The 72,089-nt window shown below is 38.6% G+C and overlaps 1 protein-coding gene and 1 pseudogene across 1 annotated transcript; one reads left to right on the forward strand and one right to left on the reverse strand.

Annotated features, from left to right (window-relative positions):
• Positions 1–33,105: 33,105 nt before the first annotated feature.
• LOC145577178 (small nucleolar RNA R71) lies at positions 33,106–33,204 on the reverse strand (annotated as a pseudogene).
• Positions 33,205–53,766: 20,562 nt separating this feature from the next.
• On the forward strand, positions 53,767–54,246 carry LOC145575455 (uncharacterized). Its single transcript, XM_081633326.1, has one exon. It carries the CDS (start codon positions 53,767–53,769, stop codon positions 54,244–54,246), a length of 480 nt encoding a protein of 159 aa, XP_081489452.1.
• The last annotated feature ends 17,843 nt before the right edge of the window (positions 54,247–72,089 follow it).

The following is a 72,089-nucleotide window of genomic DNA, read 5'->3' on the forward strand; positions in this document are numbered from 1 at the left end:
CTCCCTATGGTCAGTTTCAACTTGGATGTTGCACTTGTATCTATCAATGAAAGCATTTGTAATAGACTCCCAGGAGGAGGTATTCTCCTTTTCTAGGGAGAAAACCATTGTTGACAAACGGTTTCAAGAGATAGTGAGAATAGTGAAGGGAAGGCTTTACTGTCAATTGCCTTAATACTCATTATAGTCTCGAAAGCTCTTAAATGAAAATAAGGGTTGTCGGTAGGCTTGAACTTAGGGATGTCATTGGCATTGAACTTCTGCGGAAGAAGTTCCTTGTCCACTAAGACCCCTTGGGAGCTAATTCCCTGAAACTTTTAGTCGTTGGAGATTTTGCTGAGGCTTTCCTCCATACGCTCAAGTTGTTTTTGCTTGACAGGATCGTTGACTTGAAGAATGAGAGTCTTTAACATCTCAGTTAGATTGTTCATGTTTTTCCTCAACTCATCAACTTCTTGTTGGGAAGCCATTAGTACAAATTTTTTCCTGTGTTTGATGGGCTTATCGAAGAGTAGAACTTGAACGAAGGTGTTGTCCTTGATTAAGCGCCCTTCTCTCCTTGACCAAGTTCTGTGGAAAGGGAAGTCATGGATACTTATTGTTAATTGTTTAACTTAAACTCGATTCAACATCCATAGATGGGATGAGATCATGGAAGAATGAGGGGAATGATATGTATGGAGAAAGCATGTGGAGAGTGGAAAGATGTGGAAGAATTTAGGATTAGAGTGGACCCCCAACTCAAATGACGGAAAGGACGACTCATGCATGAACCTAAGACATGGTTATGGTGACACATATACAAAGTGAGTGCTTTTGAATAGTGAGTGTAAGTGATATATTCAAGACTCGTGTCATGACCATGTGACTAGACTGTGTGACTCGTCTTGAACAAAGACTAAGTTAAGACCTCATGCATATACACTAAACTGGACGGGTTGTAGTATTTCGGTGATAACTTTTTATCTGTGACTCCGAATTAAACGAAACCAATGCCAAACAAAAGATAAAATTCGGGGATACAGATCCATAGGTTGTACGACTCGTAATTCTTTCTAGAACTTTGGTTATGACTAAAACAAGTTGACGCTTGTGCAGTGTTCAGGAATAAAAATCAAGGTTGACTCAAAGGAACTATGACTCGATTTTAGACATATTTATTAGCTCAAATTAATTAATCAATTAATTAAGAAATTTATTTTAAGTCTTTTAGTCATTGGTTAGTTTATTTAAGCATATTTATAATCACAAGTCAAACAAACGGTTAGTTTAATCACATATAAATATGCACAAGTAAATAATGCACAAGTAGTCAAACAGTCACAACATGATGTAATGAGTTTGCAACCTAACCATGGCTCTAGTTCTCTAAAGTTCAATGATTAGGGTAGTTAAAAAGAGGGCCCATGGTTATGAGTCAAGATGCATCACAAGGAAGCCTTACCTTTGGAAGGGTTGGCGAGTATGGATGGGACCCCGCAAGTTAAACTTACTTCAATGGTTTGGTGAATTCACAAACTTGGATGTACCCTTCGTTACAATGAACGTTCGATTGGGTAGATGGAGCGTGAATTCCCATAGGGTTATGGCCATATGTAGAACACATATGGGTTTTAGAAAAGAAGGAAAAACTCAATCAGGAAGTAAAATCGGCCAAATAGTACTAGAACCGGTCAATGTAAGAAGGCAGACTTCTAGCTCGGTATGAGAAGAACATGGCGCGAGAAAACAGGGACCATCGCGGGGAGATGGCCCTGTAGCACCGTGATATTGCTATCGCGTCGCGACAGAGCCATCGCACTGTGATGGGCTTTGTTCTCTCAGCGACGATTCCTACACGCCTCAGCAGTTTTCTCTATTTTTAGAATTTTTCGATTTTCACAGCGTTTTTTCAATTCTAGTTGTGAAAAATATTTCCCAAATTTCCTACATGTAAAAAGCCTATGTTTTTGACGCATTACGGATGGGTCTTTCCAATGCGGACCTTTTTTATGCTTATGCCAATAATGTTAATCAAAATTACGCACACGAATACTTAGAACTTTTCGAGTCTCATCCACTCGTTAGTATTTTTGCTTGATATTTAGTGAATTCTTGAGTTATTTTTGAGTGTCGGCCGCACTTTTTGCTTCACTTAGGAAATTTCACCAAATTTTAAATTTTTACCTCGCCTTAACCCTTAGCCTTACGTTACAACCAATAAAAAGACCCTTAGACTCTAGTGGGTTAGGTCAAAAGAACGGTGGAGGGAGATAGACCTCAAACCTATGGAAAGAGTATGCATAGTTGAGACGTCGGGATTACCTTCTCAAAGTTTTTCATTTCTTTATCTTTTTCCGGTTCCTTCGTGGAATCTTGAGAAGCTAGCTTAAGGGTTGATTTGAAGCTAGTAGAGAGAACGTGGCCCGATTGGTTGGGGCTAGGGTGGATTGAGTCCTAAGTAGTTCTCTATGCTTAGCATGTGTTATGTTTCAATCAACCATTGACATCTTGGAACGTGCATACATTTGTCCATTTAGAAAGGTTTGCATTCATTAGTACTTGTCCTTATCTCTTGTCCGTATATGAGCTTGTGTTTTGCTTTTTCTTTTCGTGTTTCTTTTTCTTTACCTTTGGTTTTTGTTGCCTTGCCTTGGTTTTTGTCAAGAGTTGTGGGTTAAGCTCTTGGGAAACCCTCACGAGACCTCACTCGTCCTCATAGGCGACTTTGGGGTTTTAAGGGCTTGTTGTAGCTAAAAACAACCGTGATTCCTACGACAGTGAGTTAGTGTACATTCTTTCTCTTTGTTTCTATTTTTGTTTCTTTTGGTTTCAATAATTCCATCTTGTTCTCTTTTGCCTTAGCTTTGCTCGAGGACGAGCAAAGGTTTAGCTTGGGGGAATTTGATAAGTGATATTTATGTCACTCCTAGGGGTAGTGTTTAGGTTATTTTCGTGTTTATTTTCCCTTATTTTACCTTTTATTCTCTTGTTTTCTCTTTAATAAAGTCTCTAGTTTATTTTGGTAATTTTGGTGTGTTTTAGTTTATTTTCTTTATTTTATTAGTTTTAGTCTTTTTTCCTATTTTATTTTATTTATTTCTATTTTATTTATTTTATTTTATTTGTCTTGGTTTTAATTTATTTCGTCCTTTATTTATTTTCATTTTTTTTATTTATTTTTATTTTATTTATCTTATTTTATGTCCCGATTCTCCCTTATGCTTATTTGGTTGTGTAGGATCGTGCTAGGAGGTCGGAGGTTCGAGGTCCGAGGTTCGAGGCAAATGCATAAGCTGCTCCAATACGCCAAGCAAACCTGCTGCCCCTTATCCATCACCACATCCTTCTTTATCCTACACCAGCCCAAGCTACAACAAGCACAACTCCCCTGCTCCACAACTCACCTTCCCCTGCTGCTCACTGCTTCATCCCAACCACAACACCATCAGCCAACGCCAATAACACCCTCACCCACACAACAACCACAATCAGCAGCAAGACCACACACACCAACACCAACCACCGCCAAAACCACCACAATCAGCCACACCCAGCAGCCACGCACCACCAACTCCACCAATCACAGCCACCACTACCCCCTGTTCTCACGCACACCACAAATCAACTCCCCTGTTTCCACCGCACTTCACCCAATTAACCACTCACACGCCCATCAGCACCCACCACTTCCAATCATCTCCACGCAACTAACACCACGAACATCGCAACAACCTCCAACCTCCAGCAACTGCAGCAACAACACGCAGCACCCTCAACAACAACAAAACGACCACCAACAATCAGCAGCTTCAACCAACGCAACTCCAATTTCGACTACCCAGACCTCCGCGGGCGCACAGCCCTGTCAGAAGGCGCACACAATTTGGCTCCAAAGAACAGAATGATACAGTAGCATTTGCGCGACCTCTGCGCAATGTCTTCGCGGGCGCGCAAATGTGGGTTCAATCACGAGCCTCGCACGCGAGTTTTAATGAAAATTTAACAGCCTTGATTGATTGAAGCTGATCGACGGTGATGATTGATGATGATGAATGGCGGTTGAATGGTGGTGATGGTGATGAATGGAAATCAGGGAGCCACGAAGAGAAGGAATTGGGGTCTGATAGTTCATGATTTTTGAGGGAATTTGTGGGTTTTATTTTTATTTCTTTTTCTTTTATTTTTATTTGTTTTCCTTTTCCTTTTCTGATTTTCTTTTCTCTTTTATTTCTTTTCTCTTTTATTTTCTTTTTATTTCCTTTTCTTTCTTTATTTATTTTCTTTATTTATTTTTCTATTTTTCCTAGTTTTATGAAGTTAGTATAAATACCCATTTTTGGGGTAATTAGAAAAAGAACAATTATTATCCATTATTCTACTCTCTAATTTAGTTTTAGGAGAGCTTCTCTCTCTAGGTTTAGTTTAGGATTAGGGTAGTTTAGAGAGAGAAAGTGAGGGTTTCACCATTGTTGAGCTTGGATTTTGAAGAAGAAGATTGATCATCTTGTTTGTAGATTTACATTTTCAATCAATGAGAATCTCTAACTCTCTCTCCTCTATTTTTATTAATTTCTTTTTATTATTGTTTTAGTTGATGGTATTACTTGTTAATCATGTTGATTCTTGATTATTTGTTGATTAATCTTGTTATTGTCATGATTAGTGAGTAATTTCCCCATTAAGGGGATGGTTGTGGTGTAGTTGGATCTTGAGCATGTTCTAGGTTTAGAATTGATTTAATTTGTGATTAAAGTCTTTATATGCTTGATATTCTTTAATCTTCTTGCAAGTGCACATTGTTGGTTGATTAAAGGTGAATCTTTGCTAACAAGGAACGGAAGTTGACTTAGTTAAGGTTCATTGTTATCGATTGTTATTTGATAGTACCTCCTAGTATATGGTTCTAATGTGGAAGCATAGAGGCTATGTTAGGAGAAGCCAATTGACCCCGGAAGGCGGCTAGATTGGACCCTTTATTTCGATATTTGAGCATGTTTAGTTCATAATTAATTCAACTTCTATGCTTTTGTTTATGTTCAAGTGAATGCTATACCTAAACCATTTCCCTTAATGTTTTATTTCTTGTTTTAGCATTTTTAGACTTTAGTTTATTTATCTCCTATTCCGGACTAGCTTAATTGTCAATAACATTTGGTGGTGTTTAACCGTTCTCTGTGGTTCGACCCCTATGCTTGCCTTATACTCGTATTAGGTTTGTTTAGGTTGTATAAATTGTATTTGATCTAGGTGTAGTCGTTTGACGACGCGATTATTCCCTTGTCAAATTGGCGCCGTTGCCGGGGAACGGCTTCTATTACCGTTGTGTTATCTTATTGAGACTAGTCCATTGTATATATTTTTCCTTTGATTTATTTTTGTTCTCTTTGTTTTGTTTTTGTTGATGAAAAATGGCACGTTTTTCTTTTCCTCAATATGATGGTGAGCCTTTTTATGTCTATTTCCATAGACTTGTAGAGTTTTTGAACTATAATGGTTGTAATCCTTGTGAAGCTTGTGAGATTTGTTATTGTGGCATGAATGAACAAACGAGATATGAAGTTGAAAGTAGGTTTAATGGTGAATTTCAAGCATTAACGGTTCATAATGCTTGGAGCTTTTTTGTACGGTTCGCTAAGGATGTACGCAATAGGGCATGTAATGTTGCTAATTTTGATTCTCAATGTGATAATAGTTTTATTGGTGGCATGAATCCCCATGATTTGTCTTGTGATCCTATATGTGAACCTAATACAAGTGATTTCAACTCTTTTTCTCCTATTGTTGATGATGAATCTCATTTGCATGATTATGCCCCCTTTCCCCAATATGATGATGCTCATGTATATAATGTGAATGATCCTCCCTCCTCATCTTCTTGTTCTTACATGGCTCCGAATGATTTCCCTTATGCTCCTAATGAATCCTTTTATGAGGGTAATTCTATGGAAAATTTGAAGGAAGAGAAGATAATGAAGATAATGGAGATGATGGAGAGGTATAAAGAGATGAGGGAAGTTGAGAATAGGGAGAGGGAAGTTGAGAATAGGGAGGTGGAAGCTAGAATGAAGATGCTTGAGAGCCAAATTCTCCAATTAGCCAACTCTCAAGAAAATGCCCTTCCTTCTTCTTCTCTTCCCCATATGAGTGAGGATCCCATTAGAGAGCATTCGAGTGATGGTGAAGGAGTAGAGAATGAAGAGAGTGTTGATTTTGAAAATCCTAATTCTCTTTCCCATCTTGATAAGTCTCAAGTGTATGTTTGTGACCCTTCAATCTACGAGTATATAGACTCTTTTGAGGTAATGTCCCACATATTTTTCGAGAGTCATATGAGGACTTATAGATTATTGGATGATTTCATCGAGAACGCTTCTTGGGACTTAGATGAGTTTGAGATGAATCTACCTCCATTCATGCATGATTTTGGGACCTTGGGTTTTGAGATAGTTGAACGAAAAGTTGTCTATTGTGGTGAAAAGGAGGATAAGGTTGATTCCCTTGGAGTTTTTGAGCTTGAGGGAGGTGTAGATCGTGAGTGTCCTTCGTTTGAGGACTCTATGATTGATTTTCATGCCCTCATTGGCGATGTGAGGCCTTGTGGTGAGGGAGTAGCTACCCCTTTTCCCGTTTCTCATACCCCTTTTTCTCTAAGGTTTGACCACATCCTTTCTTACCCTATTTCTCTCCCTTCCTATCTCAAAGAGCCTATTGGGGAGCCGCCCTCTATGGATGATTTTCATGTCCCTCCTTCCATCATTGTTGAGGATAAGAGGAATTTTGCCAACAAAAAATTTTGTGATGAGGATTTGCCTTTTTCCTTTTCTTTCCATTCTTCTTTTCCTTCTTCTACTTCTTACTTTCTTGAGTTTCCTTTCGATCCTTCTTCTTCTTTCTTTTGGCATCTCCCTCTTCACTTACGTGCAATAATTTTGTTGCACGTCCTTATTCCGTCATTTGCCTATTTACACCCCCATGAAATGTGTAGTAGTGCATTTGACAAGCTCTTGCGTGCGTTGAATTATTATTTCCTAGAGCGGTCTCGCTTAGACGTTAAACAAGCCTTTGCGGGAAGTAACCCGTGTTTTATTGCTTTCATTTTCTTTTGTTTTTAGATTAGATTTTCTCTCATGGACGTGTTTGTGTTCCTTGCTAGGTACACAACTTGATATACTCTTGCGCATTGGTGATGATCAAGAATCAAGGAAATGTGCCTCAACTTACCTATCATGTGGAATTCAAGCCTTATTTGTAGAGATTGTGGCTCATATGAGGTTATTTCGGGTTTTTTGTGTGATTTTGCATTTATCCCATATCCGGTAATATCCTTCTTTTCCCTCTCTCTCTCTTACTTATTGTGACTTGAAGATCATGTGTTGGTAATGTTGGATTAATTTTTCCTTGTTTTCCCCTCCTTGGTTTCATCGTTTATGATTTGAGAGCTTGGTTTCATTCAAGCTTGGGGGAGGGTATTCTATCATGTTTGGTGGGATGTTGATTCATACATGTCATGCACTTGAGTATATGCATTTCCATGTTTTTCATGCTTTTGGAAAATCCAAAAAGATTTTTGTTTACTTCAAGGCAAGTTTAGCAAAATGTGTTTTGTTTGTACTTATTTTGGACATTATATCTTTTGGATTTGTTTACTCTTGAATGCCTTTATTCCTAAGTGGTTAATGTGTGCACGGTTTGAGAGTGTCATTGATTGACTCTAGGATATTACATGCTAAGGTAGCCGGGTTAAGAACTTTTAGGGCGCCATGAAGCCCTAGTTCGCGGGTATGTGGTAAGATGGTGTTGCTCTCTATAGTGGATTTGGCACCCTTGGTTGGTATTTGCTTAGTTATAATCCCGTGTGAGGTAACATTGTTCTAGCCTTCATCACTTTGTTGTGTGGCGCATTTGGATCCTTAGCTATGCATGTCTTGATCCTTGTTTTGACTTATAGTTCCCAAGATCGTGACCGAAGCACTCTAGGGGAGGAAAAGGGTATTTCTTTCTCATTTTTCTTTATCTTCTTTTTATTTTGTTACAAATTTGATTTTCTATTTTGCATAAACCTACTTGCTAACCAATTTGAGCCTTATGTTTCCCGCTCTTGTTTAAACCACATTACAAACCTAATGGCCTATGTTTACCAACCTTTTAGTTAGTGAAGCATTGGCATGTGAGGTTTGAGTTTTGAGTTGTTGATCATAGACAAGATGCATTTTGAGATTTGGTTAGAGTTGAGCTTGTAAAGTAATATGCAAATTTATGGAAATCAAATGAAGTTTCAAGAAAAAGCCGTCCAAAGTTAAAAAGGCAAGGACATTGAATAAAGTTAAAAAAAAAAGAAAAAAAAGTGAAAAAAAAACAAAAACAACAAAAATATTTTAGTTGGTTTCATTTTCTTCCTTAGTTTAAGCATTGAGGACAATGCTTTGTTCAAGCTTGGGGGGAATTTTGTGTGTTTGTGTTGAATAAGCTTTGGGGAATGGCATTAGTGGTATTTTTGCTTGATATTTAGTGAATTCTTGAGTTATTTTTGAGTGTCGGCCGCACTTTTTGCTTCACTTAGGAAATTTCACCAAATTTTAAATTTTTACCTCGCCTTAACCCTTAGCCTTACGTTACAACCAATAAAAAGACCCTTAGACTCTAGTGGGTTAGGTCAAAAGAACGGTGGAGGGAGATAGACCTCAAACCTATGGAAAGAGTATGCATAGTTGAGACGTCGGGATTACCTTCTCAAAGTTTTTCATTTCTTTATCTTTTTCCGGTTCCTTCGTGGAATCTTGAGAAGCTAGCTTAAGGGTTGATTTGAAGCTAGTAGAGAGAACGTGGCCCGATTGGTTGGGGCTAGGGTGGATTGAGTCCTAAGTAGTTCTCTATGCTTAGCATGTGTTATGTTTCAATCAACCATTGACATCTTGGAACGTGCATACATTTGTCCATTTAGAAAGGTTTGCATTCATTAGTACTTGTCCTTATCTCTTGTCCGTATATGAGCTTGTGTTTTGCTTTTTCTTTTCGTGTTTCTTTTTCTTTACCTTTGGTTTTTGTTGCCTTGCCTTGGTTTTTGTCAAGAGTTGTGGGTTAAGCTCTTGGGAAACCCTCACGAGACCTCACTCGTCCTCATAGGCGACTTTGGGGTTTTAAGGGCTTGTTGTAGCTAAAAACAACCGTGATTCCTACGACAGTGAGTTAGTGTACATTCTTTCTCTTTGTTTCTATTTTTGTTTCTTTTGGTTTCAATAATTCCATCTTGTTCTCTTTTGCCTTAGCTTTGCTCGAGGACGAGCAAAGGTTTAGCTTGGGGGAATTTGATAAGTGATATTTATGTCACTCCTAGGGGTAGTGTTTAGGTTATTTTCGTGTTTATTTTCCCTTATTTTACCTTTTATTCTCTTGTTTTCTCTTTAATAAAGTCTCTAGTTTATTTTGGTAATTTTGGTGTGTTTTAGTTTATTTTCTTTATTTTATTAGTTTTAGTCTTTTTTCCTATTTTATTTTATTTATTTCTATTTTATTTATTTTATTTTATTTGTCTTGGTTTTAATTTATTTCGTCCTTTATTTATTTTCATTTTTTTTATTTATTTTTATTTTATTTATCTTATTTTATGTCCCGATTCTCCCTTATGCTTATTTGGTTGTGTAGGATCGTGCTAGGAGGTCGGAGGTTCGAGGTCCGAGGTTCGAGGCAAATGCATAAGCTGCTCCAATACGCCAAGCAAACCTGCTGCCCCTTATCCATCACCACATCCTTCTTTATCCTACACCAGCCCAAGCTACAACAAGCACAACTCCCCTGCTCCACAACTCACCTTCCCCTGCTGCTCACTGCTTCATCCCAACCACAACACCATCAGCCAACGCCAATAACACCCTCACCCACACAACAACCACAATCAGCAGCAAGACCACACACACCAACACCAACCACCGCCAAAACCACCACAATCAGCCACACCCAGCAGCCACGCACCACCAACTCCACCAATCACAGCCACCACTACCCCCTGTTCTCACGCACACCACAAATCAACTCCCCTGTTTCCACCGCACTTCACCCAATTAACCACTCACACGCCCATCAGCACCCACCACTTCCAATCATCTCCACGCAACTAACACCACGAACATCGCAACAACCTCCAACCTCCAGCAACTGCAGCAACAACACGCAGCACCCTCAACAACAACAAAACGACCACCAACAATCAGCAGCTTCAACCAACGCAACTCCAATTTCGACTACCCAGACCTCCGCGGGCGCACAGCCCTGTCAGAAGGCGCACACAATTTGGCTCCAAAGAACAGAATGATACAGTAGCATTTGCGCGACCTCTGCGCAATGTCTTCGCGGGCGCGCAAATGTGGGTTCAATCACGAGCCTCGCACGCGAGTTTTAATGAAAATTTAACAGCCTTGATTGATTGAAGCTGATCGACGGTGATGATTGATGATGATGAATGGCGGTTGAATGGTGGTGATGGTGATGAATGGAAATCAGGGAGCCACGAAGAGAAGGAATTGGGGTCTGATAGTTCATGATTTTTGAGGGAATTTGTGGGTTTTATTTTTATTTCTTTTTCTTTTATTTTTATTTGTTTTCCTTTTCCTTTTCTGATTTTCTTTTCTCTTTTATTTCTTTTCTCTTTTATTTTCTTTTTATTTCCTTTTCTTTCTTTATTTATTTTCTTTATTTATTTTTCTATTTTTCCTAGTTTTATGAAGTTAGTATAAATACCCATTTTTGGGGTAATTAGAAAAAGAACAATTATTATCCATTATTCTACTCTCTAATTTAGTTTTAGGAGAGCTTCTCTCTCTAGGTTTAGTTTAGGATTAGGGTAGTTTAGAGAGAGAAAGTGAGGGTTTCACCATTGTTGAGCTTGGATTTTGAAGAAGAAGATTGATCATCTTGTTTGTAGATTTACATTTTCAATCAATGAGAATCTCTAACTCTCTCTCCTCTATTTTTATTAATTTCTTTTTATTATTGTTTTAGTTGATGGTATTACTTGTTAATCATGTTGATTCTTGATTATTTGTTGATTAATCTTGTTATTGTCATGATTAGTGAGTAATTTCCCCATTAAGGGGATGGTTGTGGTGTAGTTGGATCTTGAGCATGTTCTAGGTTTAGAATTGATTTAATTTGTGATTAAAGTCTTTATATGCTTGATATTCTTTAATCTTCTTGCAAGTGCACATTGTTGGTTGATTAAAGGTGAATCTTTGCTAACAAGGAACGGAAGTTGACTTAGTTAAGGTTCATTGTTATCGATTGTTATTTGATAGTACCTCCTAGTATATGGTTCTAATGTGGAAGCATAGAGGCTATGTTAGGAGAAGCCAATTGACCCCGGAAGGCGGCTAGATTGGACCCTTTATTTCGATATTTGAGCATGTTTAGTTCATAATTAATTCAACTTCTATGCTTTTGTTTATGTTCAAGTGAATGCTATACCTAAACCATTTCCCTTAATGTTTTATTTCTTGTTTTAGCATTTTTAGACTTTAGTTTATTTATCTCCTATTCCGGACTAGCTTAATTGTCGATAACATTTGGTGGTGTTTAACCGTTCTCTGTGGTTCGACCCCTATGCTTGCCTTATACTCGTATTAGGTTTGTTTAGGTTGTATAAATTGTGTTTGATCTAGGTGTAGTCGTTTGACGACGCGATTATTCCCTTGTCAACCATGACTGGATATTCGGGGATGAAGGTACAAATCCAACCTAAAAGAGTTTGAATTTGCCCTAAATAGGCCTCTACTTTGTTCTTCTCATATTCATGTGCATTTTCCAATTAACATTAAATCAATATATTAACCCTAAACCTGTTTAATCTATTATTAATGCACAAATAAATCTATTATTGGAAATCACTTGAATTAAAACCATATTAATCTAAATAAAATTATAAATTATCTTATTAAGCGTTATTTCAAGTACAAATTCCCTTTAAACCTACAAGAGAGGGCGTGATCAAGCAATAACAATAATGTATCAAGCAACATAACATTATTGATATAACAATCATCATTAATATAATAATACTCTCAATCTCACCAAAGAATAATATTATTAGCAAGATCCTAGGCATGATACTAACATGTTAATAACAAACCCTAGCATGTCACGAAACATTAAAGATCAAAGCTTTATTTCTAACATGATACTAGCATGATATAAGAAATAGGAAGAAGCCTAAGCATGATACTAGAAACATACATGATATTAGAAATATTAGTTAATACCCTAAACATGATACTAGGAATCATAAAGACATCCTAACATGATACTAGGAATCATAAAGACATCCTAACATAATAGTAGGAATTAAAATAATCTAAGCATGCTTTCTAAAGATATATAACAATAAAACTACTTACTTTATTGTCTCGTATCTCTTTCTATCAAAAAAATACACTCGTTAGTAACTTCAAGGAAAATATTAAATCAAAAAATTAATTTAAATAATTGAAATAAGGATTTGGGACTAAACCCTCAGAACCATCAACCTTTCACGTCTAGGGCGAAGACAACTTCGAGCTTGGCTAGGTTTGTCTAAGTCTCGTGATGGAAGAATATTGTATTTGAAAAGGCAAGGATTAGAAAGAGGGAGAAAGAATAAGCTTCTAGCTTAGAGAGAGAGAATAGAAAGATGATTGTTGATGATTGTTGGCGATTGTTGTTTTGTAACAACGGAGGAAAAAGACCCTATTTATAGAGAAAAATGGCTGAAAACGATCATAAAAGAATTAGAATTCGAATCGGAATAAAACTGATTTTTCGTGACACGATAGAACTTGTCGCGACACAATAGAATTATCGCGTTGCGATAAGACAGTTTATTGCGGATTTTTTTTTATCATATCTTTTGATCCAGAAGTTGAAATAAGGCATATAATATGTCATTAGAAAGATCTTGAAGTATATTTTCTATCCCAATTAAAATCAGATTAAAATATTTTGTAGAATAAAAGATATGACCGAAATAGTGGAAGGGTGTCAGTTTTGGATAGATTTCGTATAGAATTAGGACTTTCAAAGGGAGTAGTTTTATTCAATTTCAAATTCTTTAATCTTATCTTTTCAAAAAGGATAATTAAGATCTTTTAGAAACTTATAGAAGCTTATAATTAATCCTAATTGGTTTAGAAATATAATTAAGATTAATGGACCCTTCACATGATCATTGAGTCGCACATAAAACTAGTTTAGGCCCAGTTTAGTATTTTGACCATAACTTCCTCGTTATAACTCGGAATTGGGCTTATAATATATCGTTGGAAAGGTCTTTTCAAGCCCCATCCAACTGCACAATTATTGGACCTTGATTATGCTCTATGGTAAACTGGATTGGATGTTTTCATAAATAGGATACGAAATGAATGATTTTTGAAAACAGAAATGAAATATTTTTATTAAAAAAATTTTAGAAAATAGGGGAATTCATGAGACTCTTCAACATTTCACCTTACTCGATATCAATGACGTGAAAAGTACTCATCACTGGGTTTCGTTTTTGGGGAGACACTATCAGGTGCCTACATAAGTTAAGCATAAAAATCGGATATTCTATAGAAATTCTACATCCAGCGCACTACGCTAGCAACCAACGTGACGTTTCGGACAATATTGCGTTGCGTCAAGCCATGCCGCATTGTGACATTATCTGTCGTGATGCACCAACAATCTTTTTGTCGCAGTAGTATTTTCCCGATATTCTATCTTCTTGTCGACTTCAACTCTGTAAAAGTTGTGGCCTTTTGAGAGGTATAGGCAGAGATGAACATGGTTTTTCAACTCTCATATTCTAATTTTCTCTCTTTTGTTAATTATTCATATTCTAATCTTTCGCGATTTCTCCTCCTAGTGTTCTTAGACATCAATACTTTACTCCAAACTTTGTCGGTGATCCATGGCGTGAAAGGTTGACAAAACCTTGAGGGTTTCAAATCTTTTTATTTAATTTAATTTTATTTAATTCAATATATTATGTTTATTAGAATTGAAGTTTACTAACATTCTATTCATATGCAGTTGGAAAGGGCCGCATTCGATACAAGTAGATTAAATTATTCTCTTAGATTGATTAATTCTACGATATTTGTTCCTGCTATAGCATCATGTTTAGGGATTGATTCTTTATTATTAAATTAGTATCATGTTTAGACATTATATTAGTCATGTTAATATCATGCATAGGAATTTATTAATAATTGTATAGTATCATGTATAGGATGCATTAATTCATTCTCTAATTATTATCGAGTTGCTTCCAATAATATTATGCATGTTTATCTTATTTGTTGTCATCAACCATATTGCATGTTTTAATCAATACTTGTAACTCAAAATCACGCCTGATAAGATAATCTGGACAACAGGTTTTGGTTCCCAGTAATCTTATTGTTACATCAAAGTGATCACAATAATTAGATTTATGTGTGCATTATATATATATATATATATATATATATATTAAACCAATGTAGATTAATTAGATATAGTGTGTATGTCTTTTCGGTTTCAAGTAATGCATGTCGCTATCTATAAAAATCAAGTAGAGGTCAATATAGGCGTCATTAATTTACTAGTTCAATTTCGTACCGTTGTTTCCAAATATCTAATTATGGTTCATGACCACTATGAAGTTATTAACCTCATGGATTATCATTTATCAAAGGGGTGTAACCTTCATGGATCAAATCGTTGTTGCCTTCGGTTTGTCCTTTTTTGTGGTTGCCTTAAATGATCCATGAACAGTTTACAAGTTCCTTAAAAACTTGTTGGCGACTCCCTACTTTTTCTGTCCCAAATGTCAAATCCAAATTCCTATTATTGCCAAGCATATTCGCACATGCTGATGTAGGCGCACTTTAATTAACGCCTACAAGTATTAAATAAAATGTCCTAAATAATTGCAAATTTCAATAAGATTATGAAATACGTAAATTGGTAAATGAAACCTCGTAGTGAACTGAATTAATAAATTATTTAAAATTCCTGTTTCAAAATCATTAAATTAGGCATAAATGATTTCAATAAAGGACTAGAATGTAATATTGATTAATAGCGCTATTTCATGGGCTATGAGGACATGTAGATGTTTAGTAAATCACATGTGTAACACCCTAGAAATTCTTTTCCTTTAAAATACCTGTTTTGCCCTTTTTAAAATAAGAAATAGGAAAATCTAAGACATTACCGTCACCGTGAAAACGACTAAGGAATTATCAAAGACACACAACGGAAGACTATCTTTAAAACCATTTAAAACAAGTCAACTTAAAAAGTCAAACTAAACGAAAGTAAAGTAAGTCAAACAAAGTCAACCCACAACTTGGAACCATTGTAGGCCCTTATTAAACCAAAACAAAACTCAAAACCTTTACGTTAGTCTCACAAATATAATATATAAAATTCAAAGCAATAAACCACATCATAATTCTTATGAAAACTAAGCATAATTCGCTCTTCACTCATGCCCATCATGAATATGCTTCATCACCTGAAAAGCTCCTCTTTACTTTGTCCCCACTACTCGCCATTAGAAATGGGTTGCTGTAAGGCCAAGATAAAGACAAGGCGAAACAAACATACAAACACACAATCAACAATGCTGAGTACATAAGCGTAAACAAAACACACTAACATGCTTTTATCCCATCATCACACAACTTACCTTGTTACACCTGTTTACAAGCATACAACATTCAAAATGACCAACTATCATATCACTAAATTATTTATTAAGAATGATTACGCATCGAACGAGTTTTCCCCCTAACCTACCCCAATAAAGGGGTACTAACATGGGAGCTAACCGTGTTAGTGTAAAACAACCACTCGTAAGTGGAGGAATTCCTGTGCATAATAAAAGAAAAATACAGCATTCTGTACTCCCAGTAGAAGTTATTGTTAAATATAAAACCTCATAACTCCTCCTATATGTTCATACTCAAGGTATATACATTCCAAGAGTTTTGGTGCGTAATCTCTTTCACTTAACGTTGTTCACATATTTTTAGACTTGGTGATGACTCTCAAACCATAACACAATCATTCATTATAATCATTCAAGCAATCAAACATACCAATTTAAATGTTGAATAATTAGTGACCACATAATCTTTAATATTGAACCCTTTTAAATCTACCTTATTGTCAAAGACACCTTAAACGCATAATGCGCCACAAATCCTAGCCCTCGGTGTTAAAACTACTTAAGTGCACTTAGGCACCCCAATATAATTTAATCCTCGTGTACATAGACACTTAAGTAGCACTTTTCCTATGCTTATAACATTAATAAAAATTATATGAACCATAATAAAATTCTCTTTCAATATTCTAAACTCAATCAAACATTTAGTTTAATTAAAGATGCTGTCAATGATGCCCATAATAAAAGTGTGGTTTATATTCACATGCCAACATAATTAATTCCAAACACCAATTCACCACATATAATCCTTACTTGGAAAATCAATCACCAACATCAATCTAATCAACAATTCCTATCAATACCTATCATGATACTACTTTGAAATATTAATTAATCAAAGCCTAGGATGCTTCTACATACTCAAATAATTACCAAGTACGCGAACGTACCTTGAATATGATCTCAAAATCGCCACGATTTCGCGAAATCACTCACTTAGAATTCTCTTACAACCCAAATTTACAAAGAGACATTAATACCTAATTAATAGAAAATTCCAGCAATATATACACTCTTTAAATCACTCGTAAACCCTCTAAAACAAGCTGAAAATTAATTAAAAACCCTTACTTTTATTCCCAATTAATGGGTAATTAAAAATCCTTCCAAGAAACATAATTATAACCTTTACATAAAAATTCCAACTTTATAAAAATATGTTAAATTTCTGTAATTATGTTTTGAAACACCCATTTCAATAATTTCAATCATCCATAATCAAATTCCATAAATATACATTAATTAAGAAACTTAGGGTTTTCAATTTGGGGATTTTTAATTCAAAAACTAAATATGAAATTTATATACATAATAATTATAATAAACCATCATAAAAATCATCACACAACCCAAAAACAGTAATTAAATTAAGGCTAGATAAATTTAAAAACAAGAAAGAGTTTTTTTTTTGTTCGAAGGCCGCACACTCGACCGGTGATGGCCGGTCACGTGTGGTGGTGTGTGTAAATAAAAGGGGTGGGGGAAAAATTAAGGGGAAAGAAAAATAAGAGGAGAGAGAGAGAGAGAGAGAGAGAGAGAGAGAGAGAGAGAGAGAGAGAGAGAGAGAGAGAGAGTTTACCTTTGGGTATTCTCTACCTTGAGCAAAGTTCAATTTGCTCATATGATGGGTATTCATACCCTCTCTTAAAACTCTCCTAGCTTAAATTTCCTTTCTACCCTTAATGATTATAGACACCTGATTATGTCTCCCCAAAAACCAAACCCAGTGATGAATATCTTTCACGTCATTGATTATCGAACAAGGTGAAATGTGAAAACTCTTGGAATGCGGTCGTTTTAATAAAAAATACTTCTTTCTGTTTTCGAAAATATTTCTTTTCGTACTCTATTTATGGAAAATGTCCAGTCCATTTAAGTTTGGTCCAATGATAAGGGTCCAATAATGGTGTAGTTGGATGGGGCTCGAAAAGAGCTTTCCAACGATATATTATAAGCCCAATTCCGATGAATAATGAGGAAGTTATGGCCAAAATATTAAATTGGGCCTGAAATGTGTTTTATATACAGCCTAATGATCAAGTGGAGGGCCCATTAATTATTATTCCTAAAGTCATTAGGATTGATTTTGATCTTCTAGAATAATCTAGAAGGTTATTTTAAATTCTAGTGGGATTAGGATTGATAATTATATCTTTTAGAAAATAAAGAATTTTATTTGGGATAAAAAAGTATTTTAAAAAGATTAAATCTGATTTTACAAGATAAGTATGGACTTTAATTAATCTAATTTAATTAGATTTAGGATTCCATATGGATTTTAGATAAATCGTTCTCCATCGCGAAACGGCAGGACCCATCGCGCGGCTATGGACCCTGTCACGCGGCAATGGGAGCAGTTTTACTCTGAATCAAATTCGATCTTTTTCTGATCGTTTCGGGACTTTTTTCTCTATAAATAGGGTCTTTATTTCCCGTTTTCAATCATCAACAATTCACCAACAATCATCATCTCTTCTCTCTCTAAAAGCTAAAGCTTATTCTTTCCTTCCCTCTTTCTAAGCCTTGCCTTTTCAAATACAATATTCGTCCATCACGAGATTTAGACACCTAGCCAAGCTCGAAGTTTCCTTCTCCCTAGACGTGAAAGGTTGATAATTTCTGAGGGTTTGGTCCTAAATCCCTATTTCAATTATTTAAATTAATCGTTTGATTTAATATTTTCATTGAAGTTACTAACGCGTGTATTGTTTTGAGCGCGTGTATTGTTTTGATAGAAAGAGATACGAGGCAACAAAGTAAGTTGTTTTATTGCTATATTTTTGTAGAGAGCATGCTTTGATTTTATTTTAATTCCTAGTATCATGTTAGGATATTGTTTATTGCTTTCTAGTATCATGTTTAGGTTGCTTCCTATTATCTTCTATCGTGCTAGTATCATGTTAGGGTTAAATATTTGATCTTTATTGTTTAGTGACATGATAGGATTTGTTATTAATCTTGTTAGTATCATGCCTAGGATCTTGCTAATAATATTATTATGCTTTGATGAGATTGAGATTATGATGATGATTTGTTGTGTCAATAATATTATGTTGCTTGATATTATTGTTATTGCTTGATCACGCCCTTTCTTGCAAATATAAAGGGAATTTGTACTTGTAATCACGCTTAATAAGATAACTAATAATTTTATTTAGGCTAATATGATTTTAATTCAAGTGATCGCCAATAATAGTTTTGTTTGTGCATTAATATTCAACCAACATAGATTAAATATGCTTAGGATTAATATATTGATTATATTAAAAGTCAGAAAGCGCACATGAATATGAGAAGAATAAAGTAGAGGCCTATTTTTAGGGCATGTTCAATCTCTTTTAGGTTGGATTTGTACCTTCATCCCCGAGTATCCAATCATGGTTCCAGATCACTATGGAGTTAGCGATCTCATGGATCGTGAAGGGGTGTAACCTTCACCCTGTGAACGGTTTACAAGTTCCTAAAACTTGTTGGCGACTCTTTTGCTCTAGCTTCCTTCCCTTTGGATACCACCATGCTTAAGTGTATGATCATAGTGGGGCTCAAGTGTGAGATGCTTGAAATATTCCCTATAGTTTTTTGGCAACTCCACTGGGGAGGATTTCTATTTTAATTCCTAAAATTTATTTTGGCAATAATTTAGAATGAGTGGATGAGACTCGAAAAGTTCTAAGTATTCATGTGCGTAATTTTGATTGACATTATTAGCATAAGCATAAAAAAGGTCCGCATTGGATAGACCATCCATAATGCGTAAAAAACATAGGATTTTTACACGTAAGATTTGGGAAATATCTTTCACAACTAGAATCGAAAAAACGCTGCGAAAACTGAAAAATTCTAAGAATAAAGAGAGCTGCTGAGGCATGTAGGAACTGACGCTGAGAAAACAGTGCCCATCGCAGTGCGACAGGGCTATCGTCTCGCGCCAAGTTCTTCCAATACCAAGCCAGATATCTGCGTTCTTGCTTTGACCGGTTCTAGTACTGTTTGCTCGATTTTACTTCCTGATTGAGTTTTTCTCACTTTTCTGAACCCATATTTGTTCTACATATGGCCATAACCTTCTGGGAATTCACGCTCCATCTACCCAATCGAACGCTCATTGCAATGAAGGGTACATCCGAGTTTGTGAATTTAGCAAACCATGGAAACAAGTTTAACTTGTGGGGTCCCATCCATACGCGCCAACCCTTCCAAAGGTAAGGCTTCCGCGCGATGTATTCGGACTCATAACCATGGACCCTCTTTGACTAACCCTTATCCTTGAACTTTAGATAAATAGAGCCATGGTTAGGTTGCAACCTCATTGCATCATGTTGTGCTTATTTGAGCTAATAAATATGTCTAAAATCGAGTCATAGTTCCTTTGTGTCAACCCGGATTTTTATTCCCGTATACTGCACAAGTGTCAACTTGTTTTGGTCATAACTGGAGTTTTAGAAATATGTACGATTCGTACAACGTATGGATCTGTATCCCCGAGTGTTATCTTTCATTTGGCGTTAGTTTAGTCTAATTCGAAGTCACAAATAAAAAGTTATGAGTGAAATAGTATAGCCTGTCCAGTTTAGTGCACATACGTGAAGTCTTAACTTAGTCTTTGTTTGAGTCTAGTCACATAGTCTAGTCACATGGTCATGACACGAGTTTTGAACATATCACTTACACTCATAAGTATTCACACACTTTGAACATACTCTTTTCACACCATGACCATGTCTTAGGTTCATGCATGAGTCGCTCTTTCCGTCATTTGAGTTGGGGGTCCACTTTATTCCTAATTTTTCCATATCTCTCCATCTACATCATCTTTCCACTCTCTACATGCTTTCTCCATGCATACCACTCCCACATTCTTCCATGATCTCTTCCCATCTACGCATGTTGAATCAAGTTTGAGTCAAACAATTAACAATAAGTATCCATGACTTCCCTTTTCACAGCACTTGGGCAAGGAGAGAAGGGCGCTTAATCAAACACAACACCTTCCACAAACCCATCAGACACCGAAAAAAGTTCGTACTAATGGTTTCTTAACAAGAAGTTGATGAGTTGAAGCAGAATATGAATAACCTAACTGAGATGATGAAAGCCCTTGTTCTTCAAGTTAACGATCCTAGCAAGCAACGACAGCTTGAGAGCATGGAAGAAAGCCTTAAGAAAGTTTCCAACGATTATAAGTATCAAGGAATTAACTCACAAGGGGTCTCGGTGGACAAGGAACTTTTTCCGCTGAAGTTCAATGCCAAAGTCATCCCTAAGTTCAAGCCAACTAATAACCCTTACTTTCATTTAAGAGCTTTCGAAACTATAATGAATATTAAGGGAATCGATAGGAAAGCTTTCCACTCATTGTTTTCACTATCTCTAGAAACCATTTGTCAACAATGGTTCTTTTCCCTAGACAAAGAGAAGATCTCTTCTTGGGACTCTATAACAAACACTTTCATTGATAGATACAAGTGCAACATCCAAGTTGAAACTGACCATAGGGAGCTTGAGATATTAAAACAAAAAGAAAATGAAGGATTTACTTCTTTCTTCAACAAGTGGAGGGAAACTTCTGATAGGATGGTAGAAGTTCCTATTGAAAAGGAATCTGTAAGGATGTTCATCAAAAACCTCCAAGAGAAGTATTCAAATCATTTAAAATACCAACGCAACTTGAATACTTTCAAGGTCGTCTATAACATAGGCATTGACATTGAAGATGACCTCGCAAAACAAAAAGCTACTAACAATAGTAACAACAGTGGCTGGAAAGGAAAGAAGAACGACAATCCTTCTTCTTTCGAAAACACCTACTCTAGTAATAATGTTAGTACCTTTGACCTTAACAATGTCTTAGCCATGGATAATCAAAGACCTAAAAAGCAACTAAAGAGAGAATTCACACCCATTGGAATGACCTATGATGTCGCTTTTGATCGTCTCTACGATCGAAGATTAATCAAACCTATTGGTCCTACTGAAGATCCAACACTAAAAAGGCGATCTTCAAGATGGAATCCCAACTCTTATTGCAAGTACCATCGAGGAAATGGTTATACCACGGATGAATGTTACAGATTTCAAAATCTCACTCAAGATCTCATAGATACAAACAAGGTTCCATTGCCTCTAGCTGGCAAGAAGACCGGGTGATGATAAAGCAAAAGACATAAGATGAGCTTCAACGACAAGATTTTGTGACTTCTTTTCTTCTTTTTGATTTTCCCTTCCCCAATAATTCTAGCATAGGCACCTTTTGTTTTCCTTAGATTTATTCCATAGGTTTTATCTTTTTCCTTTAATAAAATGAGCATTTCTTTTCTTGCATATGATCATTGCATTGCATCACTTAAAAAAAAAAAAAATCTCCACGTCGGACTAAGCACAAGGTATACTGATGATTTGAGGCACCCCTTTTAGCCATATCATATCATCTTTACCCCTTTCGAATATACAATCCTATCTTAATAAACCACTTTGATCCTCGTCTAACGATAGACCTTTCTTTCTTAAACCCACATCTACCTAACCTTGGGATAGGATGGTGTTCAATTTGTGTAATTTTCAAAGACAAAAGCTTGAGTGATTTTACCTAAATCTTAAAATTTTAAAAATAAAAAAAATAAAAAAAGCTATAAAAGTGTGCAAAAGGGCAAGTGTTCCAATGTCATTGATATAAACACGTCTTTGATTAGAGCACGTCTCAGATTGCGTCTCTTATCGAGTGCTCGATACTGTGTCTGAGAAACATGCCAAGTGAGTGATAGACCGCACGATCGGGATTGCCCACACTTATCAAAATAAAAAAATGCAAAAGCAAAAAAGAGAGAGTAAAATATAGTAAAAGAGTTCAAAAGTGAGAAATCTCAAGTATACAAATACAAAGATTCAAAAGCAAGGTTGCACACCTTGGGTACTTATCTAGGGTCTTGAGTGTTTATCCCCTTCTTCTTCAACCTTTAGCCTAACCCTGTTACAACCCTTGAAAGACCTCTTTGAGGTATACATATACTTGTGCGAGGTTTGGTTAGAGCTAGGTTCAGCCTGATTCTTAACGGATACGTAGGCAACCTCACATTGGGGTGCGGCCGTAATAAAAATGCATTCATACATTCATACTCACATCATGATCATATTAAGGGATCTCTAATGCTCATCCATATTCATTTAGAGCTAGACTTGGGGTCTTGATCCCTACATCATTAGCCTACCTAGCCTAAAAGTCACCATCATTTGACTCTTCTCAAAATGTTTTCCATACACTTAGCCTTTGCGGCCAAACTTTAGTGTCACTTTCACACACATCACAGATACATGACCAAATAATACTTCCCTTTAGGAACCTTTTGTCATGAAATCTTAACACAACGTTGAAGCATGCCTTGTCATATCAAAATCACTCATCATATGTAATCATCATTGCATCGCAAAGTATGAAGTGCTTAAGTAACCTAAATACTTTCATCATCAAGTCAACAATTGAGATAGCCTAGGATGTTGCTATCCTTGCACCATGAAATACAATGTCAACGCATACATTTCTCTAAACTCATTCAACATGCACCATCAAACATTCCAACACTTCACTTCTTCCTTTCGCGTCTTTCTTTTTCGGGAGAAAGTCGGTACCCTCCACAAAATGACGGGAAATTTTTGTTTTTCTACATTTTCGAGTCACACGAGCACAATCACAATACAATGCGCACACGAGTCATGTAATCTTTAAGTCATGTCATGTCATCACATCGAGTTAAGTCTATGAACACGAGTCATGCACACTTTGAGTCATGTCGTGTTATCACATCGAGTCAATTTAAGTACGTCGAGTTACACATCTAGTCAAGCAAAATGTTAAGTCTTACAAAATGATTCAAGTTACACCAAACCTTGAGTCAACCTTAAGCAAATCAACTGTCAAGGTCCTTTGGCAAAATTTGATCTCTCTTGCAGGGCCAAGAACATCTTCTTCAAACGACAATTTTTCCAAGATTGGATTGTCATCTCAAACTGACAATGTTTCCAAGAGTGGATTGTCGAGCATTTTCTTCAACGATAATTTTTCCAAGATTGGATTGTCACCTTTGGCAATATTTCCAAGTGTGGATTGTCGTACTCCTTCTCTATTTGGCAAGTTTTTCCAAGTTCGGATTGTCATACATTCATCAAATCTTCGACAATTTTTCTAAGATTGGATTGTCATCTCAAACTGGTAATGTTTCCAAGTGTGGATTGTCGTGCTCGTTCTCCGTTTGGAAAGTTTTTCCAAAGTTTGGATTGTCACCAACTCCTTGGCAATTTTTCCGAGATTGGATTGTCATACACCAAGTTCCCTATGGAAAAATTTCCCAAAGGATTGTTGTAGGTCTTTATTCAACTTAATATTTCGGCAAAGGTTCCTCAAACGTGGATTGTCATTCATTTCAATAGTGGCAAATTTTCCAGAAGTGGATTGTCGATCGACTCTTTTTTGCAAATGTTCCAAGACGCGGATTATCAATTGTTGCAATATTCTCCTAAAAGGATTGTTGCATAGCATTGGCAAATTTCCGAGATGGATTGCTTTCAAGAGTTATGTCCCAAAGTGTGGATTGTCGATTGTAGCAAGGTTCTTATGATATATTGTTACGCAGCATTGGCTACTTTTCCCAGAAATTGGATTTTGGCAAATTTTCCAAGATGCGGATTGTCGTTTCATCGTAGCAAAATTTCCTAGGACGGATTGTTATGTGGCATTGACAACTTTCCCTAAATCAGATTGTCCCTAGTCATTCAAGAGTTGTGTTGACAACTGTTCCTAAAGAAAAAGAAGATTGTCACCACCCCCGAAGCACGCATTCAACAAAATGAAGCATTAGCAAAGTGAGGATCAACAAGCGATGGTCTTCGATAATCTTCCCTAAGAAGATTGTCACAACAAAACTGAGGATGGCTACAAGCAGCAGTCTTCGACGATGTCCCGAAGTAGACAGGAGATTGTCTATAGCGGCGAGGTACTGCCACAACATTGGAGATGACGAGGTACAGTCACCTTCGACGATGTTCTTGAGGCACTGTAGAGGATTGTCACAAACAAATGAAGTAGCGAGGCACTGTTACCTTCAGCTGGCGTTCACGAGGTAGTGTGGAAGTCGTCACAACAAATACAACAACAAAATAAGTTACTCCAGAGACGTGAGCTTGACGGTGCAAGATACACGTTTCTTAACTCTTTTATCTGTTTAAATTAATGCTAGTTTGCAGGTACTGGCATTTCAAGACTAATTTAGGATCGTAGAACGTTTTGAATCATTATCCGTCCCTATCACTACTTTGACTTTTGTTTTCAAAACTTTCACGTCTAGGGCAAAGGGAACTTCGAGCTTGGCTAGATGTGTCTAGAACTCGTGAATGCGTTATTGTGTTAAAGGGAAGGCTAGAAAGAGGGAGAAAGAATAAGCTATTGCTTATGAGAGAGAAGAGAATTGGATTGTTGATGATTGTGAATGAATAAAAAGCGGGGAAATACGACCCTATTTATAAGGAAAAAGGCCCCGAAATGATCAGAAAAATATCAAATTCGATTCGGAGTAAAACTACTCCCATCGCGGGGCGACAAGGTCCATCGCGACGTGATGGTGTCATCGTGGCGCGACAGCCTTATCGCGAAGCGATGGCTCTATCGTTTCGCGATGGTTCACTCGCTAATTGAAAGCCGTACAGAGTCCTTAATCTAATTAAATTAGACTAATTAACGTCCGTACTTATCTTTTAAAATCAGATTTAATCTTTTAAAACACTTGTTTTATTCCAAATAAAATTCTTTAGTTTTTAAAAAGATATAATTATTAATCCTAATTTCACTAGAATTTAAGATAACCTTCCAGATTATTTTAGAAAAATTAAAATTAATCCTAATGACTTTAGGATAATAATTAATGGGCCCTCCCCGATCATTGGGCCGCATATAAAACTCATTTTGGGCCCAATTTAGTATTTTGGCCATAACTTCCTCATTATTCATCGGAATTGGGCTTATAATATATCGTTGGAAATCTCTTTTCAAGTCCAATCCAACTACACTATTATTGGACCCTTATCATGGACCAAACTAAACTGGACTGGACATTTTCCATAAATAGTGTACAAAAAGAAATATTTTCGAAAACGAAAAGAAGTATTTTTTTAAAACAAGCGCATCACAAGACTTTTCACATTTCACCTTGTTCGATAATCAATGACGTGAAAGATATTCATCACTGGGTTTGGTTTTTGGGGAGACACAATCAGGTGTCTACAGAAGCCCCCACTTTGACTGAGTTTGGAGAAACGTAAGTTTCGAAAACAAAAGTCAAAGTAGCAATAAGGACGGAGAATGATTCTGAATGTTCTGCGATCCTGAATCATTCTTGTAGCGCCAATACCTGCAAACTAGCGTTAGTTAAACAGATAAAAGAGTTAAGAAACGTGTACCTTGCATCGTCGAGCACACGTCTCTGGGGTAACCTAATTTCGTTGTTGTATTTGTTGTGACGACTTCCACGATACCTTGCGAACGCCATCTGAAGGTAAAATTACCTCACTATCTTCATTTGTTTGTGACAATCCTCCACAGTACCTTGGGAACATCGTCGAAGGTGACTGTATCTCGTTATCTCCAGAGCTGTGGCAGTACCTCGCCACGGCAATACCTCGCCCCTATAGACAAACTCCTCTCTACTTCGGGACATTGTCAAAGACCGCTGCTTGTAGCCATCTTCTGTTTTGTGACAATCTTCCTAGTGAAGATCATCAAAGACCATTGCTTGTTAATCCTCAGTTTGCTAGTGCTTTGCTGATATATTTTGTTGTGATTGCTTGCTGTGCCAGTACCTCGGCGCATTTTGTAATGAGCTAGTACTTTGGCGCTTTTGCTTGCTTGTGAACCAATACCTCGGTGCTTGTGATGAGCCAGTACTTAGGCGCTTAAGTAAAGTGGGATGATCGACGTCAAGACAATCACTTACCGCGATTGTAATTGAGCCGACTACTAATCATGTCGTTTTGCTTATAGGAGCTAACTAGCGTACCAAGAAACCCTTTTTGCTGAATAAGGTCCACATAACCATTTATGGGGCCTAGGAGTTGCATCGCTGAGGAAAGGAAAGCCAGCTCACGCTGCCACGTGTCATCACGGCGCGCTAAGTTTGTCGCGTCGCGACAGCTCCATCGCGGTGTGATGGAGTCGGGTTTTCGGAATAAAACCCCTTCTTCTTCCTCATTTCTTCATTTGCCTTATTTTTGCTCAGTTTTTGCTCAAACCTTCAAATCACTCGTTCTTGCTCGTTTGTCAACCAAATTCGCTCAAATTTGTTGCAAATCGAAGCTCTCGATCTTTAGTTTGCCGATCTATGTAAGTTTTTCTCCAACTCCTCCTAGTTTGGAAGAATTTCGTGTGTTTTATTTGCGAATTTCCGAAAAATTTGAAACCTCTTTTGCTTATTTTGCTTTGTTTTTCAAATTTCTTGCCATAAAATTGTTGTTTATTCTTGTATATCACCTTAGGAGTTTTTTGAGACTTGTTTGATTCAATTTGGTGAAGAAATGAACGTTTTGCCATTGTTGGGCTCTTTGAGTCCGTGAGAACAATGTGGCTTGTTCTTCGCGTTTTTGCTAGCTATTCATACTCAATTTGTCACAATATTTGTCATAGTATTGCAAGAAATTGTTTGATTGCTTGGGAATGTTATTTTTTGCTGAATAAAAAACATGCTCTGTTTTTTTTAGTACTACGTACTTTGTTTTTTCCAAACATAGTATCATGCGGCTAGGCGAACCTTAGATACTATAGACCCTTTTATTCACTGTTCGCTTGCATAATTAGCATGTCTTGACGACGCGGGTTTTGGCTCACGCTCTCGTGGGGCTCACCGAGAGGACGAGCCTATCGACACCAGCGAGGGGACTTCCACTAGCCTTGGGGAGTTCCTTGAGAGGGATGGGTACACCTTGTACTTTGTGCCCCAGTTTCACATTTCAGAGTGCGTTCGACTTAGGATGACTGATGAGCGAGTTCATCGCCACGGTTCAGGCAACGACACCGTAGGACAGTTGTACGATTCTTACTTTCGCAACAACGAGGAGTTGCGTGCGCTGTGGGAGTCTTGCGGTTTGACTTCTTTGCTGCAGACTACTCAGGCTCTCTATTCTTTGAAGTCGAGTCGTTTCTTGGTTTGCGCTTTGGTGGAGTTCTTTTGGGACACCACCAACACGTTCCACTTTCCTTGGGGTGAGATGACTGTCACTCCCCTTGACTTCTCTGTGATTACCGGATTGGAATTTTGGTCAGATGCAGTTCCATTTGGTAGTGATACTACCCTTTTCTCTCCTGACCAGAGGAGCTACGGGGCCCCCTTGTTATTCGGACCCACGGTGAGTCTCAACCGCTATAAATGAGTAGCTGATCCATTTGTCGGTCTGTGCTAGTAGAGGATTTTTGGGATAATGCGACCACCTCGAAGCAGCGGGTGCGCATTTTTGTTTTGATTCTTCTGTTAGGGTCCTTCTCTCCTGAAAAGGGTAGCCGAGTGCTACTCTACTATTTGCCTGCTCTCCGCGACCTTCGAGCGATCGGGACTCTTGATTGGGCCAGCTTGGCCTATGCTGACTTCCTGTTGGGGTTGCGACTCGCCTTTCATTAGCGTACCTTTGACGAGGAGGTCACACTCTCTAGCTTCTGTAGGGTTGTAGAGGTTTACTCCATTCCTCTTGGCAATAGGTTTCTTTTAACTTTAGCTTTTGCCGACATTTTCGTGTTGTTATAGGTGTGGTTCTACGAGTATATGCCATCTTTGGCGCTAGCCAGGCCTTCACCTCGAGGGCGTACGGTTTCTGCTAGATGGGGTGGCTGTTATACCGACTAGACTGCTGCTGCCCTTGTTCGAGAGTCGCTTCTCTCGGTGTGCATTACTCGCCATTTTCATTTACTCTTCTAAATAGGATTCCTACTCATGAGTGTTTGTCTTGTAGGGACCTGAGGTTAACTTTCGTTCATGGGCTTATTTTGACGTCCCTTCGCTAGTTATTCAGTACACAGCTCAACGGCGCTACTTTCAGGGGACGTATGATGCTGTGGTATACTTGGGCGAGAAAGTCGCGATTCAGCACTCTTCGGAGTCTTTTGTCGTTCTTACCCATCCTCCACGACATATGATGGATCAGACGGACTTGAGAGTTTATATGGGTAGTCGTCTGCTGGTATGGAGTGGCAGCGTCATAGCCATCCAAATTGGAGCTATGGTGAGAGGCTTGTGCCGCGGTTGGCCCCACCACCTTGCCCGTTAGAGGAGGCGTAGGTATATTTCGCGTCTTTTGATTTGTTCTTTTGGTAGCCCCTAGGAAATTCTAATCACTTAGATTTTATTCTTGCAGGCTGCGGCGACGGCTGCGGATTTTGTACCTCCACCAGTGTCTATTACTTATTATGGGTCTTTCGGCCCGGTTGAGGAGATGATTCCTCTGGCCCCTGAGGAGTGGCGCTTTGTGGAGAGGTTGATACCTCGCCACCAGACCTAGGTGAGTCGTCTATCATCATTTCGTTTGTATGCATGTTCTTTGATTGTTTCTGACTTTTATTGCTTGATAGTTTTCACGCGAGGTGATGACGAGGATAGTGAGAGGCATGGACGCCTTCTGTTATCAGCTCGTGAGATTGAGTCACCGAGCTAGCTGTCGTCGTGCGAGTGATGGCACGGAGGTATTTCTCTTTTATTTTTACTTAATTTTTGCTTAAATTATTTTTTCTTGTATTTGACCTTGCCTATTTTTCTATTTCAGCCTGTTCCTCCATCACGTACTCGTACGAGACCCGAGTATCGAGGAGAGAGATCCGGGTCTGGCTCGAGGTGTCGTCGCACTTTGGCTGGGAATCAGGGTGGTCGAGCGGAGTTGGATCGGACTGTGGTAGTGGAGGGTTCCGGGTCTTCTTCCGAGGGTGCATCGCAGAGGCCGACTGGCTAGGGAGGCGCGACATCAGCTCCTTTCGTGCGTGGTGGGACGTACGAGGTTGGCTCGTCGTCGTAGCAGCCTTAGCAGCCGGGACCTCAGCAGGGTGAGCCAGAATGGGCTGGCCCTACTCTTTTGCTTCCAACTACTAGTGATCTTGAGGCTGGTGAGGGATTGACTCCACGGACTGTGCAGTTCTTGGATGCATTTGGTGTTCCTCCACAGTTGCGTCCTTCGATGCCGTAGTTGTACCTATTGTTTTTTTTTTATTTATTTTGTAGGACTTTGCTTTATATTATTTGACACTTATGTTAGATATGTTGTATATACATCCTATGATTATTATGTTATTTATCTTTTTATCTTTTTATTTTTCATTTTATGTGCATATAAGTGTGTGCGAAATTGTGATTAATTTTTGAGCAAAAAATTCTGTCATTTTTATTACTAATGGAGGGTATTCGACTTCCTCCCCCAAAAAGGAAAAATGAAAAATAAAATTGAGTTCGACCAAAAATAGGCTTTAAAATAATTAAACTTAAACTAATCCAAAGGGGATAAGTGTTTGAAAGAAAATTGCTAAAAATAAGTTTGGATAAGGCTTTAAAAAGAATCAAAACCGTAAAGTCAAAGTACAAATCCGAGTCAAAGTCACATAACACACGGTCAGCTTAGCGCGTTATTCTGACGTGGTAAAAATTGAATCATCGCGGCGCGATGGTCTTATATCTCCGAATTCTCCTGGGATTCAGTTTTCATCAGGTTCTATTTATAAAAAGCCCCCAAATTCGTTGATTACAGCATAATTCAAGGAGATTAAAAATAATTAGCTCATTAATTTTCTATCAAAATAGCCATGTCTAAGACTTTTAGTGATTTTACTCGTGAGTGGTACACATCTTTGACTGCTACAGAGAGGAAAGAGCTTGACTTTTTCCACTTGGGGGGTTTATATGGTATTAAGGGGGTAGATCTTGACATAGATTTTATTTATACCACCTTACAATTTAGGGATTCAAATACCCATTGCTTTAAATTAGGTTATGATGAAATGTGCCCTTTACCGGAAGAATTTGGTGCCATTCTTGGCTTCCCCTCTTTAGATCTTGCGGTAATTCCTAAGGTGAGCGAATATTATTATAAGGATTTGATGTGTGACATTTTCGGCACTCATTTGGTTCCTTTTTGGATGATTTTTATTTCACTTTATCTCTCTTTTCTTTAGTTTTCCTTAGTTTTATTCTTGTTTTCTTCATTTTATGCTTTTTGTAGTTAGTTTCTCTTTTTCATGTCTTTTTCTAGTTTACTTGTTATTTTTCTCTTTTACTTTCTTTTTATCTTTTGCTTGTAGGTGGTAATTGATTGTCCGAGAATTCCCGGGCTTCCTTTCTATAGTTTTCCATTGATTTTCATGCCTAAAGCTTGTGCAAGAAGTTTCAAGTCAATGAGAGGTTCAAGGAGCATGCTTCAAAGTCTTGTTTATGCCTTCCTCATGGCTCATTTTCTTCAAGAAATTCAAGGAAGTTGCTGCCTACCTTGTCCTCCATCATCATCATCTAGGATGCGTGCACCTCGTGAGCAAGGGCAAAGAAGAAAGGAGGAAGCTGCAGCTATGTGCGGGCGCACTCGAGGAGTGTGCGGCCGCACATCTGTCGTGTGCGGCCGCACATCAGGTGTGTGCGGGCGCACATTCCTGGGTACACTCCTTCGAGCGCCCGCACTTACGAGGGTCTATTTTTGGGCGTCATTACCGACCTCTCCTTTGTATATATAGTTATTTCTACCTATTTTTGAAGGAGAGAAGTTTTAGTTTTAGATTGAATTGGATAGTTAGTTTTTGGGAGAATTTTAGAGAGAGAAACTCAAGAACTAGAGAGAGAAATTCATGATTTTTGGTGATTGCTCAAGGATTCCTCATTGTATTTGATCTTTGGATCAAAGTTTTGTAAGGATTTTCTTCTTGATTTCAATACAAGTTTGATCTTAGTTGATTTCATTAGTTTTTCATATTGTTGATGATTGATTTGGTTATTGATTGAATTTTGATTGAATTTGATTGATTGTTGGTTTAATCTTTTAATTCAAGCATGTTGATAATGAATTTGATGAATGTTGTAGTTTTGATCTCCATTTCTATGGCTAGTGAGTAGTTTCCTAGCTAGGGAGATGGTGAAGCATGTATGAATGATGGAATAGTGTAATTTGGGGATAATTGATGGAGTTGATGATATGATTAAATTTGGTTGATATTTCATGTGCATGTGTGTGATTAATTGAGTTTTGGCCATCTTTGATTAATACACTAGATTGCATTGTAAGCTTGCTATGATACGGACCATTGATTAGTGAACTTGCAATTTCACGATTGAGGTGCTTTGTGACGTTCCCTAGTTAGTGTTTAGCGTAGTTGACGCTAGTTAGACCTCTAGGTGAACCACCTTAGTATGCTCTTTTGGATACATGATGATTTTCCTTCATATCGCTTGACATAGTCGGTTTGACCTCCCAAATTACCGTTTCCATTATGATTGCATGTGGATCCATTGCCCTAATGTCTTAGATTGATTTAATACAAGTTTGCATACCTAGTTAGCTTTACTTCTACCTCAAACCCCTTCTTGATTCCGAAATAGCTTGATCTAGACTTCGTGCACTTGATATCCATTCCCTTGGGTTCGACCTTGACTTGCCACTACGCTAAATAGGGGTTAGTTAAGCTACAAATTTTGTTTGATAGGGTGGGGTGGTAGACCAACGACCTACCGTTCTCCGTCCCATCAAAATGGCGCCGTTGCCAGGGAATGGTGCTTGAGTGTATGTTGTTTTTGAGTCTATTTCATTTTGATAAAATACAAAAAGATTTTGTTTCTCTAGGCTACATTTGTAACCGTGCTACTAACATTTTTGTGTGAGTTTTGCACGCATAGAACCCGCGATCGTCCCCTTGTTCCCCTTGATCCGGAAATTGAGAGGACTCTTTCAAGAAGAAGAGTGGATAATAGATCCTTGGCTTATAGCTCTTCAAGTGAAGAAGAAATTCAAGAAGAACAAGGAATGGGTGAAAATCCTAGAATAGCCTTGAAGGAGCTTGGAGTGCCCGGGGCATATAGGTTTGAGAGTGGAATAACTCCACCTACTACCTCGGCAAATGACTTCGAAATCCGGCCGGCAATGATCACCTTGATTGAGAGAAGGCAATATAGTGGGGCTAAGAATGAGAGCCCATTGAACCATTTGAAAGAATTTGAAAAATATTGCAACACTATCAAAGTCAATGGGGTCTCTCAAGAATTCATCCGCCTCAAGTTGTTCCCTTTCTCTCTATTAGGAAGATCTTTGGAGTGGCTAGACAAGGAAGTGAAGCCCAACTCCTTGAGAACTTGGGATGATGTTACAAAGGCTTTCTTGTTTCGTTTCTATCCCCAAAAGAAGACGGCGGAGGCAAGAGCCTTGATTCAAGGGTTCAAGCAAAGGCCGAGTGAAAGCCTTTATGAAGCATGGGAGAGATTCAAAGAGTATCAAAGGGAGTGTCCTCACCACGGAATCCCCACATACCAAGTGATCCAAATCTTCTATGGCGGTTTAAGTCCCCAAGGCAAGTCATGCCTTGATGGAGGGGCCGGGGGCCCTATCATGAACAAAACCGAAGAAGAAGTTGTGGACATCATTGAGGACGTGGTGACATATTATAGGGATTGGCAAGATGGGGAGAGAGACTCTTCAAGCAAGCAATCTTCATTGTATTCGGTGGACCATCTCAATGCAATCAACAACCTTTCCTCCCAAATGACAAACTTAGGAAAGGAGGTCACCGCAATCAAAGCTAAGTTGGAGAGCACTTCTACCTCTTCTCATGCTTCTAATCTTCCCTCCCAATTTAAGGGGAGAGGTACTCCTTCTATCTCTCAACCCCCTCCCTCTTCACATAATATGCCTTTGGGTTGCTTGTTTTGTGATGCATGTGGATCGTATGATCATGACTCTAGTGTTTGTCCTAATGAATGTGTTGATGAATTTGACAACAATGAGTGTGAACATGTTAATTTTGTGTCAAACAACAACGTTCAAAGGTTTGATAATCAAAAAGGCCAATGGAATAGGAATTACCAAAACCAAGGCAATTTTGACAACTATAATCATAATGGTGGTTATAGGAACCAAGGGAATCAAGGTTCTCGTGGTAACCATAACCAAGGTTATAGTAGCCAAAATCAAAGCCAAAACTATGGTAATCAAAATCATAATTATGGTAATCAAAACCAAGGTTATGTAAATCATAACCAAGGTAATGGAAACCATAATCATGGTGGCGGTAACCATAATCAAGGTTATGGTTCAAATCAAAATAGGAGTAATTGGAACAACCAAGGAAGGGGAAATTTTCAAAACAATGCTCAAAGAGGTCCCCCACCCGGTTTTGTTCCAAAGACTCAAAATGAAAATTCCTATTCACAACCTTCTTCTCCTAAGACAACCTTGGAAGAGTTGATTGATAATCAAACCAAGATCATTAACACCTATATGGCGGTTAGTGATAAGAAATTCAATGAGATGATGACCCACAATAAGATGCTTGAGACTCAAATTACTCAATTAGCAAGCACTATTAAGGATTTTGCTAGTCCTTCATCTTTGCCTTCCCAAGGTGTTGAACCAAAGAAACCCGTGTACTCTATTGCCACAAGTGGTGGAAATGATTTTGATGAGGGAGTTTCTTGTTCAAAAGAGGGAAGAGATGAGAGTGGTGCTAAGGAGAATGAAGTGGAAAGGGTTGAGTCTAAGGAAATCTATTGTGAGGTTGAAAAAAGAGAAAAGTGTGTTGGTGAAAAGATGAGTGAGATAGAGAGATTTCCCGATCTACCATATCCCCAAAAATATTTGAGATTCAAAATGGATGAGCAATTTGGGAAGTTCCTTGAAGCTTTTAAGGATGTTCATGATTCTACATCCGCTACCGAACCAATTCCCGACATGCCTAAGTACTCCAAGTTTGTTAAGGAGATCTTAAAAGAGAGAGAGGATTTTGATGAAGGTAGTTCGGTGGAAGGAGGGAAGTGCTTTAGTGCTCTTATCCATGGTGAACTTCCGAAGAAGATGGAGGATCCGGGGAATTTTTCAATCCCTTGTCGAATTAAGGAAATGGTTTTTGAAAATGCTTTGTGTGACCTTGGTGCTAGTGTTAGCATTATGCCTTTCTCGGTCTTCGAAAGGCTTGATCTAGGTGAGCTTCAACCGTACAAGATAACACTTCAATTGGCCGACCGTTCTATTAAGCTTCCTAAGGGAAGAATTGATGATGTCCCCTTAAGGATTGGAGAGTTTGTTTTTCCGGTGGATTTTGTTGTTCTAGAGATTGAGGAGGATGAACATATTCCAATCATCTTAGGGAGACCTTTCTTAGCTACCTCGGGAGCTTTAATAGATGTCAAAGGAGGTCAAATTACTTTGAGGTGTGGGAAATTAGAAGAGAGTTTTAAGTTAAATCCAATGCATGAGTCTTTATCTTGTGTCCAAGATATCGCACGTGCTAGTCTTTCTCGTTCCATTGATGGTATGTGCATGATTGATTCTTCTACTAACAATGTTTTTGAGATTGTTAATGATGTTTGTGCAAGTATTAATGACGTTAGTGAAGAAGAATTTGTGATTCAAAAGCCAAAGGATGAGAAAGATATTGGTTTTCCAAATTGGTTCAAGCTTAATTCTCATGAGGAAGAGAAAGCTTCCATGATTAAGGATGTTGAAGTCAAGCTGAAGAAAAAGGCCCGTGACTCGAAGAAAACAAGGAAAAGGAAGAAGTTGAGAAGTGAAAAAGAAGAATTTGAAAAGAATTTTGTGAGAGTTTCATCAAGCATTAATGAGAAGTTGCCCAAGGTTGAAGAAGAATTTGCTCTATCAACCACCTTGAAGAAGGTGGTGTTCTTTGATCCTCCATGATTAGGAGGAAGGGTCGAGCTTAGGACCTTAAGCAAGCGCTTCCCGGGAGGCAACCCGGAGTTTCTAACCTTTCTCTTTGATTTTTGAATTTTCTCATTTTTGTTTCTTTTATTACTTTGTCTTTTCTTTTACTTTTCTCTTTATTTGGATTTTTAGGATGTCCGTTTGTGGGATTGGAATTCAACAAATATGCATGATGGATGGAAGGTGTTCATGGCACAAATCATATTTTGTTCGATTCTAGTCGAAATTTGAGGTAAGAGGGTAAGAATTTTAGATAGGTAAGATAGGAATTTCATGTTTTGAAAGTTGGAGGAAATTGATACTTAGTGAATTTTTGTGGTGTGCACATGAATTTTCAACTTTGAGGACTTTGAAAATGATTTTAGCTACTGCCTATGTTGTTCCTCATCACCATCATGATTCATGTGCGCACCCAAATAGGCAGTAAGTATCAAATCTTTGAGAAAAAAAAGGAAGGAGCACGCACAGTGCTGTGCGGCCGCACACGAGGCATGTGCGGGCGCACAGCCTGCGTGTGCGGGCGCACATCAGTGCTGTGCGCCCGCATAGATGCTGGACGTGCATTTATCCTCTTCTTCCTCCTTTTTCCCTCATTTTCTCACTTCCCTCATCTTCCTCACTCATACCCTAATTCAAACCCTCCTTTGTGTGCACTCCTCCACCCTCATTCATCATCCAAAAACACTCAAATCCTCACCAAAATCACTACATTCTTACTCAAAATCACTCACAAATCTTTCTACACTACAAATTCCTCACAATTTGACCCAAATTTCACTCACTCTCTCTCCTACTCTTGGTGGCCGAAAATTGGGGGTTTTGTGTGGAGTTGGAATTGCTTGCTCAAAATTGGTTTATCTTGCTTCTTTTATGGTATAATCACTAATCCTTGCTTTAATTTTGCCAATTATATCATAAATTTGCATGAATTACAAATTTGTATGAGCATGAATAGTGTAGTATTGATTTTGTGAATTTTGATGCTTGTTCTTGATTTTGGTTGTGATTTGGTGATATTTGTTGATTGATTTTGCATGACATTGTGTTGTTTGTTGATTTTGTAGCAATTTTCATCAATTTTGGTTGAATTCTTGTGAGTTGAAATTTTGGAAAGTTGGTAGTAAGTGGTGATTTCGGTATTGGCTTTGTGTTTGCTCTTGGATTGATTGAAAAAGAATTTTTCTTGGTTCATTGATATTGTTGATTGGTTTGGAATTGGTTTGATTGAAGGGAATTGTGAAATTGGAGTTTGGTGATATTGGTAGTAAGTGGTGAATTTGGGTGTGGTGCTCTTGGTTCTTTGGTTTGCTACTTGATTGGTTGTTGGTGATCTTCTATACTTCTCACAATGTCTAAATACCTCAAGAAACTCACCAAAATGAGAAAAATCGATGTTAGCATCGAGGAACCTCCCCGCCCAAGTACCTCCACTAGGCCTAGTACATCTTCTAGGCCTAGTACTTCCAACCCATCTTCCACTCAAACACGACCTCCTAACTCTCTTCCAAAGAAGAAAAATTTCACCGATAAACAAAAAGCCTTTTATCAAAATCTGAAAGATGAAAGAACCCTCAAACAAACCCGCCATTACTTTCAATCCGATATGCTGAAGTTGGGGATTGATAATGATGTGCGGTCATTGCTTTTGAATTTGAGATTGGGGACTTTCATCGCCGACGCCTACCGCACCTACAAGGAGCCTACCTTGGAGTTCTTGGCTACCTTGGAGCTTGTACCCATTGGAGGGGTATATAGGGTGCGATTCCAATTGTTCAACAACATATTTGACCAATCTTTAGAAGAGTTCAACGCCGCTTTGGATTTTGATCCCCATGGGGATATTATTAACGTTGAACACTTCATCTTCCCGGATTATGATCAAGATTCTTGGTGGGAAGACATCTCCGGTGGTAGTGAGTTCATCGCCAACAAGGCCAAGATCTCGGACGTGTACCAACCTTGTCTTAGGGTTGTACACCGTCTATTGGGCTATGTCTTGTTCCCCAAGCAAGAGATGGGGAAATTGAGTAAATTGGAGCTCAAAGTCCTTTGGCTATCTACTCGCCCGGAGTTTGTGGGCCGGTTGAACTTGGGCTACATCTTTGCCCAATATTGCTTGGACCTTCGCAAAAGGAGGACGGGAGAGATCCCTTGTGGGGGTATGGTAACTAGGCTTCTGACTCACCTTCGCCTCGATGATTATCTCCCATTTTATAAGGAGATCGGGGATGCAGATTCCATCTACCTCGATATGCAACAATTGGGTCAAATCCAATTTATCTCTAAGGGTTTTAGTGAAGGGAGATATGAGTGGCTAAGGGGCCACGAGCATTGGTGCTTCTTGCCTAACCCTAGCTTGACTTCTTTGGCTAGGATTGCCGACAATGTTTGGCATGTTCCCAGGTCCTTCCGGCATCCCAACTTTGATTCCGAGGAGGATGAAGAAGAAGAAGATGAGGAAGAACAACAAAATCAACAACAACAACAACATCAACAACAACAACATTTTTCTCCACAACAACAAGCTCCTCATGAGCAAGAACAAGAGCAAGGGCAACATGCTTTTGCCAATGAAGATTTGAAGGCTCTTAGTGAGCAAATGAGTGGATTGAAAGTCCACGTAGATGGCATGTACGATCAAGACTTTGGGGCCCTCTATGACCAAATAAGAGGTATTCAAGAGATGCAACAAGGTATGTTTATGCAACAACAACTTTATGATGCGGAAGTTAACCGTGGGAACATTACTCCCCCGGTTAACTATCCATATTTCCCGCCCCAACAAGGTCCTCTACCTTCGTTTGGGCATCCTTATTGGTCGGGGCCTTCTAACCCCGACACCGAGCGTCACTATTACCCGGACGAGCATGGTAACTATGATTACAAGGCTCCGGGTGGTAGTGACTATAGGGGGGATCCTAACTACCCCCATGTCCATCCTAACCACCCTTTTGAGCTCACTTTGCCCGATACCTACACCCCTCTTGCTCCTTGGCAACACGATCTTTTCAAGGGGCATTATGGGTGGCCCGAGGGGTACACCGGAGGATGGGAGCCTTACCCTCATCCCTTCGATGACCCCGAGCGCAACAGAGATGGGGCCGGGCCAAGTGGGAGTGGTGGTGGTGATGGTAGTAGTTATTAGTTCCCTTTTAGCTTCTCATGCTTTTTACCTCCATCCCTCATATTTTTGATACTTGCTTTGTTTTGATCGGGATGTTGAGATGTATTTTCTATCTAGCTTGGGGGAACTAGTAACTTGCTCGGTGACCTTGTTGTTGTTGTGTACATATCTTAGTTGCTTGCATGTTTATTTTCATTCCTCTTTTTGGTTTCCTCATTTTCTTGATCTCTAGGCTACTTTTCTTGTAGCTAGCTTGTTTGCCCTATTTTCTTGGATGTTTGTTGTTTGTGGAGTTGTTTTGCTTGCCATGTTGTTGTTGATGATCCCTTATATCCAAACCCCTCAATCCAAATCCCTTAAATCCGAATCTTGTAGTTTAGAGTAGTTCTTTAGTTCGTCTAGATTTTATTTCTTTTATTCTTTATTTTCTTTGGTAGTTTAGCTTCTCTTTCCTTTAGTTGTATATACTTCTTGCTTTGTTTATTTTCTTTTATTTGTTGTTTTCTTTTATTTGTTTTGAAGTTACTAACCTTTTTCTTTGTTCATAGTTTCTTTTATTTCTTTTTTTCTTTTTTTTTTCTCACTTGGTTCCTTGAAGACCTTATGGATATGGAATGCTGCGAGGTGGTTTCTTATTGCTTCGTTTGTTTTTGCTATGCTTGGAATCCCGGTGAGACCTTTCTTATTTTTCTCTTTATTTTCATTGGTTGCATAGAATAGGATTAGTTTAGGAGAAGTTGAATGGTTCGAGGATGGATGCTTGTTAACACGTAATGTATTTGGGATCGGTGACTTTGTTGTCTATCGATCACTTGTTTGTCGATTGGGATTTTTATGTGTTTAACATGCTTTCTAGTCCTTTGCATGCTTTTCTCCTATGTTTTCCTTTCCTATGTCTCCATTTCTTTTCTTTTACTCTCTTTTATTTTACCTTTTTCTCTTACTTTCTTTTATTTTTCTTTTTATTTTTGATGTGATTTTGAGGCATTGTTTTTCATTTCTTTTCTTTTGAAATGAACATTGTACATTGGACTTGTCTTTTGCATAATTTTCTTCCTAGGTTGTAAAGGTATGCACGGTTTGAGATTATGTTCGGTTGACTCTAGGATAGTGTATGCTAGGGTAGTTGGTTTGAACTAGGAGGATCATGAAGCCGGATTCTACTTGTTTGTGGTATGTTGGTAGTTGCTTCCTATAGTTGATTTGACACCATTGGTGAGTTTTTGCCACAACCTTGTGAGGTTACTTGTTTTTCAAGCCTTCAACATTCCTTGTTTGAGCGGCGTGGATCCTTGACTATGCAAACCTAATCTAATAAAGCTTGATGTATGATTCTCAAACAAGAGACCGAACTATCTAGGAAGGACAAAGGCACATTTTTCGGGGTGGTATTTTTCCTTTTTACTATAGTTTGTTATTTTCTTTTGTTTTTGGTTTACATTTTCCTTCTTGCAACCATTTGAGCCTTATCCCTTCTTTTCGAGCCACATCTTTAGTTATTTGACCTTTTGTTTCATTTTCTACCTTTCTTGATTTTTGTGAAGCAATATGATCTTTGAGATGAAGTTTGTGGTGGTTACGTTGGAATTTTGGTTTTTATGAAAGCAAGATTGTGTTATGATTTCTTTGTGAATAATGGCAAATGAGTATGAGTAAAAGCCGTCCTTTATAATAAAAGGCATGGACAAATAAGTGCAAAAGTTGTAAAAGCCGTCCGAATTTAGCAAAAGGCAAGGACTTTGCAATTACAATATAAAAACACAAAAAAAAGTGAAAAGTGAAAAATTCAAAAATATTTTGATATATTCTTTTCTCCTTCTAAGCATTGAGGACAATGCTCCATTTTAGCTTGGGGGAGAAGCGTGTACGCTTTTTGTATATATTTTTGTGAGTATAGCTTCAAGTAAGCTTGGGGGTGTTGTTTTTGTTTGGTAATTTCTTGATTGTGGTGTTAAGGATTGATCACCCTTTTGCTTCACTTTTTAGGAAAATCACCAAATTTTAAAATTTTTTCCTACCTTCACCCTTTTATGCCTTACGTTACAACCTTGGGGAAAGACCTTTCGACCTAGATAGTTGAGTCACTATTCGGGGGAGGGCATCATGGGTCATTGCCTAAGGAAAGGGGATGCACAGTCAAGATTGTCGAGTAGCCTTAAAATATTTCTTTTCCGGTTCCTTCGAGGAATCATTGGGACACTCACTAAGGGGAGATTTGAGACTAGTGGGAAGAACGCGGTAAGATTGTTTGGGATGAAAGTGAATTGTGATAACTAGTTCCTATGCCTAGCATACCCTATGTTTCAATCAACCTTGGATATCTTGAAACGTGCATACCTTAACTACTTGAGAAAGATTGTCGTTCACATGCTTTATAGTCTTTATGTTGATTCATTTCGTAAAGATTTGTTTCTATTTCATTTTCTTTCTTTTAATTCTATGGTTTGCCTCATTGATGTTTGGTGGAGAGTTATGGGTCAAACTCTTAGGATACCCTTACGAGACCTCACTCGTCCTCATAGGCAACTTTGGGGTTTAAAGGGCTTGTTGTAGCTAAAAACAACCGTGATTCCTACGACAATGAGTTTTAGTGTATATTCTTATCTTGAGTCTTTCTTTTTCGTTTTTAATAAAATTTTCATCCTCTCTTTTTCTTGCTTTGTTTTGCTCGAGGACGAGCAAAAGTTTAGCTTGGGGGAATTTAATGTGTGACATTTTTGGCACTCATTTGGTTCCTTTTTGGATGATTTTTATTTCATTTTATCTCTCTTTTCTTTAGTTTTCCTTAGTTTTATTCTTGTTTTCTTCATTTTATGCTTTTTGTAGTTAGTTTCTCTTTTTCATGTCTTTTTCTAGTTTACTTGTTATTTTTCTCTTTTACTTGCTTTTTATCTTTTGCTTGTAGCTGGTAATTGATTGTCCGAGAATTCCCGGGCTTCCTTTCTATAGTTTTCCATTGATTTTCATGCCTAAAGCTTGTGCAAGAAGTTTCAAGTCAATGAGAGGTTCAAGGAGCATGCTTCAAAGTCTTGTTTATGCCTTCCTCATGGCTCATTTTCTTCAAGAAATTCAAGGAAGTTGCTGCCTACCTTGTCCTCCATCATCATCATCTAGGATGCGTGCACCTCGTGAGCAAGGGCAAATGAGAAAGGAGGAAGCTGCAGCTATGTGCGGGCGCACTCGAGGAGTGTGCGGCCGCACATCTGTCGTGTGCGGCCGCACATCAGGTGTGTGCGGGCGCACATTCCTGGGTACACTCCTTCGAGCGCCCGCACTTACAAGGGTCTATTTTTGGGCGTCATTACCGACCTCTCCTTTGTATATATAGTTATTTCTACCTATTTTTGAAGGAGAGAAGTTTTAGTTTTTAGATTGAATTGGATAGTTAGTTTTTGGGGAGAATTTTAGAGAGAGAAACTCAAGAACTAGAGAGAGAAATTCATGATTTTTGGTGATTGCTCAAGGATTCCTCATTGTATTTGATCTTTGGATCAAAGTTTTGTAAGGATTTTCTTCTTGATTTCAATACAAGTTTGATCTTAGTTGATTTCATTAGTTTTTCATATTGTTGATGATTGATTTGGTTATTGATTGAATTTTGATTGAATTTGATTGATTGTTGGTTTAATCTTTTAATTCAAGCATGTTGATAATGAATTTGATGAATGTTGTAGTTTTGATCTCCATTTCTATGGCTAGTGAGTAGTTTCCTAGCTAGGGAGATGGTGAAGCATGTATGAATGATGGAATAGTGTAATTTGGGGATAATTAATGGAGTTGATGATATGATTAAATTTGGTTGATATTTCATGTGCATGTGTGTGATTAATTGAGGTTTGGCCATCTTTGATTAATACACTAGATTGCATTGTAAGCTTGCTATGATACGGACCATTGATTAGTGAACTTGCAATTTCACGATTGAGGTGCTTTGTGACGTTCCCTAGTTAGTGTTTAGCGTAGTTGACGCTAGTTAGACCTCTAGGTGAACCACCTTAGTATGCTCTTTTGGATACATGATGATTTTCCTTCATATCGCTTGACTTAGTCGGTTTGACCTCCCAAATTACCGTTTCCATTATGATTGCATGTGGATCCATTGCCCTAGTGTCTTAGATTGATTTAATACAAGTTTGCATACCTAGTTAGCTTTACTTCTACCTCAAACCCCTTCTTGATTCCGAAATAGCTTGATCTAGACTTCGTGCACTTGATATCTATTCCCTTGGGTTCGACCTTGACTTGCCACTACGCTAAATAGGGGTTAGTTAAGCTACAAATTTTGTTTGATAGGGTGGGGTGGTAGACCAACGACCTACCGTTCTCCGTCCCATCAGGATTTTGAGTGTTTCCTTAACCTTAGATATAGGGACTTAAAACACATAGTGCATGGGAATGTAGTAAATTTGAAAGAATTTGCACGCTTTTATTTTGATAGACCATGCTCTGAGTCTTTTCATGTCTATAGGAGAAGGGCTTTCCTCTTTTGCATGTTTAGCCAATATCTCCTTACTAGTGGAAACATTCATGAGATTCAAGCAATTTTAACATCGGTCATGGAGCAAATTGAATCAGGGAGAAATCCAATGCCATTAATTGTTGGAGAAACTATGCATAGTTTAGATGAACTGAAGAGAGATCCGAAAGCACCTCTTAGAGGTTCTCCAATTTTATTACAGGTAGAAAATCAATACTTTTAGTTATAGAAATAAAAAAATATTTAATTTTGTATAGTAATACTAATTTTTTGCATGGAATCTTTACAGATTTGGCTAATGGAAAGGCTTGAATTAATTAGCCCTCCCGACAATATTGAAAAGTATATGCCAAATTTCCTTGTAAGATGGAAGAAATTCTTCTCAATAAAGATGGGCCGCCAGGAGTGGAGTAGAATCTTTGAAACTCGCGACTTTGCCATTAAATGGGTTGTTCCGTGGTGGAAAATTGAGAAGATAGTTGGTGTCAATAAACAACCTTTTTGTCGTCTTCCAAGTTTGTCTAAATTGACCTTTTACTACCCTTCTAGAGTAAAAAGAAAATATGGCCTTGCTCAAACTGTTCCTTCCGGGGATCTTCGTCGCCCTTATGAATTTCCCGTTTCACAAGATATAGAAAGATTTGATGACTATTGGGGTGCCAGACCTTTGTGGGAAGTTATTACCCAAAAAGTTCCTCCTTCTTTGTCTAGAGATGTGAAGTAGTGGTTACTTGATATATCTCAAAAGGATAAGAATAAAGTTTGAAATATGTACAAGACTAATGTTAAAGATCGTCTTGGAGATAAGAAAATTCCTCCTACAGATCGTCTAGGTGGAAGAATTGAATTCAAGACCCCTATTATGCCTAAGAAGAAAAATACTACTGAGGGCAAGGAGAAAAGAAAAACTGACTCCACAGAAAAGAAAGTGTGGGTTGAAAAGAAACATGGTGTAATGGCTATAGGAGAAACTGTTGACACTAAGATTGTGTGCAGATCTTCTAAGGGATCCCTATTGGTGAAAGAGATGGATGATGAAGAAGAGGCGGAGAAGAATTGGAAAAGGGCCAGAAAAGAGAAAATAGATTAGAGTATTGCTTTTACTATCAATTTATTAATTAATTTTTATTTTCAAGTCAATTTTATTTTTAAGACTTTGTTTTAATTCCATCAATAATGTAATTTTACTTTTATTAATGCAACTTTCAGCTTTTAAATTAAATTGACTTTACATTGAATTATTTTGTTAAAGCAACGAAAACAAATTGAATTAAATTCGAAAATTGTTCGAGTACGGAAGTCAAAAATTTCCCGAAATACACCAAAATTTGCCTAGATTGACGAAAACGAACTGGCGCCGAAATTTTGGATTCATCACAGCGCGACAAACCTGTCGCGGCGCGATGGCTTTGTCGCTATGCGATAGATCCTCTCGCGGTGCGCTGGACTTGAATTCTGTGCGGTGGTTCGCACTGTGTTGTCGTCTCGACAAGGGAGTGCGAGGTTTGTAAAATTTAAAGTGGCCGCACCCTGTAAAGGGTTGCCTACGTATCCTTTCCTTAGGAATCAGGCTAAACATAGCTTTCTTGAGTATGTTACTCAAGTCATCATGGGTAGAATTTCTTAAGTCGGTTAAGATTCGTCATATTTGAGAATTCATTACCATCCATATCAGTTAGTTTTGCGGCACCTCCTGATAGGATAGTTTTAACGATATATGTTCTGGACCAGTTAGGCCTGAATTTGCCTCTTGGGTCTAGAACATTTTTCCTTAATGCTTTTAACACCAAGTCTCCTACTTTGACGTTTCTTGTCTTGACCTTTTTATTAAAGTGTCTAGCGATGCGAGTTTGGAAGCATTGGGTATGATGTAGAGCTTCTAGTCGTTTTTCATCGAGTAGAATTAGCTCTTCATATCTTGCTCTAGTCCATTCGACTTCATCAAGTTTACTCTCCAACGCGATGCGTAGGGAAGGTATTTCTAATTCCACAGGTTGTACGGCATCCATTCCATAGACTAAGGAAAATGGCGTATTTCTAGTGGATGAACAAATTGACGTGCAATAACCCCAAGAGCGAAATGGAGTTTGTCAGGCCAATCCTTGTAATTTTCTGTCACTTTTTCGATGATAGCCTTTAGATTCTTATTGGCTGCCTTTACTGCGCCATTTGCTTGAGGCCTGTATTGAGAAGAGTGATGATGTTGAATGCCGTATTTTTGAAGTAATTCTTGACATTCTGCTTGAAAGTGAGTTCCATTATCACTTATCATTTCATGTGGGACTCTATATCGACATATAATGTTCCTTTCGATGAAGAGTGTTACATGTTTTGCGGTGAGTTTTGCATATAATGCCGCTTCAACCCATTTTGTGAAGTAATCAATTGCTACTACGATGTATTCATGGCCTCCTGTCCCAGTGATCTTTCCAATAATGTCTATTCCCCATGTTGAGAATGGCCATGGTGATGTATTGGTGTAAAGGAGAGATAGGGGAGCATGTTGCAAGTTAACGTATATTTTGCATTTAGGGCATCTTTTTACGTATTGATGGAAATCCCTATTCATGGTAGTCCAATAGTATCCTTGTCGCATTACTTTTTGGGCTAGCATTTTGCCATTCATGTAGATACATAGGATTTTTACACGTAGGAAACTTGAGAAATATCTTTCACAACTAAAATTGAAATAATACTACGAAATCTGGAAAACTCTAAGAACGTAGATACCTGTTGAGGCATGTAGGAACTAGCGTCTAGAAAACAGGGCTTGTCGCCTGTAAAGTGCTTCTGTCGCCTGGCGATAGTTCTGTCGCTTGGCGACAGGGGTACTTTTGCGGCGACAGTCCCTGTAGTCTGGCGCCAAGTTCTTCCAATACCGAGCTAGAACTCTGCCTTCTTGTTTTGACCATTTCTAGCACTGTTGGCTCGATTCTACTTCCTGATTGAGTTTTTCTCTCTTTTCTGAAACCCGTATGTGTTCTACATATGGACATAACCCTCTGGGGGTTCACGTTCCATCTACTTAATCGAACGCTCCTGGAAACGACGGGTACATCCGAGTTTGTGAATCCACCAAATCGTGGAAGCAAGTTTTTTAACTTGCGGGGTCCCATCCATACGCGCCAACCCTTCCAAAGGTAAGGCTTCCGCGCGATGCATCCGGACTCATAACCATGGACCCTCTTTGACTAACCCATATACTTGAACTTTAAAGAACTAAAGCCATGGTTAGGTTGCAAACTCATTGCGTCATATTGTGACTATTTGAACTTTTTGTGCATTCTTTGCTTATGCATACCCTATATGTGCTAACCGTTTGTTTGACTTGTGTTTAAGTCTAAATAAACTAACCAAAGACTAAAGGACATTTCTTAATTAATTAGTTAATTAATTTGGCTAATAAATATGTCTAAAATTGAGTCATAGTTCCTTTCAGTCAACTCGGATTTTTATTCCCGTATACTGCACAAACGTCAACTTTTTTTGGTCATAGCCAGAGTTCTAGGAAGAGTTACGAGTCGTAAAACCTATGAATCTGTAGCCCCGAGTTTTATCTTTCATTTGCCGTTAGTTTCGTCCAATTCGGATTCACAGATCAAAAGTTATGACTAAAATACTACAACCTGTCCAGTTTAGTGCACATACGTGAAGTCTTAACTTAGTCTTTGCTTGAGTCTAGTCACATAGTCTAGCCACATGGTCATACACAAGAGTCAAAGAATGTCACATACTCTCACTAGTGTTAGCACACACTTTATATAGTCACCATGACCATGTCTTAGGTTCATGCATAAGTCGTCATTTCCGTCATTTGAGTTGGGGGTCTGTCCTATTCCAGAAATTTCTATAGCTTTCCACATTCTTTCACATCACTTCTCCATACATTAAATATCTTACACTTTTCTTCTTTCACACTTTCTACACCACTTTCATCTTTCATGCTTCCTTCATACATCATTCACCTTACTACACTTTTTTCCCATCCATACATGTTGAATCGAGTTTGAGTCATGTGATTGACAAACAAAAAAAAAAGGGTATGAAATGATGAAACAAATGCACAAGGCAAGCTTCTCACCAAGATTTCATGCTTTCTTCTTCTTTTTTTCAAACCCTTCCCCAACAAGTCTAGCATAGGTACCCTACATCCTCCTTAGGTTTATTTCTTAGAGTTTGATTTTTTTACCCTTCACTTTTTAAAATAAAATGAGCATTTATTTTCTTGCATATGATCATTGCATTGCATCGCATTAAAAATACAAATTTCCGAACTAAGCTCAAGGTATACCAATGATTTGAGGCACCCCTTGTAGCCACATCATATCACCTTTCACCCTTCAAATATACAATCCTTTCTTGATAAACCACTTTGAGCCTCATCTAACGATTGACCTTTCTTTCTTCAACCCACATCTACCTAACCTTGGGATGGGATGGTGTGCAATTTATGCAACTTTAAAAAAAAGCTTGAGTGATTTCAAAGATCAAAATAAATAAAACAGCAAAAACAATAAAAGTGTACAAAAGGGCAAGTGTTCCAATGTCTTTGACATGACTATGTCTTTGTTATGAACATGTCTCAGATTGCGTTTCTTATCGAGTGGTCGGTACCGTGCCTGAGAAACATGAATGCCAAGTGAGTGATAGACCGCATGATCGGGATTGCCCACACTTATAAAAATAAAAAAAAAAATGCAAAAGCAAAAAAGAGTTAAAATAGTCAAGCATAAAAATACAAAGATTCAAAAGCAAGGTTGCACACCTTGGGCGGGCTTATCTAGGGTGTTGAGCCTTTATCCCCCTCTTCTTCAACCTCTAGCCTAACCACGGTACAACCCTCAAAAGACCACTTTGAGGTATACATACAGTTGTGCGAGGTTCGGCTAGAGCTACGTTCGGCCTGATTCCTAACGGATACGTAGGCAACCTCACAAAGGGGTGCGGCCGTAATAAAAATGCATTAATATTTACGTTCATAATTGATCATATCAAGGGATTTCCAATGCTCATCCCTAACCATGTAGAGCTAGACTTGGGGGCTTGATCCCTACATTATTAGCCTACCCAGCCTGAGAGTCACCATCATTTGACTCTTTTCAATATATTTTTTTCCACACACTTAGTCCTTGCGGCCTAACCTTAGTGTCACTTTCACACACTACACAGATACATGACCAAATAGTATTTCCCTTAGGAACCATTTGTCATGAAATCTTAACACAACGCTGAAGCATGCCTTGTCATGTCCAAATCAAGATCAATCATCATTGCATCAGAAAGTATGAAGTACTTAGCCTCCGCGCCTAAGCTACCTAAATACTTTCATTATCAAGTCAACTAGGATAGTCTAAGATGTTACAATCCTTGTACTATGGGAGACAACATTAACGGATTAAGCTCATTCAACATGCACCTTCAAAAACTTCACTTCGATTCTTTTTTTTTTTTTTTTTGTGTCTTACTTTTTCGGGAGAAAGTCGGTACCCTCCACAAAAAATGACGGAAATTTTTTGCTTTTTTGCATTTTTTCGAGTCGCACAATCACATTATAATGCACACACGAGTCATGTACGTTGAGTCATGTCACCTCGAATTGAGTCTGACACATGTGTTAAAACACATTAAATCACATAAGAGTCACACACGTGTCAAAACACATTGAGTCAACCTCAATTCAATCAATCACCTTAGGTCAACCTTAAGAAAAACACCAGCAAAGTCTTTTGGCAATCTTTTGATATTTACAGGATACAACCATTCAACAAAGCTCCTGTTCACAGCCAACCGAACTATCTCAACAAACATTCAAGTATCAAAGCTCTTTTGCTCAGAGACGCATGGGCATATCATTCAAGCTCTTTGTTCAGAGACGAGTGGACATTTCTTTTCAAGCTCTTTGCTCAGAGACACGTGGGCTTATCATTCAAGCTCTTTGTTCAGAGACGAGTAGACATTTCTTTTCAAGCTCTTTGCTCAGAGACAAGTGGGCATATCATTCAAGCTCTTTGTTCAGAGACGATTGGACATTTCTTTTCAAGCTCTTTTGCTCAGAGAGCGTGGGCATCCTATCAAAGCTCTTTTATTCAGAGACGCGTGGACATTTCTTTTCAAGCTTTTTTTCTCAGAGACGCGTGGGCATCCTATCAAAGCTCTTTTGTTCAGAGACGCATGGACATTTCTTTTCAAGCTCTTTTTGCTCAAAGATGCGTGGGCATCCTATCAAAGCTCTTTTGTTCAGAGACGCGTGGGCATATCATTCAAGCTCTATTGTTCAGAGACACGTGGACATTTATTTCAAGCTCTTTTACTCAAAGATGCATGGGCATCCTATCAACGCTCCATTGTTTAGAGACGAGTGAACATCCCTCTAAAAGCTCCATTGTTCAGAGACGAGTGAACATTCCTCAAAAAGAAGCTCTTTTGTTCAGAGACGAGTGAACATCAACGGCGACGAAGAACGACCACAACATCAACAACGGCGGGATGACGTTCTCTAGCTTATGGAAGGTCGTCAAAACAAAATGCAGCAACAAATCGGTTACCTTCAGAGGCGTGTGCTCGACGGTGCAAGATACGCGTTTCTTAACTCTTTTCTGTTTAAGTAACGCTAGTTTGCAGGTATCGGCATTACAAGAATGATTTAGGATCGCAGAACGTTCTGAATCATTCTCCGTCCTTATCGCTACTTTGACTTTCGTTTTCGAAACTTGCGTTTCTCCAAATTCAGTCAAAGTGGGGGCTTCTATAGACACCCAAATGTGTCTCCCCAAAACAAAACCCAGTGATGAATACCTTTTGCGTCGAATGATTATCGAATAAGGTGAAAGTGTGAAAGGTCAAGTGTTGCGGTTAGTTTTTATTAAATTCTTTCTTTTTGTTTTCGAAAACAACTCTATTTTATGAAAACAGACAATCAAGTTTAGTTTGGTTCACGACAAGGGTCCAATAATAGTGTAGTTGGATGGGGCTTGAAAAGAGCTTTCCAACGATATATTATAAGCTCAATTCCGATGAATAATGAGGAAGTTATGGCCAAAATACTAAACTGGGCCCGGTTTGATCTTTACATGCGCCCAATGATCTAGGGGAGGGCCTAATGTTAATTATTAATCCTAAAGTTGCCTTCGCCCTAGCCGTGAAAGGTTATAATTTCTGAGGGTTTGGTCCCAAATCTCTATTTCAATTATTTAATTTAATCGTTTGATTTATTATTTTCCTTGAAGTTACTAACGCGTGTATTTTGTTATTGGAAAGAGATACGAGGCATCAAAGTATGTAATCTTATTGCTCTATTCTTGTGGAAAGCATGTTTAAATTTGTTTAATTACTAGTATCATGTTAGGATGTCTTTATTGGTTTCTAGTATCATGTTTAGGGTGCTTCCTATGTTTTCTAATATCATATCAATATCATGTTAGTATCATGTTAGGGCTAAAGCTTTGATCTTTATTGTTTAGTGACATGCTAGGGTTTGTTATTAATCTTGTTAGTATCATGCCTAGGATCTTGATATTATTATGCTTTAACACTAACATGAACATGATTATAATTGTTATGGTTATTATTTTGATGATTGTTATTATGTTGCTTGATATATTATATCTATTGTTATTGCTTGATCACGCCTCTCTTGCAGGTTTAAAGGGAATTTGTACTTGTAATCACGCTTAATAAGATAATTAATAATCTTGTTTAGGCTAATATTATTATAATTCAAGTGATCGCCAATAATAGTTTTTCTTGTGCATTAAGTTCAACCAACATAGATAAACAGGTTTAGGGTTAATCTGTTGTTTGCATGCTAGTCAGAAAGCGCGCATGAATACGAGAAGAATGACTATTATTAGGGCAGGTTCAATCTATTTTGGGTTTGATTTGTACCTTCATCCCCGAATCCTATTTGGTTCAAGACCTTTTGGAGTTGACGATCTCCTGGATTGTTAAGGGGTGTAATCTTCACCTTGTGAACGGTTTACAAGTTCCTAAAACTTGTTGGTGACTGTTTTGCTCTAGCTTCCTTCCCTTTGGACGCCACCAACTTAAGTGTATGATCACAGTGGGGTTCAAGCTTGGGGTTAATGGCTTGAAATATTCCCTACATAGTGTGAGGCACAATTTTTCAAGTGGTGTGTAGCGTACTTATTATTCGAGCATCTTTTTACTTAATTAGTAGATGGCGTTCTCTTTACCTTCTACTTCTTGTGCAAGCATAGCTCCCATTGTCTCTTTAGTGACTGTTAGGTACAATCATAGAGGGATCCCTGGAAGCGTTAGTGTTGGGCCCGTATTATAATACGACCCATTACGTTTAGGGCATCAGTCCAAGATCAACGATTCAGCAGAAATAAGCAAACGACTTGATTGGAACAAACAAGGAAAGCAGCGTCAAGGATATCAATCAAGGAGATACTTGCCAAAGATACACCTACAGAACAAGGAAGAAGATAAATCAAGAAGATCTTCCTCATTTTGAATATATTTTGAAGATATTTGTAAACCCTAGAGATCCCTAGGTATAAATAAGTGTAATTAGACATTTTCAGCATTCATGTACGCACATATACTCAAAATATAATAGAATTACTCTACATTTACCTACGAAGCTTCATCCCTACTGAAGAAGAAGGCTTGTCCTTACTCAGTATTGTATCTCTAAACTTATTCTCTTTTTATAATCGAATTCATTCTGTTTACTTATTGCTTGTTCATTGCTTATCTATTGCTTTGTTATTCATTTATAATTAATTAGTATGCCTTTGGTAGTATGATTGTTATTACCCCTCAAACCTAGCAGATTCTCATATGTCCTTGTTGAGATTTGCCTAAACAATTTGGCGCCCACCGTGGGGCTGATAATCAATTAACCTACCAATTCGCCAAAAAACCAATACAAACACCATGTCTGGGCACCAAGTACCCTTTACCATGGCCGAAATCAATGAGGGAATGAACGCATTCTGTCAAACCTTAGACCAACAAAAGAGCCAGATTGAAACACTGTTGGCCCAAAAGGTTCAAACCGAAGCCAAACTTACCAGTCTCACCAAACAAAATGAAGCCCTCCGTAGCCAAATACAATCAGTCGCTTCTAAAACCGTCAATACCAGAAAGAACACTGAAAGTATAGCCATGCAGCTTGATATGTCAGGTACTTTTCATACCCCTAACGGGGAAAAAGGATCTAACACTAGGGAGACAACCCTAGATCTAGACTCTTTGAATGCAGGAACCCCTAAGCAGAATAGCCAAGAAGGATCTGAGGAAGGAAAGATAGAGAAGGTAGTCAAAGAGTACCTCAAAGAAATCGAAGCCAAGATCGCCAAGATCCCTGGAATGCCAAAGCCCATGGAGGAAGAGGCGTCAGATGGCTATATAGAGTCTCTTTTCTCAGAAGAGATCGCCATGGTAGAAGTGCCAAAGAGGTTCAACACACCCAACATGGCCATGTATGATGGAACAACAGACCCTGATGAGCACGTGTCCCTCTACAAGCAGAAGATGATGACAAGCTCAGTCCCCAGAGACATCAGAGAGGCTATCATGTGCAAAGGCTTTGGAGCCACATTATCAGGTCCAGCTTTAACTTGGTTCATTAATTTAGATAATGGGACAATTCGATCTTTTGTAGGAATGGTAAACCTATTCAAGGTCCAGTTCGCCAGCAGCAGGAAAATAGAGAAGCAGTCATCGGATTTATACCGTGTTGTGTAGAGACATGGTGAATCCTTGAGGGATTATCTCAACAGGTTCAACAGGGAAAAGATTGGAATACACAAGTGTGATGCTCCTACAACCATTGAAGCGTTCAGAAGAGGGTTGCTAGATCACAGCGAGCTCTATAAGGAATTAACCAAGTACCCCTGTACGACCTTTGAAGATGTACAAGCTAAAGCAATGGCCCAGGTCAGATTTGAGGAAGATGCATACGCAAGAAAGACTCTAGAGCTCAGAAAGGATGAAGATCGTCCGTCAAGAAGGAATAACAACTTCCCCAGGAGAGATCATCGATTCAAGCCGTATCAACGTTCACGCTTTGATGAAGGATTAGTCAATGCAGTCGAAGGAGAGTTTTCTGATTGGAGGGAAGATCCTGAACTTCCACCCAAGTTGCATGAGTATTGCTTCAATGTCAACCCTGCAGGAGTAATAAGGACCTTAAATAAGATGGGAGATACTGTTCAATGGCCTAGAAGGAGTGATAGGCCTGGGGAGAAGAAAGATCCATCCAGATGGTGTGATTTCCATTCAGATATCGGTCACACTACTGATGAATGTGTCGCGCTCAGAAAGGAAGTTGCATACTTGCTAAAGAAGGGCTACCTCAAAGAACTCTTGTCAGATAGATCTAAGGCTTCAGGGAAGGATAGAGAGTCCAAGCAAGGAGGTCCTCCACCTCCACCTCCAATTGTCTAAACCATCTGTTTCATATCTGGAGGGTCAGAAGTATGCGGTCTAACATATTCAGCAGCGAAGCGACATGCAAAAGAAAGCAACAAAGAGCAACCAGATAAGAGGGAAAAATCCAAGATAGACATCCCTATCATGTTTGAAGAGAGCGATGCAGTTGAAGGTCAACACGACGGTCTAGTGATCTCACTCCCGGTTGGAAATTGCATGATCAAGCGAATCCTAGTTGACAATGGAAGCTCTGCAAATATCATCATGCTAGACACCCTGAGGCATATGAATATAGATGAGAAAAATATCGTCAACAAATCAACAATGCTAGTAGGATTCAGTGGGGAAACCAAAAAGACAAGTGGGGAGATTACATTGGCAACGTACGCAAAAGGGATCAACCTACAAGTCAAGTTCCTAGTAATCGACACTCTGCCTTCATACAACATGATTTTGGGAAGACCCTGGATACATGAGATGAAAGCCATTCCTTCTACATACCATCAAGTCATTAAGTTTCCTACTAGGTGGGGAATTCAAGAAATCAGAGGAGATCCTAGGGAAGCTAAAGAATGTTACAAGATAGCACTAAAGGCGACATCTGCAGAAAAGAGTTCAGCATAGCAATTAGAGGGTCAGCTGGGCTAAGAGAAATTGAGCATATCAGAGGAGCAAGAAGCTACAGAAGTCTAGCTGAACCCCATACATCCAGATCAGAAAGTCAGAATAGGATCGGAGATGAAAGCGGAACTCAGACAACAAATTTACGATTTCCTAGAAGAAGAGAAAGATGTGTTCGCTTGGACCCATGAAGACATGAAAGGCATTTCCCCAGAAGTTATCACCCACAAGCTAAACGTAGATCCAATGCATACATCAGTAAAGCAAAAATGAAGGAAATTTGCGCCAGAAAGGAACAAGATCATCAATGAAGAAATTCAGAACCTACTAAAAACTGGGAATATCAGAGAAGTGAAGTACCTAGAATGGCTCGCCAACGTGGTGGTAGTCAGGAAGAAAAACGGAAAATGGCGAATCTGCATAGACTTTACAGACATCAACAAAGCTTATCTAAAAGACCCATTCCCTTTACCTCATATCGACGCCATGGTAGACGCCACAACCGGACACGAGTTGCTATCTTTTATGGACGCCTACAGTGGCTACAACCAGATCCTCATGCACAAGGATGATCAAGAGAAAACCGCCTTCATTACCAGTCAAGGAATATACTTCTACAAGGTGATGCCTTTTGGATTGAAGAATGCAGGAGCAACGTACCAAAGGTTGGTAAACAAGATGTTTGAAGAACAGATTGGAAACACAATGGAAGTTTACACAGACGATATGGTAGTTAAATCCAAGAAGGCAAAAGACCACGTCAGAGACCTTAAAGAAGCATTCGCCATCCTGAAACAATAAGGCATGAAGCTAAATCCCACAAAGTGCACATTTGGAGTACAATCAGGAAAATTCCTAGGATACATGGTTACACAAAGAGGAATAAAAGCCAGTCCAGAACAAGTCAAAGCCATCCTAGATCTAGAGCGACCAAAATCCAAGAAGGATGTACAAAGCTTAACAGGAAAAATCGCGGCACTAAACAGGTTCATCTCAAAGTCTTTAGAAAAGAACAGAGCTTTCTACGAGGTACTGAAAAAGAACAAGGAGTTCAAGTGGGAACAAGAGCACGATGAAGCATTCCAGAAGCTAAAAGAATACCTAGCCAACCCGTTGATTCTCTCCAAGCCCAAAGAAGGAGAGCCACTCTAGCTATACCTTGTAGTATCTGATGGGACGGTCAGTGCAGTTCTCACGAGAGAGGAAGAAAAGGAACAACTTCCAATTTACTATGTAAGCAAGACCCTGCTCAGTGCGGAAAAAAGGTATGCATCACTAGAGAAAATCATTTTAGCTTTGTTCACTACTTCAGTAAAGTTGCGTCCATACTTCGAGAGCCATTCCATACAAGTACGAACAAACTATCCCATCAGAGCTATCATGAGAAAGCCAGAAATGTCAGGAAAGGATGGAGAAATGGGCCCTATATCTGAGCAGGTACGATATACAGTACGAGCCCAGGATGGCAGTCAAGTCACAAGCCTTGGCAGACTTCAGCCCTACCCTTGAAGAAGAAGCGCAGAAGGAAGTATTGGCACTACAAGAACCAAAAGCTGCGCAGAAATGGACACTCCATACAGATGGCGCAGCAAACATACGCGGAGTAGGCTTAGGAGTGGTATTGACATCACCTCAGGGAGACAAGATAGCACAGGCAATAAGGTGTAACTTCAAGGCCACCAATAATGAAGCTGAATACGAAGCACTAATCACAGGACTGACCGTCGCAAAAGACATGAAGATACAACACCTGTAAGTAATTTCTGATTCTTTACTCATGGTAAACCAAGTCAACGGGCATTATGCAGCAAAAGACACAAGGATGATAGCTTACCTAGAAGTCACAAAGAAGCTCATCAAAGAGTTCAAGTAATTCAAGATAGAACAAGTACCCAGAAACTTGAACACCGAAGCAGACGCACTGGTAAACTTAGGATCAAACATCAATCCAGAGGAATTTGGAGCTATCTCACTAGTACACGTACTTTCACCAGCCATAGAGAAAGAGTCAACCATGAGCGTCTACGAGATTCAAGCAAGCCCTACAGAAGGAGAAGGCAATAGTTGGACAACGCCTTTGAAGGAGTACCTCTTGGGCAACACGAAACTAACAGGGAAAGTAACAGCTCAAACATTCGCTCAGAAAGCCTCCAAGTATTGTCTGATCAGCAACGTACTCTTCAAGAAATCTGCAGCAGGACCTTTCTTACGATGTCTGGAAAGAAAAGAAGCTCAGCAAGTCTTACAATCCCTACACAGCGGAGAATGCGGAAATCATTCCGGAGGAAGGAATCTAGCCAACAGAGCACTTAGAATGGGATACTACTGGCCCAGCATGAGGAAGGACGCAGCAGAGTTCGCCAAGAAATGCCTAGCATGCCAAAAACATGTACCCTTGACACACAAGCCATCAGAAGAGTTACACCCAACGTTGACACCTTGGCCATTCATGAAGTGGGGAATGGATATAGTAAAGCTGCCCCCGTCATCAGGACAAAGAGTGTACTTCTTAGCAATGACAGACTACTTCTCCAAATGGATTGAAGCAGAAGCATACAAGGAAATCAAAGATAAGCACGTCATCTCATTTATAAAGAGGAACATTCTAAGCAGGTTCGGGGTACCAGCAGAGATCATTACAGACAATGGGTCCTAGTTCATCAGCAACAAAACCACCAAGTTCTGTAAGGAATGGAACATCTCCCTTATCACATCTACACCAAGGTACCCACAGGCAAACGGGCAGGCAGAATCAAGCAACAAAGTTCTTATAGGCAACATGAAGAAAAGGCTGGAAGGAGCCAAAGGAAAAAGGGGCAGATGAGCTACCCAACACATTATGGGCAGACAGAACAACTCCTAAAGGCGCTACAGGTCATACCCCTTTCTCATTGGTATACGGATGTGAAGCAGTAATCCCAACAGAGGTAGAAGTACCTACAGCAAGGTACGGGTTAATGACAGAAGAAAGGAACCAAGCAGTGCAGAACTAATTCACAACCTAGACATAGTGGAGGAACTCAGGGAAGACACACAAATGAGAATGGCAGCATATCAGCAGGAAGTAGCAAGATCCTTCAACAAGAATGTTAGAATCAAAGTCTTCAAGCTAGGAGATTGGGTTCTCAAGAAGGTATACGAAAACACCAGGGAAGTCAATGCAGGAAAGCTAGCACCCAACTGGGAAGGACCCTATGAAATCACTAAGGTAGTAGGTAATGGAATATACAAACTCAGGAATGCAGAAGGAAAAGTCGTGCAGCGAAGCTGAAACGCAGCACATTTAAAACTATATCATTTCTGAAGAAAGGTACGTAGTTATTATTTCAATTTTGCCTTTTAATTTACAAAAAGAAAAAACAAAAAAAAGGAAAACAACAAAAATACAAAAAAAAGAAGAAAACACAAAAACACAAAAAATCTCCAACAGCCAAAATCAGCACGAAAGGTACTCATCTCTCCCTATTCTTTGTCAATTTGATTTATGATCATTACGAGTACTGACTTTCGCATCGGAGGGCCGTTGGGGAAACCCACGGCCACCCCTCACCTTCTTCTGTTTTGCAAGGAGCATTACTGACATCGCAACAATGAAACAAGTCCCTTCACCGCAGAACGATGACCAGTCATTCTTGAACAGAACATACCTACTATCCTTACAAGGCATGCAAACACATGTAAGTAGCAGTACAACTGTAATACAACTGTAATACAATCGTAATACAACTGCAATACAATCCCAACACACTACACAGAAACAAAATCAACACAGCAAGAAGGACAGAAATACTTAATTGCATTGCAACAAAATTAAACAAATTATCCAGCTACAGAAGTGTAGCACAAAAGACAAACTATCCAACTGCACTAAGGCAGTAAACATAAACATCATTCAAAAGCTTTACATTTTTTTAAAAGGTGACGCAGCACCAGCTAAACTAATTCTCCCCCATGTTGTCAGCAGGGACCACTTCTTCAGCAACAGGCTTCATTACTTCTGGACCATCCTTGACTTCTTCATTATGAGGAGAGTTCACTTCCTCATCAGCAAAGCTTAACAGCAGTGACCCAGGAGCAGCACTCCCTTCAAGAAACGCCTTCTCGAAGGAAGCCTTATCACCATCATAATCCCAAGCCTCATGCTTTCCTTGCTGAAACTCCTCCATCATCTCAAGACGTGCCTTCCCGTAGTAGTACGTAGCAGAATCAATGGCTTCGTTAGCAGCTTCCTTCAGGGTACCCTTCAGCCCATCCCGCTCAGCAATGCAGTCCCTATGCTTAGTCCGTTCAGCCTTCAGAGCCTCAGTAGCAGCCTTGTACTTGTCAGACAGAGCATCACGTTCCTTCTTCATAGCCTCATACACCCGAGTGAATTCTAACACCTTGCCTAAAACACCAAGGCAGGATTGAAGGCTCTGCAAAACAAAGATGAAGTGTAAGAAGCATAATTCAATAATGTTGATTTTATTAAAAAAAAATTTGGAGTATACTATACCTGGAAAGACTGTACGGCCGCCTCTTGTGAAAGGTCAGCAAAGGTCATCGAGGATTGACAATCCTTGAAAGAAGGAAACAACAGGGTATCCACATGCGGAGCCAGAGAATCAAAAGAAAACTCAGCAGCGTCAACATCAATAAGCATCTCCAACTTCCTCTTGAGACTAGCACGAGGCGGAGGTGGAGGAGGGGCACCCTTGGGAGCAACCATCTTGATAGGAACAGTTTCAGAAGTCTGGGGGGACGAGCGAGACTTGAGATGACCCAAGATGGAAGATGAACTAAGAAGATCATGAGACCTTAGTGACCTCGATGTATCTACAAGGAACATAGAGGAATTCAAAAGTAGCACAACAAGGAACGCAACAAGTGTATACAGCAAGGATGCTAATTGAATCAAATAGATTAACAATTGTATGCAAGTACATTCAGCAAGGATACAACTGATTTAAAACAAATTAAAACCCACAAATTAAGTCAATCAAAAGCGAAACAAATTAGCATCAACCACACATCCACAAAATTACTAGTATAGCAAAACATCAAAACGCACAAGAAAGAAAGAAAACAAACCTTGTAACATAGTTGGGGCAATTTTCTGTTCAAAATCAGATTCGTCCAAAGACTTAATTTGAATAACTGCTTCAGGCTGAGTCAACTTGATGAAAGATCTCTCGTCTGCACTCAACTCATACAACTTGTCTATCAAGGATGGAGACTGAGAGTGCTGCTTCAGTTTACTCACTGCAACCAACAAGCAAATAAGCCCAAATCAACAAAGAAGGAGAGAAGAACATAAAAGAATAAGAAAACAAAATACCTTCAGCCTCAACAGTGTCAATCAAAAAATCATAGTCATCACCCAACGAGTCAATCCTCACAAAGAAGAACTTGTGATACCACTTCTTGTCAAACGCCTTTTCCAAGTCAGTCACCAAAGGACCAACACCATCCTTCAGGCGAAGACCAACTCGACCCTTACCACTGGTCCTAATAGTATAAGGGTAACACAAATCCCTCACATCAAGTTCTATACCCAATTTTGCACTCAGCAAATCCAGAATTCTCAACACCCTCCAAGTTTGGGGCAGTAATTGACAAGGTAAAACCCTAATTCTAGAAAGAAATTGGCGAATAAGAGCAAAAAAAGGGAAAGTATGCCCAATTACAAAGGGATACTCAAAGAAACACACCCAACCAGGAGCAGTCCAGTCAGCCCTTTCCCTAGAAGATGGAATTTTCACCACAACCCATTAGGAAATCGCGCAATAGCAGCGATGTTCTGAACCTCCTCCTTCGTAATGGTGGAAGGATAGAAATCTTTGGCAGGAAAGACGTTCTGCGCCACCAAGTTTGGCCTTTTCACACCCTCATCCACCCCAGCAAACATCACTCTCACATGATCATCCATCGCAAAAACAAGAGAAAAACACAAAGTGAAAAACAGAGCAAACAGAGAGGAGAGAGAAAATACCTGATGAAATTGAAATTGGGGCAAAGCAATTGAAGTGATTAGACAAGAGCCTGCACACCCAATAAATACCAAAGATGGAAATAAACCGCCTTTCACAGTTATCGAAGAAGTTGCCTTAAAACCGCCACCACTTTCTATTTTGTTAACCGTTGGAACAATTTCTAAAATTCAAAATATTTTCTAGGCATTTTCTTTAGGTAATTTTCTCTTCCAATACTTGGAAATAAAAATTAGGGGCAATTGTTGGGCCCGTATTATAATACGACCCATTACGTTTAGGGCATCAGTTCAAGATCAACGATTCAGCAAAAATAAGCAAACGGCTTGATTGGAACAAACAAGGAAAGCAGCGTCAAGGATATCAATCAAGGAGATACTTGCCAAAGATACACCTATAGAACAGGGAAGAAGATAAATCAAGAAGATCTTCCTCATTTTGAATATATTCTGAAGATATTTGTAAACCCTAGAGATCCCTAGGTATAAATAAGTGTAATTAGACATTTTCAGCATTCATGTACGCACATATACTCAAAATATAATAGAATTACTCTACATTTACCTACGAAGCTTCATCCCTACTGAAGAAGAAGGCTTGTCCTTACTCAGTATTGTATCTCTAAACTTATTCTCTTTTTATAATCGAATTCATTCTGTTTACTTATTGCTTGTTCATTGCTTATCTATTGCTTTGTTATTCATTTATAATTAATTAGTATGCCTTTGGTAGTATGATTGTTATTACCCTTCAAACCTAGCAGATTCTCATATGTCCTTGTTGAGATTTGCCTAAAGAGTTAGTGCTAATACAGGAGGATTAGCGAGATAGGCTTTGATCTTTTCAAAGGCTTTTTCACACTCATCGTCCCATATTACTGGCACGTTCTTTTTAAGCTTCTTGAATATTGGTTCACATATTGTGGTTAGCTTGGATATGAACCTACTTATGTGTTGCAACCGGGCAATAAATCCTCGAATTTTCTTTTCGGCCTTAGGCGGCGACATTAACATGATTGTTTTGATCTTAGTTGGGTCTATTTCTATCCCTCCAGAGCTAATGACATAGCATAAAATTTTCCCTGAGGTGAATCCAAACGCACACTTGGCTGGGTTTAGCCTCATGTTGTATTTTCTTAGCCTTTCGAAGAATTTTCTTAGGGCACTTGGTGTCCTGGACGGTCTTTTGATTTCACAATCATATCATCCACATAGACTTCAACTTCTTTATGCATCATATCATGGAGTAAGGCAGTCGCTACTCTTTGGTAAATGGCACCATGTTACTATAGAAGGTTTTGAAGACATGTTATTGATTTCAGAAATCATTACATCAAATAAGGAAATGTCCATTGGGACTTGACTACTAACTATCCTAGGAGTAGATTTTGAAGTACAAGGGAGAGAAGGAGATGGTACTATAGAAGGTTTAGAAAACTCGACTATAGAAGACTTGAATTCAGACTCGGACTCAGACTCAGACTCAGACTCAGATGATTCAGACTCAGACTCAGACTCAGATGATTCAGACTTTCGCCATCCTCGAACTAATCCTTCTACTGGAGTAATGAGCTTTGTGGGATCAAAATCTTCGCATTGCAATGCCGTTTGGATAAGCGTCGAATTATCGTCGATACGCTTAGGCTCATTTTTCTTGTAGCCAAAGAGTAATCCCATGACATTAAAGTCAAAACATGGGGGGACTTTCTCTTTGTGAATAGGGGTTGGAATCTCGTCTACAAAATTGCAATCCAAGAAGATTTCGAATCCTAATTGTCTTATCCCATCTTTTATGAATGGCTCAGGAAATCGTAACATGGATAGTCCTCACCCTCTCTTATGAATTGGCCATTTAGAGTGAGAGGATATTGGTCCATTGAAATTGCTTTCTTTTGAGTACGAGCATTCCTCCATGCATTAATCTTTTCCCAGGCTTGCTTATGGTCTTTCGGAGTCGGTTCGAAACCAAGTCCAAAAGTATCTAATTTAGGAAGGCCAGGCGATCCCATTTGTGTTGCTACTCTTTTCTTCTTTCCTAGAGTCATTCTAGGAAAGTGTCCTTGCTTTCGAAATATTCCATTGACTATCATGTTTGAATGGAGGTCATAGTGAAGAAGGGTCTTCTCGTCTTCGTCGATGAAAGAGACCTCTTCAGCATTGAATCCCCATAACTCTTCATCATTCTCGTCATGCTCCACATTTATGAGGGGTTTGTTAGTTGCTTTGATCGTCATTGGGGAAGCATCGATTGTGACGGGAATTCCTCCAACTATAGCCTTTACTTGTTAATGAAGGGACGAAAGGACGACCTTAAAGTCATGAAGCCAAGGGCGTCCTAATAACAAGTTGAATGACGCTTTAATGTCTACCTCTTGAAAAGTAGTAGGATGCTCAATAACTCCTTCCGTGACATTCTTCGTTATGGTTCTAAGAGCTTTGCGACGAGTGTTGTCATAAGCTCTTATGCCTTGCGTAGATAGAGATAAGTCTTTATCTCTTATTCCTAACATCCTTGCAGTTCGAAGTGGGAAAACATTAATTGCTGACCCATTATCTATAAGAGTCATTGGGACATTCATCCTCTTGCAGATTACTGTGAGGTTTAAGGCTTATTGTGTTAACACCTTCAGGAGGTAAATCCTTATCAGAATAGGTGATTAAATTAATGGGACTAGGGAGATCACTCGTGAGGAAGTTAGCCAACCCCTTAGGAGTGGTTTCTGAATCTATTCCTACTTTAGCCAAGGCATCCATTACCGCGACTCTATGCTCATGGGATGTGGCTAGTAATTTCCATACGTTCATCTCGACCTTAGTCTTCTTAAGTTGTGACAACATCATTGTCTTCTATGGTTGGTATGGGAATTTGTTGAGTAGTAGGAATGGGTTGCGTTTTGACAGGAGGTTGCATTCTCCCTGATCTTGTGAGGACGTCAATAGGAGAATCCTCTTCATCCCAAATGTCATCAACCGGGTATATTGAGGAAAGTGGAGTGTCTTCTACATCTTTGAGGTAAACATCCTCATCATCACTGTCCCACACTCCATTAACGAATTCTGAAAGTACTTCTTTGTTTGGTCGTATTTGAACCAATTTCTTACTGTCAATTAATCCTTGGACTAAGTCCTTGAATTTAAAACAGTGTTCTATAGTATATCCTCCTGATTGATGATAGGGATAGTAAAATCTATATGTCCTTTTAAGTGATTTAAAAGGTCTTGGCTCGAGAGGTTTGATCTTCCCATTCTCGAAGAGCTTTTGAAACATATTTACATAAGTGGTCCCTATAGGTGTATATGCCTTGTTATTCCTTTTGGGTGTTTTTACTACTTAAAGAGAGAAGGATTTTCTTTCGGTAGTCTTAGTGGGTGTCATCTTTTTGGCCATGCGTCTTTTCTCCATCTCCTTTGCTTCTTAGAGAGCATGGTGAAGTTGGGCCATCGCTGCCCTTTGTTGGGTCATTGTTGCCCTCATTGTGTTTATGAGCACCCATGTATCTTCCTCAGAAGCTGGTTCCTTATTTGGAGGAAAATCACTCATGGCATCGAAGAAAATGTCCTCCACTTCTTCATTGGCATGAGTTTCTTTAAGTGGTTTGATGAGAAGTGATGGGTCAGCGTGACCTTATTCATTAGAAATAGCCAAGGAATCCAAAAGTGGAGCTTTATTGATGCTTGGCTTCTTGCTTGCAGGAGGTAATGGAAGTTTATTTCTATCTATTAGATCCTGAATTGCCTCCTTTAACTTCCAACAGTTTTCAGTAGGATGTCCCCTGCCTTGATGATATTTGCAATGTGCATTGGGATTCCAATTAGCCGTGCTCCTTTCGACTGGTGGATCTCTTAATGGTCCAATAGGAGTTATGAGACCTTTTGCATGAAGACGATCAAATGCTGTGTCATAACTCATGCCAATAGGTGTGTAATTTTTCCTAAATGGCTTCTCTTGTCCTTGATTATTCATAGCTACGACCTCGTTCAGATTAAAGGTGCTAACATTGTTTGAGTAGGTAGTTTTGAAAGAAGAAGGATTGTCGTTCTTTTTTCCTTTCCAGCCACTGTTGAAAGTATTAGCAGGTTTTTGTTTTGCAAGGTCGTCCTCAATATTGATTCCTATGTCATAGACGGCCTTGAAAGTACTCAAATTTCTTTGGTATTTGAGATTCTTAGAGTACTTTTCTTGGAGGTTCTTGATGAACATCCTTACAGATTCTTTTTTAGTGGGAATCTCAACCATTTTGGCAGAAGTTTCCCTCCACTTATTAAAGAAGGAGGTGAATCCTTCATTCTCCTTTTGCTTCAACATCTCAAGCTCTCTATGGTCAGTTTCAACTTGAATTTTGCATTTGTATCTATCTATGAAAGCGTTTGTTATTGAATCAAGAAGAGATCTTCTCTTTATCAAGGGAAAAGAACCATTGTTAACAAACGGTTTCTAAAGATAGTGAAAACAATGAATGAAAAACCATTTTATCAATCCCCTTAATATTCATTATTGTTTCAAAAGCTCTTAAGTGGAAGTATGGATTGTCATTTGGCTTGAATCTTAGGATGTCATTAGCATTGAACTTCTACGGAAGAAGTTCCTTATCCATAGTGACCCCTTGTGAGCTAATCCCCTGAAACTTATAGTCATTAGAGAGCTTGCTCAAGCTTTCTTCCATTCGTTCCATCTGTTGTTGTTTCACAGGGTCATTGATTTGAAGAAAAATGGTCTTCATCATCTCAGTTAAACTAGCAAGATTCTGCCTAAGTTCATTGACTTCTTCCTGAGTTGCCATTTTCTTCTTAGGTTTTCTCTTTTGTCGAATCGGTTTACCAAAGAGTAAGACTTGGACAAAAGCGTTGTCCTTGATTAATCGTCCTTCCATTCTAGCCCAAGAGCTGTAAATTAAACCATATTTGACTTAATGACTTGACTCAAATTGACTTTGACTTTATTGGTTTTAAAGGAAAAAAAGAAAAAATAGAGTGTATATTTGTGGGGATCAAGTATAGGGTTTAAGCAACATGGTTTTGTTTAATTTAGAGGATTAATATCCGACTTACCCCCCTAAAAAAATGACAGAAAGGTTAATTAGACGCAGAGTGAAGACTCAAGTAGAAAAAAGGACCGTCACTGAAGCAACGACACTGTCACGAAACTCCATAAGCCATCGCGGCGCGATAAGGGTATCGCGTCACGATGGACACCATCGTGTCGCGCCATAGGTCTAACCTTCGCGTCATTACTGATGCGTCTGTCTGGGCTTGTTTCCAGTGTTCTACTTTAAAAGGACAAGCCTAAAGTCGTATGATGTCGGTTTAATCAATTTATTAAACGTTAATTATTTATATTAATTAATTAATTAATTAAGAAAAGTCTTACATAGTCATTAATTAGTTTATTAAAACTCTTAAACAGGTCAAAGAAACGGTTAGTGTAAATATGCACAAGCAAAGATGCACAATATGATGCAATGAGTTTGCAGCCTAACCATGGCTCTAGTTCTTAAAAGTTCAAGGTCAAGGGTTAGCAAAGAGGGTCTATGGTTATGAGTCTGGATGCATCGTGTGGAAGCCTGTCCTTTGGAAGGGTTGGCGCGTATGGATGGGACTCCGCAAGTTAAACTTGCTTCCATGGTTTGGTGAATTCACAAACTCGGATGTACCCTTCGTTGTAATGAGCGTTCGATTGGGTAGATGGAGCGTGACTCCTCGGAGGGCTATGGACATATGTAAAACACATATAGGTTCAGAAAAGTGAGAAAAACTCAATCAGGAAGTAAAACCGAGCAAATAGTACTAGAACCAATCGAAACAAGAACGCAGATTTCTGGCTCGGTATTGGAAGAACTTGGTGGGAGACAACGGGGACCATCGCAAGACGATAGCCCTGTTGCCCCGCGATATTGCTATCGTGCCGCGACAGAGCCATCACACTGTGATGAGCATTGTTTTCTTAGCGCCAGTTCCTACATGCCTCAGCAGCTATCGTTGTTGATAGAATTTCCCAGTTTTTCGCAGCGTTTTTTCGACTCTAGTTGTGAAAGATATTTCCCAAATTTCCTATGTGTAAGAATCCTATGTTTTTGATGCATAACGGATGGTTTATCCAATGCAGACCTTTTTATGCTTATGCTAATAATGTCAATCAAAATTACGCACATGAATACTTAGAACATTTTGAGTCTCATCCATTCATTCTAAATTATTGCCAAAATAAATTTTAGGAATTCCAATAGAAATCATCCCTAGTGGAGTCGCCAAATAACCGTAGGGAATATTTCAAGCATCCTACAATTGAGCCCCATTGTAATCATACACTTAAGCATGGTAGCGTCCAAAGGTAAGGAAACTAGAGCAAAAGAGTCGCTAACAAGTTTTAGGAACTTGTAAACCGTTCACAGGGTGAAGGTTACACCCCTTCACGATCCATGAGATCACTAACTCCATAATGATCTGGAACCATGACTGGATATTCGGGGATGAAGGTACAAATCCAACCTAAAAGAGATTGAACCTGCCCTAAATAGGCCTCTACATTATTCTTCTCATATTCATGTGCGCTTTCTGACTAACTTATAATCAATATATTAATCCTAAACCTGTTTAATCTATGTTGGTTGAATATTAATGCACAAACAAATCTATTATTGGCGATCACTTGAATTAAAATCATATTAGCCTAAATAAAATTATTGATTATCTTATTAAGTGTGATTACAAATACAAATTCTCTTTAAACCTGCAAGAGAGGGCGTGACCAAACAATAACAATAATATCAAGCAACATAATAATATTAATATTGATACAACAAATCATCATGATATCAAAATAATATTCTCATCAAAGCATAATATTATTAGCAAGATCCTAGGCATGATACTAACAAAATTAATAACAAATCCTAGCATGTCACTAAGAAATAAAGATAAAAGCTTTAACCCTAATATGATACTAACATGATAGAAGAAATAGGAAGCAACCTAAACATGATGACAGAAACATACATGATATTAGAAATATTAGTTAATACCCTAAACATGATACTAGGAACCATAAAGACATCCTAACATGATACTAGTAATTAATAAAATATTCTAAGCATGATTCCTAAAGAAATAGAGCAATTGAAATTACTTACTTTGTTGCCTCGTATCTCTTTCTATCAAAACAATACACACGTTAGTAACTTCAATAAAAAACATTAAATCAAACAATTACATTAAATAATTGAAATAGGGATTTAGGGACCAAACCTTCAGAAATTATCAACCTTTCACGTCTAGGGCGAAGGCAACTTTAAGCTTGCCTAGGTATGTCTAGAACTCGTGAATGTGGTATTGTGTTAAAGGGAAGGCTAGAAAGAGGGAGAAAGAATAAGCTATTGGTTAAGAGAGAGAAGAGAATTGGATTATTGATGATTGTGAATGAATAAAAAACGGGAAAATACGACCCTATTTATTAGGAAAAAGGTCCCGAAATGATCAGAAAAAAATCGAATTCGATTCAGAGTAAAACTACTCCCATTGCGGCGCGACAGGGTCCATCACGACGCGATGGTGCCATCGCGGCGCGATAGCTCCATCGTGACGCGATGGCTCTGTCGTTTCGTGGTGGTTCACGCGCTAACTGAAAGCTGTACAAAGTCCTTAATCTAATTAAATTAGACTAATTAACGTCTGTACTTATCTTTTAAAATCGGATTTAATCTTTCAAAACACTTGTTTTATTCTAAATAAAGTTCTTTACTTTGTTAAAAGATATAATTATTAATCCTAAGTCCACTAGAATTTAAGATAACCTTCTAGATTATTTTAGAAAATTAAAATCAATCCTAATGACTTTAGGAATTTTAATTTATGGGCCCTCCGCTTGATCATTAGGCAGCATATAAAACTCATTTTGGGCCCAATTTAGTATTTTAGCCATAACTTCCTCATTATTCATCGGAATTGGGCTTATAATATATCGTTGCAAAGATCTTTTCACGCCCAATCCAACTACATCATTATTCGACCCTTATCATGGACCAAACTAAACTAGATTGGACATTTTCCATAAAAAGAGTACAAAAAAAATATTTTCGAAAACAGAAAGAAGTATTTTTATTAAAACAACCGCATCACAAGACTTTTCACATTTCACCTTGTTTGATAATCAATGACGTGAAAGATATTCATCACTGGGTTTGGTTTTTGGGGAGACACAATCAGGTGTCTACACCCACCAACGCGCACCAAATAGCCACCAAATTGCCACCACCAGAATGCATCCCAGAATCGCTATTAGGAATGGTGTCCTTTGAACAAGTGTATTATTCCAATAGAGGGTTCGGAATTATTAGAAAGCAAATTATTCAGTGAGGTCAAGTGATCGGAATGCCTAGTTGGAGGCCGCTTCCAATCAGTGATGTTAATGTATAATTAACATTACAGCTTAATCTTGACTGAACCCTTTAGGTCACACCCAAGCAACTAATGATCCAATACGACGAATTAATCCGGAAAGAATTAATGAGTCGCTCATGTATTATGAACAAAGACATCGGATTCCGAGCTTAGAGTGTCGGAACCGAAACTCAAAAGTCAAGCCAAAATTTAGAAATTGACGAGACGGGAAAATGCTTTAAGTAACAAGTAAAAACCCTAGCCACGCAAAAGGCTAAGAAGCGCGCTAAACAGAAGCGTGCCACATGGCAGCGCACTATGTGGCAACGCCAAGTGGCATCGTGCCGCGTTGACAGCGCGCCAAGTGGTATCGTGCCATGTTGGCAGCGCGCCACGTGGGCAGTGCGCCACGTGGGCGGCCCCATGTGGCAGCGGGGCGCGGACCCGGGTGACGGGTCATGGACGCGGGCCAAAGGGTGACGGCCCAGCCGAACCCATCTTGAGGCCCAAGGTTGGGTGCCACATGGTTAGCTCACAATGGATGTGAGTTGCCTTGGGGAGCAAGTGAGGAAGTGGTCCTTACCTAACCATGTGACACTTGTTACTTAGTGATTCCTTGGTATATTTAATTAGGAATTGAATTCAACATGCTTTTCATGTGGGATCTTTTTGAGAAAAAGTCCTACATTGAAAGATGAGAGAAATTCACAAGGAAGCACTCCTTATAAATAGCCAAGGCATACCTTGGGATTGTTCACTTGAGTAGAAACTCAAAAAGGCATCTCCACTTGAGAGAAAACCTTTATGTTCATATAATACTCGAGTAGTGTTTTGGTCCGACTCGGCTAAAGTCCAAGTAAGAGACCGATCAGGTCGAGTTGCAGGTGGATATCGTAGGAGGTCTCTGCACTTGCAAGACTTGGCTTTACAAGGATAAGATCGTCTTTTATCTCTTTCGTGTTATTTATGTCATTTAGTTATATTAATTGTGAGCGGGTCTTGGGGTTTAGTTTTGTTCCGCTGCGAGTTAGACTTATCGAAACCCAACAGCGGTATCAGAGCCTTGCTCATCTATTTTTGTTTAAAATGGATTTCATTTCTGGTTGTTGTTGCTAATTAGATTAGTAGCTCGATTTTATTAATTTTAATCTCTTTTTATTTAGAATTTTGGCTCCAGAACCCAGAGTTTTGCCATAGACTAGTTAATTTATCAATATTCTAGAAACATTCTGATCCTTTTAGGGTTGCGAAAAAGCCAAATTCTGCCCAGAATTGCCTGTTTCTAGGGATTTTTCGTTTTGACGAATAATTTTAAATCTTTTAAACCTTGAATCTTAATAGCATATTAATTGTGATTATGCATATGGTAGTAATTGGTGCTTAATAGTTGGCTCAAATTTTCACATAATTGCAAATAAATTGCTTTAAGTGTGAAAATTTTGTATTTTGAGGCTCTTAAGTACTAAAGATTCAATCTTTAATTATTTTAAGTGATTGGAAGTTTGTGTGTACTAAATTCCATGTATGTTTATTGAACTTTTTTTATTTAATCATTTATTAAGTTAATTGGAATCATAAAGTTTCAAACTTGTGATAGAATTTTCATTAATCTTCATATTGGAAGATATAATTTTTCAAGGATTCAGAAGTTAAAGTTGGAATCTTTATTTGAGTATTTATGTTCATAATTCCAACTCTCTTTTGAGTTTGTCAAATCTCATAATTAATTTATGTAGGTTAAATTAAAAGTGAGAATAGCCCTTTTCCATTTTTGTTGCATCAAGTTGAACCAAATTTCATTAAAGAATAGTTCTTCGAATTAATTTGGTTTTGTGCACTTGAATGAATTTATTAAATTGGACTTGTTTTATTTTCATTTTTGCCCAATAAATTGATTCTAAAATTACTTTATAATTGATTAAAAATGTCACACGAAAAATCGAAAATTTTTCTAAGGCACGAGCACATAACTCGAGGCCTAAGAGCCCTAAGCAAGCTCTCGGCCAGCCGGGCTGCTAGTGTAGCCCACATGAGGCTACCGAGGCTGTTGGGCGCCTTGAGTGATGTGTGCGTGCGTGGTGTGCGCATGGGGCAGCAGCTTGGTGCAGCAGCCTGTGTGTGCGAGAGAGTGTGGTGCGTACGATGCTTGTATGCGTGTAGGCGGGGATGCGCGAGGGCTGTGCGAGCGTGGCTGCTAAGCAGCACGAGCCCAGCACAGCAGCAAGGCCATTGCGAGCAACAGCCTCACACCCCCCTGTCGAGGCTTGGTGCCTAGCTAACCAAGCCATGTTGCTTGGTGCTAGGCACACGAAAGGAATAGGCTATGTATTTTGCGTCTTTACCAATTTTAATTATTTTAATTATGTTTATTTTAATTAATTTTTGGAGGCTAGCCCTCGGGTTTGAGCGACACTTGCAAAATTTTATTTTGGCAAAAGTTTGGGTTTACCTGCTTAATTAATTGGATTAATTAAGTTGGATGCGAAATTTAGTGGGAGCTTCAATTTTAATTGCGCTTAATCACATAATCGGTTAAAAAACTTTGACTAGTTTTAATTAGGCGCGTTAATCGGATTAACCACCTAAATTAGTTACTAGTTTACTCGTGTTTATGCATTATTACTTATTTATCATTATAAATTGCATGGACCATTCACATATAGTGAATGGATGAATGGAATGTATATTCTCTCACAGGTTTTATAAAATGGCAACTAGTGGGGCCCGATTAGGTTAGAAAATACGGTCTACGTTCCGTCATGTATTTTTGTAAATCTAAATACGGTCTGTGAACCGTTGAGTATTTTTGTACCTTAATATTAGATTAGTCCTAATCGTAGATACTAGTATTTGCATTTTTTGGTTATGTCTTGAAGACGGAGGTTCTTGGAAGACGAAGCCATTAAGTTGCAAGAGAAGACCCTAAAAGACTTGAAGACTCAAGGGGCCATGCTAGTTTCCAAATGCATCATTTACTTATGTTTTCGATATATATTTATGCTTATATATATAAATAAGTTGTTAGATGCATGCCTAGGATTTCGAATGTTGTGATGATTAATTAAGTTCACTTAAATCAACCAACATAGAAACCCTAGGTCCCTAAAATATTGAGTAAAACTTGCCATTCCAAAACAACACTTACCGACCTAATGAGAGTAGTGATGGGCTACACCAAAGCGAGGCATCACTATTATTCCTAGGAACGTAAGGTATGTTGATGGGCTTGCCAAAGCAAGACATCACATACATGTTGGTTTTGGTTAGAGTCAACGATATGAGTGATGGAGTCCTAGCATGTCGTGGCAAAGGAGATAAATTGTTAAGAGAGCATAAGATGCGACGACTTATCTAACCAAAAGTGGCTTGGAGCCATTAGCAAAGGGTTGCTTACCTTAGAGTAATAAGTGTTAATACAAGCCAAAGCATGCTTAATCACTCATTGATTTTTTGGATCTTGGAATCGCCTTATTCTCGCTAAATGGGGACAAATTTATTGCGTGGA

This window comes from Chenopodium album, chromosome 13, assembly GCF_948465745.1.
Source record: "Chenopodium album chromosome 13, dcCheAlbu1.1, whole genome shotgun sequence".
NCBI lineage: Eukaryota > Viridiplantae > Streptophyta > Magnoliopsida > Caryophyllales > Amaranthaceae > Chenopodium > Chenopodium album.

Excerpts from the sequence above, each read along its gene's own strand:
- LOC145575455 (XM_081633326.1), top strand. The coding sequence starts at position 53,767 with ATGTTTGAAGAGAGCGATGCAGTTGAAGGTCAACACGACGGTCTAGTG.